We start from the raw sequence: 72,089 nt of genomic DNA, 5'->3' as shown, positions 1-72,089 counted from the left end.
GGCATGCACATTGAGCTACGCAATGACCTTACCCCCGAACCACGCAAGCCCCCCCCCCCCCCCAAGAAACACTACCGGATCTTCTGAGGGAAGAGCAATCCGGAATGGTCTTGTGGAACGTCTCTTTGCACATTAAACACACCCTGATCTTGTCACAAGTATAATGCATGTATGTACACCACTGTAGTCCCTAGCACACACCCGACACATGCACCCCCAATTGGATTAGACCCAACAATACCCCATGGTATTAGGGAGCAGCAACGCCGCGTCAAGGCTCCAATTATGTTGCTGTCCATTCATACACCTTTCACATGGCAGAGGGTGACACCCCTTTTCCAGCAGGAGTGCCACCCCCCCCCCCCCATTCACACACCAGTCACACTGTAGTATACACTCCTCACCGTGTGTAGGGACTACAAATAAATCTAAAAACTCATATCCTGAGCATATAAAAAAAAAAAATCTCATACCCTGAGCATATCGAAAAATAATAAAAAAAATCATATTGTGTTGAGCAAAAAAATGTAGACATAAAATTATTTTTTTGTTTTTTTCTTTGGGCCAAGGGTGCCCCGGCTCTGGCTCCTCAATCTCCGTGGTGCGGAGGAGGCATGGGGTGGGGATGGAGGGGTGGGGGGAGGAGGGGGGGGAGGAGCATCAACCCCTACTTCCACACTCCTTGCAGGTGGTGGCTGCATGCCCTCCATGGCGTTGGCCAGGCGGGCAAGGATGGTGTTGGTCTGGGCCAACATCCGCATTTGGCGGGTGGTGGTATCCCGCTGATGCCGGCGGGTAACTCTCGCCTCCTCCTGCACTGCAGCGGTGTTGGCCTGCACAGCAGCGGTATTGGCCTCCACCGCAGCTGTCATCCTGCTTAACAAAGCTGGTGTGGTCTCCAGAGCCACCAAGCAGGTGACTATGGCCTTAGAGTTGCCACTAATTTCCCCCAGGCTCTGTGCCACATGTTTGTCCCGGTCCTCATGCAGGGTGAGGGCATGCTGCATAGAGGTGGAGGTGGATGCCATGCTGTCCGCCAGACGACGCACCTCTCCCACCATGGCCCCTATATGGCGGGTCTGCAGGGCCTGCTCCTCCAGCAGACCGTCACGGAGGCTGGAGGATATATGCCTCGTTTTGGACAGAGCCTTCCTGGGAGGAGAGGCTCGGCCACGGACAGAGGGAGAAGGGGAGGGGTCCACAAGGGAGGGGCTTGCCCTGGAGGGGGATGACGTGCTGGGCGGGGGGGTGGTGGGTTGCACAGGGATGGTGGTATCCTCCTGGAGGGAGCCAGAGTCCTCCTGGATGAGGAAAAAGGAATCCTCCTCCAATACCACTTGCTCCTCCATACTTGGCCCCGATATGATCTCCTCCTGGACCAGCATAGCCAGAATGTCCATGGGGCCTGACTGGACCCCTGGCTCTGGTCTGGATGGGCTGGGTCGAGCCGCAGCCGAAGACGGCCCAGCTTCTTCTTCCTCATCACCACCTGTGGATGACACCAAAACGACATATTTTGCTGGTGCAACACACTTCTCATATGTTCACTTGTACCCCCTCCCATGATGCACAGCAGATATGAAAGAAAAATAACTTACCAGTCCCCAAGTTCCCAACAGTGGAGTCGTACCCTTCAAGTCCCTCCACCTGCTCCTGCACGAACGTTTGTGCAATAAGCTGCTCCTCCTGATTGAGCCGGATCATACATCGCGGACCACCTCCCGTGCCACCGGTATGCTTCCTGATAAGAGCCAGTTTTTCACGGACCCTGCGCCTCATATCATTTAATTTCTTCTGGATGTCATCCCAGGTACGCACTTCATTACCCAGGGCATTGATGTCCAGGGCAATGGCTTCATATATAGCCCTCCTTTGGGCAATGGTGGTGTTTGCCCGCTGGGCACCATATAGGACTTCCTTATGCTGCTGGAGTGCAGCAATCAGGATGTCCATCTCTGCAGCCACAAAGTTGGCCTTCCTTATTTTGGTCCCTTTGGGAGGTGCCATGTCTTGCAAAAGGGCTGAATTTCCTTGCTCAGGGGGGGGTAGGAAAAAGCAGGATGAAATTCAGCAAAGAACCTGCGCAAGTCTGCTCCTATTTATTTGCTCAGTGCAAGCAGCTGAGCAGGATTTGCCCTGAAATTATGCTAGCAAACCTCTGCTGAGCCGAAAATTCCTCATTTACATAGGGGCACACCCACTTTGACTTGCACGGCCTTGCGCCCTCAGCTTTGCCTTAAACAGGAGCAAATTAAATGAACAAACGATTCCTGAATCAGGTGGCAATTTGGCAAAATTGCTCCAGCGCAGAGAAATTCAGCTGAGCGGCTCAGGTGTAAGTAATGGGCAAATCTACCTGAATCTGGGCCAGTGACTTTTGAATGTAAAAAAAAAAAACTTACTGATTGGACCATTTTTTCTTTTCCACTCAAATAACATTTCTATTCTTAATCGCTGAACAACAGCATGACTGAGAGGGCTAAGATGTTTCTACAGCCTTCTGACATAATACCAAAGTATGCGATGTCCTGGATTTAGTCAACTACAAACAATAAATATAGGCTGGGACCTTCCCCTTATAGATAGCTGCCCATAAACATTTTTTATTTTGATGAGTACAGCGGCAATGATATGTAAGGTACAGAACTAGAGGTGAATGAATCAATTCTAAGCAAATAAAATTTGGCTACATTTTTCTAAAAATTTGGAATTCGATTTGGATGAATATCTGAAAATGGTGACCACCATTTGATAGGAGAAGAAGGCATCTGCCACCTAAAAAGGATAATTTGTGGACCATGTTTTAATTTAAAGGGGCCTAAACCTTTATTGAAAGCATAGAAGGTGCAGCAGCGCTTCTCAGAGGGTTCTGCACCTTCAGCTCTACTCTGCTTTTCCAGCATGGGGATTACAGATCTTGCTTACTTTCTATGGATCCGTACTCCACATGCTGGAAAAGCAGAGCTGAGATCTTACAAGCCATAGGTGCCGAAAACTCCAGGGAGGGCTGCTGCACCGTTCTTGTTTTCAGTAGAGGTACCCATTAGAAATAAACTCTAACAGGGCATGGTGTTGTTTAACAGGCTAAAAGAAATTAACAGAGCAAACACAGGCAAAAATAATATGACCTGGTGGTACCACATTTATTTTATCCTCTGCTTGGTTCTTCCAGATCAAGTTTCTTTCCATCCTAATGTCCCCTGCAACAGAGCAGTCAGACTTAAAAAGGGGACAACTCAAGTTTGCTTACAACCTTCAGAGCCTGAAGGACACACAGCAACTTAGTTTAGATCCAGCACCCGCTCTTACCTATCATCTCTCTGATAATCTAGATATCAGGCAGACAGTCAGGGCAGGAGAAGGAGGAGGAGGCAGACTGCAGTGACATGGCTGACTACTAAATCCTGATGTCTGGCTGAGGTAATGATAGTTTATTAAGGAGGAGCCCCTTGCCTGATCTTTCTCTGTCCTCCTCTTATTCCTGACTTTCGCATAACTTCCCTCCAATGCTGTCCTGCAAATGGGCTCCTGCCCAGCTTTTTGACCAGGCTGAATGAATGATAAAAGTCCAGCTACCTGCAAATAGTGGGAGAGATTTATGAAAACTGTAAAGGAAAAACTGGCTTTGTTGCACATAGCAACCAATTGCAGCAAGCCCCCGAGTAGACAGTGCATAGGTTGAGGATGGTATTGTCCCTGATGAGGTGTAATGTCATGGTGTACTCCCTCAGGCCATCGCTCCCTGGGGATGGGGATTCAAGCAGTGGAAATGTAGTTTGAAGAATGAGGCCAGCAGTAAAAGTGTAACAGTCTGTCTTCACTTAGTGCCAAGTATAACTTTTTCACATACATCAGTATAAAGTACAAAGTGCAGATTCTGGCAACAGATGAGGATGTATGATAGCTGGTATGATGGCACATGATTGTCACTAGCAGTCACTTGTGGATATACACTCACCTAAAGAAGTATTAGGAACACCTGTTCTATTTCTCATTATTGCGATTATCTAGTCAACCAGTCACATGGCAGTTGCTTCAATGCATGTAGGGTTGTGGTCCTGGTCAAGACAATCTCCTGAACTCCAAACTGAATGTCAGAATGGGAAAGAAAGGTGATTTAAGTAATTTTGAGCGTGGCATGGTTGTTGGTGCCAGACGGGCCGGTCTGAGTATTTCACAATCTGCTCAGTTACTGGGATTTTCACGCACAACCATTTCTGTTTCTGAGAACTGCTGTACGTCTGTGTTGCATGGAGTCAACCAACTTCTGGCACCTGTGAGATATTCCAGCCCAGGATGATTGGACTACATTCCATATTTATTTTCTATTTCTTGGTTTTGCCTCAGAAACTGCATTTTTTATGTCACCCCACAAGTTTTCTATTGGATTAAGATCCGAGGATTGGGCTGACCCCTCCATAACGTCACTCTTGTTGGTCTGGAACCAAGATGTTACACTTTTACTGGTGTGTTTGGGGTCATTGTCTTGTTGGAACACCCATTCAAGGGCATTTCCTCTTCAGCATAAGGCAGCATGACCTCTTCAAGTATTCTGATGTATTCACACTGATCCATGATCCCTGGTATGCGATAAATAGGCCCAACACTTTGGTATGAGAAACATCCCCATATCATGATGCTTGCGCCATCATGCTTCACTGTCTTCACAGTGTACTATGGCTTGAATTCAGTATTTGGGGGTCATCTGACAAACTGTCTCCGGCCACTTGACCCAAAAAGAACAATCTTACTTTCATCAGTCCACAAAATGTCTCTTTAGGCCAGTTAATGTGCTCTTTGGCAAATTGTAACCTCTTCAGCACATGTTTTTTTTTCAACAGAGGGACTCTGCTGGGGCTTCCTGCAGATAGCTTGGCTTCACATAGGACCTTCTTTGATCTTCTTGGAGCTGATTGTTGGGTGAGCCCTTGCCATTTTGGCTATTCTTCTATCCATTCGAATGGTAGTTTTTCGCTTTCTTCCACGTCTTTCAGGTTTTGGTTGCCATTTTAAAGCATTTGCAATCATTTTAGCTGAGCAGCCTATCATTTTCTGAACTTCTTGATATGTTTTCCCCTCTCCAATCAACTTTTTAATCAAGGTACGCTGTTCTTCTGAACAATGTCTGGAACGACCAATTTCCTCAGATTTTTTACAGAGAAATGCACTGTAACCAGCATGTACAACATTTGCTGCCTTTCTTCCTTAAATAAGGGCTATAATTGCCACCTGATTTTCAAAGAATGAATAGCCTCACTCATTGAACTTCACACTACTATTATTTTAAACATGCCCATTTCAATTAGTGATTGAATTACAGAGAATTAGCAGAATGCATGTCATGACTGTTGGGTCTGTTGGATTTCTATCTCTACTACACCTTCTACTAAATTATTTGCCATGTAGAAATATAATTTCTACCAAAAACAGTGATTAATCAGGTCAGTGATGTCTGACTGCTATTATTTTAAACACAACTGTATATTTATATATGTCATAACATTATGGTAGTCTCATGTTCGCTGCTGTAGTGGATGATTATCTGAAAGTCAAATATTCAAAACATTGTTACCCTTTTGCTTGTCAGTGTAGGTCATCAATATCACATGAGATCTGTTATTATGAAGTTTTTTAGCAGCTGAGGAGTGTATTATAAAGTTCTACAGCAGCTGAGGTGTGTATTATGAGGTTTTGCACCAGCTGAGTTGTGTGTTATGAGGTTCTGCACCAGCTGAGGTGTGTATTATGAGGTTCTGCACTAGCTGAGGTATGTATTATGAGGTTCTGCACCAGCTGAGGTGTGTATTATGAGGTTCTGCACCAGCTGAGGTGTGTATTTTGAGGTTATGTAGCAGCTGAGGTATGTATTTTGAGGCAGCTGAGTTCTATAATAAATTTCTGCAGCAGCTAAGGTGTATATCATGATGTTCTGCAGCAGCTGAGGTATGCTTTATGGTGTTCTGCAGCAGCTGAGGTTGGGTTGGACACTTTTCTGTTGATCACCCAGTCGGTTGTTTTGAATTGATGTAAGTGCATGGGGGAAGGAGGGGAGGTGAATCACCATTTGTCATGTCTGCCTAGTAGGGATGAGCGAACCCGAACTGTAAAGTTTGGGTTCGTACCGAATCTTGGGGTGTCCGTGACACTGACCTGAACCCGAACATTTTCGTAAAAGTCCGGGTTCAGGTTCGGTGTTCGTCGCTTTCTTGGAGCTTTTTGAAAGGCTGCAAAGCAGCCAATCAACAAGCGTCATACTACTTGCCCCAAGAGGCCGTCACAGCCATGCCTACTATTGGCATGGCTGTGATTGGCCAGTGCAGCATGTGACCCAGCCTCTATTTAAGCTGGAGTCACATAGCGCCGCCCGTCACTCTGCTCTGATCAGTGTAGGGACGGGATGCAGCTGCGACGTTAGGGCGAGATTAGGCAGTGATTAACTCATCAAAAACACTTAATTCAGTGATCGATCTACAGCTGTGGATCATTGAACTGCTGCTATTTAACTGCTTACTGTTTTTAGGCTGCCCAGAGCGTTTTTCAGTCACTTTTTTCTGAGGTGATCGGCGGCCATTTTGTGTCTTGTGGTGCGCCAGCACAAGCTGCCACCAAGTCCATTTAACCATCAATAGTGCGGTTATTTTTTTTGCTATATCCTACATCAGGGGCTTGGCTGTGCTTGCTATTTTATTGAGGGGTTAAATACAATTGCCAAAATAGCAGTACCCTAAATCTGGTGTTTCAGCTGTGGCCAGCCATTTGTAATACTGTCTGCTGTCTGGCAAAGGATATATTTTTGTTCTGGGTTGAAATACAATTCCCAACTTAGCAATTCCCTAAATCAGTGGTTTCTGCTGTATCACGCCGACTTTAAATCTATCCATAAAAGGGTATATTAGATTGAAGGTGCGGATAGGGTCATCCTCAATAACTTCACACGCTACCGTGCATTTCCAAGTCTAATTCTGTCGGTAAACGTATACCTGTCATCCAGGGCCTAAATACTAGGCCTACAATTTATATTCAGCTAAATCTGTCGTAACTGCTGTGCCTGTATTAGTGTAATACGGTACCTAAATAGATAGCCAGATAGTGTTAGGTGTCTGTAAAAAAAGGCTTGAATTTGAATTCAATACATTGGGCCAAATAATTTTTTTCTTATTGTGGTGAACAGTAACAATGAGGAAAACATCTAGTAAGGGACGCGGACATGGTCGTGGTGGTGTTAGTGGACCCTCTGGTGCTGGGAGAGGACGTGGCCGTTCTGCCACAGCCACATGTCGTAGTGAACCAACTACCTCAGGTCCCAGTAGCCGCCAGAATTTACAGCAATATTTGGTGGGGCCCAATGCCGTTCTAAGGGTGGTAAGGCCTGAGCAGGTACAGGCATTAGTCAATTGGGTGGCCGACAGTGGATCCAGCACGTTCACATTATCTCCCACCCAGTCTTCTGCAGAAAGCACACAGATGGCGCCTGAAAACCAAGCCCATCAGTCTGTCACATCACCCCCATGCATATCAGGGAAACTGTCTGAACCTCAAGTTATGCAGCAGTCTCTTATGCTGTTTGAAGACTCTGCTGGCAGGATTTCCCAAGCGCATCCACCTAGCCCTTCCCCAGCGGTGGAAGACATAGAATGCACTGACGCACAACCACTTATGTTTCCTGATGATGAGGACATGGGAATACCACCTCAGCACGTCTCTGATGATGACGAAACACAGGTGCCAACTGCTGCATCTTTCTGCAGTGTGCAGACTGAACAGGAGTTCAGGGAGGAAGACTGGGTGGAAGACGATGCAGGGGACGATGAGGTCCTAGACCCCACATGGAATAAAGGTCATGCCACTGACTTTCACAGTTCGGAGGAAGAGGCAGTGGTGAGACCGAGCCAACAGCGTAGCAAAAGAGGGAGCAGTGGGCAAAAGCAGAACACCCGCCGCCAAGAGACTCCGCCTGCTTCTGACCGCCGCCATCTGGGACCGAGTACCCCGAAGGCAGCTTCAAGGAGTTCCCTGGCATGGCACTTCTTCAAACAATGTGCTGACGACAAGACCCAAGTGGTTTGCACGCTGTGCCATCAGAGCCTGAAGCGAGGCATTAACGTTCTGAACCTTAGCACAACCTGCATGACCAGGCACCTGCATGCAAAGCATGAACTGCAGTGGAGTAAACACCTTAAAAACAAGGAAGTCACTCAGGCTCCCCCTGCTACCTCTTCTGCTGCTGCCGCCTCGGCCTCTTCCGCCGCCCAGCAAACAGGGGATTTACCACCAACACCACCACCTCCGTCATCAAGCATCTCAACCATGTCACACGGCAGCGTTCAGCTCTCCATTTCACAAACATTTGAGAGAAAGCGTAAATTCCCACCTAGCCACCCTCGATCCCTGGCCCTGAATGCCAGCATTTCTAAACTACTGGCCTATGAAATGCTGTCATTCAGGATGGTGGACACAGACAGCTTCAAACAGTTCATGTCGCTTGCTGTCCCACAGTATGTTGTTCCCAGCCGCCACTACTTCTCCAAGAGAGTCGTGCCTTCCCTGCACAACCAAGTATCCGATAAAATCAAGTGTGCACTGTGCAACGCCATCTGTGGCAAGGTCCACCTAACCACAGATACGTGGACCAGTAAGCACGGCAGGGACGCTATATCTCCCTAACTGCACACTGGGTAACTGTAGTGGCGGCTGGGCCCCATGCGGAGAGCTGTTTGGCGCAAGTCCTTCCGCCACCAAGGATCGCAGGGCAACATTCTTTGCCTCCTGTTGCCTCCTCCTCCTACTCGGCTTCCTCCTCCTCATCTTCCACCTGCTCATCCAGTCACACACCTTCACCACCAACTTCAGCACAGCCCGGGGTAAATGTCAGCAGGCCATTCTGAAACTCATATGTTTGGGGGACAGGCCCCACACCGCACAGGAGTTGTGGCGGGGTATAGAACAACAGACCGACGAGTGGTTGCTGCCGGTGAGCCTCAAGCCCGGCCTGGTGGTGTGCGATAATGGGCGAAATCTCGTTGCAGCTCTGGGACTAGCCAGTTTGACGCACATCCCTTGCCGCATGTGCTGAATTTGGTGGTGCAGAAGTTCACCGCTCACCGCCTCATATGCGACGTACCCACCAGGTGGAACTCCACCTTGCAAATGCTGGACAGACTGTGCGAGCAGCAGCAGGCCATAGTGGAGTTTCAGCTGCAGCACGCACGGGTCAGTTGCACTGCGGAACAGCACCACTTCACCACCAATGACTGGGCCTCCATGCGAGACCTGTGTGCCCTGTTGCGCTGTTTCGAGTACTCCACCAACATGGCCAGTGGCGATGACGCCATTATCAGCGTTACAATACCACTTCTATGTCTCCTTGAGAAAACACTTAGGGCGATGATGGAAGAGGAGGTGGCCCAGGAGGGAGGAAGAGGGGTAATTTATAGTACTTTCAGGCCAGTCTCTTAGAAGTGACTCAGAGGGAGGTTTTTTGCAACAGCAGAGGCCAGGTACAAATGTGGCCAGTCAGGGCCCACTACTGGAGGACGAGGAGGACGAGGATGAGGAGGAGGTGGAGGAGGATGAGGATGAAGCATGTTCACAGCGGGGTGGCATCCAACGCAGCTCAGGCCCATCACTGGTGCGTGACTGGGGGGAAACGCAGGACGATGACGATACGCCTCCCACAGAGGACAGCTTGTCCTTACCTCTGGGCAGCCTGGCACACATGAGCGACTACATGCTGCAGTGCCTGCGCAATGACAGCAGAGTTGCCCACATTTTAACATGTGCGGACTACTGGGTTGCCACCCTGCTGGATCAACGGTACAAAGACAATGTCCCCACCTTACTTCCTGCACTGGAGCGTGCTAGGAAAATGCGCGAGTACAAGTGCGCATTGGTAGACGCGCTACTGAGAGCATTCCCAAATGTCACAGGGGAACAAGTGGAAGCCCAAGGCGAAGGCAGAGGAGGAGCAAGAGGTCGACAATGCAGCAGTGTCACGGCCAGCTCCTCTGAGGGCAGGGTTAGCATGGCAGAGATGTGGAATAGTTTTGTCAACACGCCACAGCTAACTGCACCACCACCTGATACGGAATGTGTTAGCAGGAGGCAACATTTCACTAACATGGTGGAACAGTACGTGTGCACACCCCTCCACGTACTGACTGATGGTTCGGCCCCATTCAACTTCTGGGTCTCCAAATTGTCCACGTGGCCAGAGCTAGCCTTTTTTATGCCTTGGAGGTGCTGGCCTGCCCGGCGGCCAGCGTTTTGTCTGAACGTGTATTCAGCACGGCAGGGGGCGTCATTACAGACAAACGCAGCCGCCTGTCTACAGCCAATGTGGACAAGCTGACGTTCATAAAAATGAACCAGGCATGGATCCCACAGGACCTGTCCATCCCTTGTGCAGATTAGACATTAACTACCTCCCCTTAACCATATATTATTGTACTCCAGGGCACTTCCTCATTCAATCCTATTTTTATTTTCATTTTACTATTATATTGCGGGGCAACCCAAAGTTGAATGAACCTCTCCTCTGTCTGGGTGCCGGGGCCTAAAAATATCTGACAGTGGCCTGTTCCAGTGTTGGGTGATGTGAAGCATGATTCTCTGCTATGACATGAAGCCTGAATCTCTGCTATGGGACCTCTCTCCTCTGTCTGGGTGTCGGGGTCTGAATATCTGACAATGGACTGTTCCAGTTTTGGCTGACGTGAAGCCTGATTCTCTGCTATGACATGAAGACTGATTCTCTGCTGACATGAAGCCTGAATCTCTGCTATGGGACCTCTCTCCTCTGTCTGGGTGTTGGGGCCTAAATATCTGACAATGGACTGTTCCAGTTTTGTGTGACGTGAAGCCTGATTCTCTGCTATGACATGAAGACTGATTCTCTGCTATGGGACCTTTCTCCTCTGTCTGGGTGCCGGGGCCTAAATATCGGACAATGGACTGTTTCAGTTTTGGCTGACGTGAACCCTGATTCTCTGCTATGACATGAAGCCTGATTCTCTGCTGACATGAAGCCTGAATCTCTGCTATGGGACCTCGCTCCTCTGTCTGGGTGCCGGGGCCTAAATATCTGACAATGGAGTGTTCCAGTTTTGGCTGACGTGAAGCCTGATTCTCTGCTATGACATGAACCCTGATTCTCTGCTATGGGACCTCTCTCCTCTGTCTGGGTGCCGGGGCCTAAATATCTGACAATGGAGTGTTCCAGTTTTGGCTGACGTGAAGCCTGATTCTCTGCTATGACATAAAGCCTGATTCTCTGCTGACATGAAGCCTGAATCTCTGCTATGGGACCTCTCTCCTCTGTCTGGGTGCCGGGGCCTAAATATCTGACAATGGAGTGTTCCAGTTTTGGCTGACGTGAAGCCTGATTCTCTGCTATGACATAAAGCCTGATTCTCTGCTGACATGAAGCCTGAATCTCTGCTATGGGACCTCTCTCCTCTGTCTGGGTGCCGGGGCCTAAATATCTGACAATGGACTGTTCCAGTTTTGGCTGACGTGAAGCTTGATTCTCTGCTATGACATGAAGACTGATTCTCTGCTGATATGAAGCCTGAATCTCTGCTATGGGACTTCTCTCCTCTGTCTGGGTGCGTGGGCCTAAATATCTGACAATGGACTGTTCAAATTTTGGCTGACGTGAAGCTTGATTCTCTGCTATGACATGAAGCCTGATTCTCTGCTGACATGAAGCCTGAATCTCTGCTATGGGACCTCTCTCCTCTGTCTGGGTGCCGGGGCCTAAATATCTGACAATGGACTATTTCAGTTTTGGCTGACGTGAAGCCTGATTCTCTGCTATGACATGAAGACTAATTCTCTGCTGACATGAAGCCTGAATCTCTGCTATGGGACCTCTCTCCTCTGTCTGGGTGCCGGGGCCTAAATATCTGACAATGGACTGTTCCAATTTTGGCTGACGTGAAGCCTGATTCTCTGCTATGACATGAAGCCTGATTCTCAGCTGATATGAAGCTTGAACCTCTGCTATGGGACCTCTCTCCTCTGTCTGGGTGCCGGGGCCTAAATATCTGACAATGGACTGTTCCAGTTTTGGCTGACGTGAAGCCTGATTCTCTGCTATGACATGAAGACTGATTCTCTGCTGACATGAAGCCTGAATCTCTGCTATGGGACCTCTCTCCTCTGTCTGGGTGCCGGGGCCTAAATATCTGACAATGGCCTGTTCCAGTGGTGGGTGATGTGAAGCCTGATTCTCTGCTATGACATGAAGCCTGATTCTCTGCTATGGGACCTCTCTCCTCTGTCTGGGTGCCGGGGCCTAAATATCTGACAATGGCCTGTTCCAGTGGTGGGTGATGTGAAGCCTGATTCTCTGCTATGACATGAAGCCTGATTCTCTGCTGACATGAAGCCAGAATCTCTGCTATGGGACCTCTCTCCTCTGTCTGGGTGCCGGGGCCTAAATATCTGACAATGGACTGTTCCAGTTTTGGGTGACGTGACGCCTGATTCTCTGCTATGACATGAAGCCTGAATCTCTGCTATGGGACCTCTCTCCAATTGATATTGGTCAATTTTTATTTATTTTATTTTTATTTTTATTCATTTCCCTATCCACATTTGTTTGCAGGGGATTTAACTACATTTTGCTGCCTTTTGCAGCCCTCTAGCCCTTTCCTGAGATGTTTTACAGCCTTTTTAGTGCCGAAAAGTTCGGGTCCCCATTGACTTCAATGGGGTTCGGGACGAAGTTTGGGTCGGGTTCGGATCCCAAACCCGAACATTTCTGGGAATTTCGGCCGAACTTCTCGAACCCGAACATCCAGGTGTTCGCTCAACTCTACTAATAAGGCATTGTCCCAGTCACTTTTCAGGTTCACATGCAGAGCTTGATTGCTCAGAGCCATGGTGAGCAGTGCAAGAATCTCACCTTTACAAAGGTTGCAGTTTTTAACAGGACTTGGAAGGGACCATCAAATCTGTGCTCAAAGGTTTTTCTCACGTCCCTCTTTATCACCACCCAATCTCCAGGTTCAAAATGGTGCATGCCATATACTGAATCAGGGTCTGGAATGGAAGCAAACACTTGTTTATGAGTGTGATCTTTCAGTAAGGGCCTTCATGTAACTGACCATACTATCAGTCTGCAACTGCAACTGTTGAGGAAAATACAATCCTAGCCTTGGGGCACTGCCAAACAATACCTCTTGTTTGGAGTGGTTCTTATGGAATATAAGGCTAGAGGCAAACACTCTGTCTAGGGTCTCTGGGTCTCCCGCATGGCCTTATGTATTTTCAGTTTCAATGTGCCATTTGTGCGCTCAACTCAGGCAATATTTACCACACCACTTACCATGGCACCTTTTGACAGATCTGTAGGCCCATGAGCCATAACCGGGTACAGAGGGCGTGGCAGGCAAATTCTGTCCTTGTTTCTGCATAGTCCTTGGTCATCTGGCCCAGCCCCTTGTTTAGTCCATAGTTCACAGGTTTTAAGGCTCTTACCGGGGTGGCATCAAAACTCAGTAGCCAGAGCACAGCTAGCTTGGCTGCCTAATCAGCTCTGTCATTGCCTTTTACCTATGCCGTGGTACACCTAGTGTGAGCATTTACTTTCACAAAAGCAACTTCTTGCAACAATAAAGAGTTCATTAGTTCAAGCACAGAGTCTTTGTTTTTAATGGGCTGACCTGCAGAAGTCAAAAAGTCTCTAGCCCGCCATATGGGTCCATAGTCATGTGCAATACCAAAAGTATACCTGGAGTCCGTGTAGATGTTCACCTTCTTCCCTTTGGCCATTTTACACACCTCAGTGAGTGCCTTCAACTCTGCCTCCTGCGCAGATATGTGTGGAGGGAGTGGTTCAGCAACGGCTATCTCATGCTGTGTGACCACTGCACTGCATATCCAGTGTGGAATCGGCCATCCTCTCCCGTAGACTGAGAGTTGTGGATAGAAGACATGTCCCACAGTCTGTGGCTCTCCATAATTCATTTGCAGCACTTTCAGAGTGCAAGAGCAACATGGCGGATGGCTCAAGCACAGTGGGTGAGAAACAATCATCTCCCATGCCTAAAGTATGCAAGACTGCAGCCAAAGACAAAAAGGAGAAGATGAGGACTGATAGTAAGCAACTGTTGGTGGGCGATTCCATCATAAGAGGTGTGAAGTTTGAGGAGAATGGTGTTGTAAGATGTCTCCCTGGTGCTACCGCTAGCAGGGATAGACGACGGATCCTTAATATTGTTAGGCAAGCAAAACAGGAAAGGAAGTGGATGGGGGACAAACGATCTGGCTTGCAATGAGGTTTCAAAGGTGAAAGAAGCTTTTCACACACTTGGAAAGGATATACGGGAGGTTGCATCAACTGTTTCATTCTCTGCAGTTTTGCCTGTGCATAACCTTCAGAATGACAGGAAGATGCACATTAAGGGATTCAATGTATGGCTTGGTGTATGGTGTCGGAACCAAGGGTTTGGCTTTGTGTCTCATGTTAGCTCTTGTTGGAATGGAAAAGAACTGTACAAGAAAGATGGTTTGCATCTCTCTCTCAAAGGACAAATGTCCTCGGTGAACAGTTCCAAGTATTTGCTAAGGAGAATTTAAACTAGAAAAGGGGGGCAAAAGAGTGATAATCCAGCAGTCCGACTGCCCCCCGGAACAATGCCAGAAGATGCCAGTAGCACAAAGTTTAAGAAATGACAAGCTCAGATTCTTATCTACAAATGCTCGCAGTTTAGGGAATAAGATCAATGAACTTGAGGCTATAATGGCATCTGAGAATATAGATGTAGTGGCTGTTACTAAGACGTGGTTCAAGGAGAGTAATGACTGGGATATATCAATACCAGGGTTCTCTATATACAGGAAAGACAGAGAAGGCAAGAAGGGGGGAGGGGTGACCCTGTATGTGAAAGACAGCATAAAATCTAATTTGATACAAGTTAGCGAGAACAATTTAGAGTCAGTTTGGGTTACCTTGCAGCTTGATAATCATAAGGTAACTCGTGTAGGTGTGATATATAGACCACCTAGCCAAGTCAAAGAATTAGATGATCTACTAGTTGAGGAAATAGCTAAAATGACATTGAAGGGGGAAGTTATCATTATGGGAGACTTCAATCTTCCTGATGTAAACTGGAAAACCAAAATAGCTAGTTCTGCCAGGAGTACAGATATTCTAAATTCCCTACTGGGATTATCTCTACAACAAGTAGTTGAGGAGCCAACCCGGAAGGAGGCCATTTTAGATTTAGTATTCACAAATGGGAATTTGGTATATGATATTACTGTAGGGGAAAGCTTGGGATCTAGTGATCACCAGTCAGTGTGGTTTACTATAAGTACAGTGACTGAGTCACACCACACAAAAACAAAAGTTTTAGATTTTAGAAAAACTGACTTTTCCAAAATTAGATTAGTGGTATACGAGTCCCTATTAGATTGGAACAGTTTCATCGGAGTCCAGGAGAAATGGGACTACTTAAAAGAGGCACTATTGATGGCAACAGAAAATTGCATTAGGCTTGTCAGTAAAAGCAAAAAAAGGAAAAGACCACTGTGCTACTCAGCAGAAGTGGCCAAAATTATTAAAAACAAAAAGATAGCATTTAGGAATTATAAAAAAAAAAACAAAGCGAGGATGACAGGCTAATTTACAAGATTAGGCAGAGAGAGGCCAAACAAGTTATAAGAGCTTCTAAAGCACAGGCAGAAGAGAAATGAGCTCAGTCAGGGAAAAAAGGTGATAAGGCATTCTTCAGATACATAAATGAAAAAAGGAAACTAAAACAAGGAATTACAAAATTAAAAACAAAAGAAGGAAGGTATATGGAAGAAGATAAAGAACTAGCTGACTGCCTCAATGAATACTTCTGTTCAGTCTTTACAAAGGAAAATTAAGGAAAAGGACCTCAGTTAGGAAACAAGACTAATGAATCTTTTGATGCATGTGTCTTTACAGAGGAAGAGGTTCTAAGTCAGCTGTCTAAAATCAATACAAATAAGTCACAGGGGCCTGATGGGATACACCCAAAGCTATTAAAAGAGCTCAGCGGTGAACTAGCAAAACCATTAACAGATTTATTTAACCAATCACTGGCAACAGGAGTCGTCCCAGAAGATTGGAAATTAGCAAATGTTGTGCCGATTCACAAGAAAGGTAGTAAGGAGGAATCTGGCAACTATAGGCCAGTAAGCCTGACATCAATAGTGGGGAAATTAATGGAAACCATACTTAAGGAGAGGATTGTGAAACATCTAAAATCCCATGGATTGAAAGATAAAAAACAGCAGGGGTTTACTTCAGGGAGATCATGTCAAACTAATCTTATTGATTTTTTTGATTGGATGACTAAAACAATAGATGCCGGAGGTGCAGTAGACATCGCTTATCTAGACTTCAGTAAAGCTTTCAATACTGTCCCACACAGAAGGCTTATCAATAAATTGCAGTCTTTGGGCTTGGACTCCCATATTGTTGAATGGATTAGGCAGTGGCTGAGGGACAGGCAACAGAGGGTTGTAGTCAATGGAGTATATTCAGACCAAGGTCTTGTTACCAGTGGGGTACCTCAGGGATCTGTTCTGGGACCCATATTGTTTAATATCTTTATCAGCGAAATTGCAGAAGGCCTCGATGGTAAGGTGTGTCTTTTTGCTGATGACACAAAGATTTGTAACAGGGTTGATGTTCCTGGAGAGATACACCAAATGGAAAAGGATTTAGGAAAACTAGAGGAATGGTCAAAAATCTGGCAACTAAAATTTAATGTGCAAAATAATGCACCTGGGGCGTAAAAACCCAAAAGCAGAATATAAAATCAGTGATACAGTCCTAACCTCAGTATCTGAGGAAAGGGATTTAGGGGTCATTATTTCAGAAGACTTAAAGGTAGGCAGACAATGTCATAGAGCAGCAGGAAATGCTAGCAGAATGCTTGGGTGTATAGGGAGAGGCATTACTAGTAGAAAGAGGGAGGTGCTCATGCCGCTCTACAGAGCACTAGTGAGACCTCATATGGAGTATTGTGCTCAGTACTGGAGACCATATCTCCAGAAGTATATTGATACTTTGGAGAGAGTTCAGAGAAGAGCTACTAAACTGGTACATGGATTGCAGGATAAAACTTACCAGGAAAGATTAAAGGACCTTAACATGTATAGCTTGGAAGAAAGATGAGACAGAGGGGATATGATAGAAACTTTAAATACATAAAGGAAATCAACAAGGTAAAAGAGGAGAGAATATTTAAAAGAAGAAAAACTGCTACAAGAGGACATAGTTTTAAATTAGCAAGGCAAAGGTTTAAAAGTAATATCAGGAAGTATTACTTTACTGAGAGAGAAGTGGATGCATGGAATAGCCTTCCTGCAGAAGTGGTAGCTGCAAATACAGTGAAGTAGTTTAAGCATGCATGGGATAGGCATAAGGCCATCCTTCATATAAGATAGGGCCAGGGGCTATCCATAGTACTTAGTATATTGGGCAGACTAGATGGGCCAAATGGTTCTTATCTGCCGACACATTCTATGTTTCTATGTTTAAACCTGCTTTAATCTACAAAATACTCAACAGCAGGGTTATCAAGAGGCTTTTTATGCACATGAGAAAATCCAGAAGTTTCTTGTTGCATCAACTGTATATAATCATGAGGATCATTTTCAGCTAAATCAGACAAAAGGCTATCTGTGCTACCCTCCCCCATCTCTGACTCTGTAATTGGTAACAAAGTAGCAGGATTCAGAGTAGTACATCTTTTAAAAGAAAATATTGTCTGGCATGAGGAGGGCACATTGGAGTCTGAGTTGTCTAGCCATAAAAATATGTTTTGGTTGCACCTGTGTGAGAATGTATGTCATGGGGAGTTTGCACAATCACCGGGTAGTCCAACACTACTTCTGAGGCTTTTCAATGATTGGCTGCACTGCCGCGACTGTCCTGACGCAGAAGGGGGCGCCTCGAGCAACAGGATCTAATCTAGCTGAGAAGTATGCCACTGGGCGTTGACGTTAACCATGTTTCTGAGTAAGCACAGCAGTACTGTGACCCTGCACTTCTGAACAGAACAGGTTAAATTACTCATCATGCTTTGGAATACCCAGGGCTAGAGAAAAGCATCAATTTGACTGGCTACTGGTCTCTCCTGGGCATGACTGAGGGGGGTACTGCTTCACTCGAGGGGGCTGACATCCTGACTTAAGATATACAGTAACCGGAGACATAGTGAGTTTCCCCATGTCTGTTCATCATTGTTTTTTGTTTGGTTTTGTTTTGTTTCTATAACATCCATAATAGAATAATTTCACTCCTTTTTTACCTAAAACCAAAGCACACATCTTCCTGTGTTTTTGTAATGATTCCATCATTAAAGCTGATTTTGCTCACACAGACATAAAGAAATATTTCCCATACATTAACACGCACACAAGTCTTTAAAATTATTAACAAATAACACTTTCTGGAGCTCCATACACTCACACTAAGTACCTCACATACATTGCCTTGTTATTTTCTCTTAAAATTGCCGACAGTGTTCTCGCTTTTACACATTCCAATGCCGTGACGTCACTCACCGCTGCAAGCAGCCCCTGCATTCTCCCCTCTCTCTCACTCTTCATACTCAGCTTTCCGTCTCCATATGTTCTCTATCTCAGCAAATAGAGTTCCTACGGGTTCTGCGACATATTCACCAGGCAACAGGTCACACAGATACATGGACAGGCAAGTTTCCACACTCAATTCTCCATTTGAATCACATCCTGTAATTGTCCGCAGACCAGCTGCATACATCTCTACTGTCTCTTTTCTACTCCCTCTCTCACTCGGTATGGTCCCCATGGTCTGTCTCAGTCCAATCCCAGGATTTGGGTCTGGCTCACAAGGCACTTTGAGACCCCAAATCCTAAATTAAGTCCTTCCATAAAGGCAGACATGAGAAGTTTTTCTCCCATTTTTCCCGTGGCATCTCACCCCATGTCAGTCCGAACAGTTTTTAGTCCTGACTCAAAGGAGACTATATCCTCTTTAGCCTTCTGCACCACGTCCTTCAGGCTCCGTGAACTCTCATCCTCCTTTGTCTTGGCCCATCTATCAAAAGTCCTACAGTACTCTGTCCCTGACTGTTCTGTCTTCTCCCAATCCCTCCAGGCCACATTTTTCACTCTGTCGCCCTCTAGGGTATTCTTAACCGAGCTATACTGGGCCTCCTCTAACTTCAGGGCAACCAAGTCATTTAAGTATGCCCATGTTGCTCTGTAAGTGGACTGTATCTGTTGTAACATTTGGGATGTGGGCATGGGCTGCGTCAGTGGGTCAGGTATCCTTGACAGCAGTCCCAGTTAGTCTGGGGAGCCTGAGGAGGTAGTGCTGCCTGTTGGCCATCTTGGCCATCTCCACCACCAGCTCCATCTGCGGTGGGCAACTGAGGGACCTGTGGTATCATCCCTTTTCTCAATAGCACTTGATATAATCCAATACTGTATCTAGGGGCATCACACACTCTGCAGGTTTCAGTCCAATCTGGATTCTGATTCCCGCAGGTCCTGCATATCCATCCCTCCAGTCCCTGTGCAGGGGCCGTGAGAGAGGCATGTGCCTTTGGAGAATTATACGGTGGTGGACCTCCAGATTTAACCTTTTCAGTTCAGTCCTCTTCAGGGGGTTTGTAGTACAAATTTCCCCTAAAAAGTTGTGGCTTCCAACCTTCCGTTTCTATCTCTCTTGCTACCTTAATCCAGATGCTAACTACATCTTCACATGCATGATCCTTAATCCACGCATTGTGGGTGTGCTTGAACCTTTCCCAAACCTCTAAATCGATGATGATGATGTATAGTTTTGTGTACAGGCAGTCTTACCCTTCGGGCCTCGATGCACTTAGCTGACTAATTCAACAGGGAGAAAAAAAAGAAGGCATAACACATTGCCATGGGCCACAAAAGCCTAGAGAATAAGGCACCTATTCCAGAGACCAATTTCCTAGCACTTATCAAATGGAGAGTCAAGAAAAAGGGGAGGAAGGTAGGGGGATCTGAAGGTTCAAAGGGTTTCGGACGAGATATAGAGAATGTGAAGAAAACAATTTAACAAACGTGGGGAAAAAGTATCTTTAAAATAAAAGAATATTACCAACCGTGAGTTTGTAGACTAAGGCTACTTTCACACTAGCGTTCGTCGGTCCGCTCATGAGCTCCGTTTGAAGGGGCTCACGAGCGGACCCGAACGCTTCCGTCCAGCCCTGATGCAGTCTGAATGGATGCGGATCCGCTCAGACTGCATCAGTCTGGCGGCGTTCAGCCTCCGCTCCGCTCGCCTCCGCACGGACAGGCGGACAGCTGAACGCTGCTTGCAGCGTTCGGGTGTCCGCCTGGCCGTGCGGAGGCGTGCGGATCCGTCCAGACTTACAATGTAAGTCAATGGGGACAGATCCGTTTGAAGATGCCACAATATGGCTCAATCTTCAAGCGGATCCGTCCCCCATTTACTTTACATTGAAAGTCTGGACGGATCCGTCCGAGGCTATTTTCACACTTAGCTTTTTTTGCCATTTTAATGCAGACGGATCCGTTCTGAACGGAGCCTCCGTCTGCATTAATATGATCGGATCCGTTCAGAACGGATCCGATCGAACGCTAGTGTGAAAGTAGCCTAAGATTTAAGAGAAAAATAATCAAATTATATAAACCAAATAAGTGTTATATAGGAAGATCAAACGCCTGTTTGAAAAGTAAGGTTTTCAGTGCACGTCTGTGAAGACTGGGAATAATTTTCAGGGCCAGAGGTAGGTGGTTCCAAAATCTGGCCCCTTGAGCCAAAAAGGATCTACCTCCACGTCTGATCTTGTTAACTTGTGCAATGTTAAAATTTGCAGAGTTACTAGACCTTAATTTCCTCAACGGGGCGTACCTGGTGAATTTACATTGCAGGTACAAGGACCTCACACCATGGAATACCCTATGCATGAAGCATCCAATCTTGAACATCACCAGTTGTTGGACAGGGAGCCAGTGCAAGGCATTAAGAGAGGGAGTGATATGCTCTCGGCGGGCAACACCCATTAGGAGCCTTGCTGCGGTATTCTGCACAAGTTGAAGTCTATGCAAGTTCTTTTTAGGGAGTCCCATGTACAAGGCATTACAATAGTCCAACCGACTGCTGATCGCTGCTCCGACCAAGGCTTTCCTGAGCGGGGATTCTATGTATTTTAAAATCCTCCCCAGAAGTTTTAGCTGGTAGCCGCAGGTACTAACCCCCTGACCTGGGTGGCTGTCTCAGGGACAGGTCCAAAAGACAATAGCCATTGGGGTGCTGAGGGTGTAATTTTCTGGTCACTGAATGTAATACATTAAGTTTTGGTGCCATTAAAGGGAGTCTTTCACCTAATCTGAGCGTTTTAGACCGCTCAGATCAGGTTATAGACTCTTTAACCCTCATTACGATCATACCTTTCTCTTATGTGTCCCTCACCCAGATAATGAAAATAACACTTTTTAAACTTATGCAAATTACCTTCTGAAGGTGCCCAGGGGCGGCGTTACTGGGCGATGTGCCCAGAAAAACACACCTCCAGCCGGCGGACATCACGAGCGGCACCAGAGGACGGTGGGCTGGGAAAACTGGCCCGCACCTGCGCACTGCTCTGCCCATTATGGGCAGAGGAACATCCTTTCATATTGCGCATGCGCCGGCCGGCTGTCTTTAGTTGGCCGGCGCATGCGCAATATGAAAAGCTATTCATCTGCCCATAATGGGCAGAGCAGTGCGCAGGTGCGGGCCAGTTCCCAGCCCGCCGTCCTCTGGTGCCGCTCGTGACGTCCGCCGGCTGAAGGTGTCCTGGAGAAATGTGACACCATCCATGCCAAGGTCTTTCCATCTAATCCGGCTACCACTTTCAACCAGTTCAACAACACTTGATGGTCAATAGTGTCAAACGCGGATGATAGGTCCAGAAGGACTAGGACCATGGAGTCGTTCTGGTCTAATGCCATCAGTAGATCATCCTGGACATTGACCAGAGCGGTCTCAGTATCCCTTCCGGGTCGGAATCCCGACTGGAAGTCGTCAAGAATGTGATTGGCCTCCACATATCCCTGCAGTTGTGCAACAACCTCCCTCTCGCCCATCTTTGCAACGAACTGCAGTCCCGAAGTCGGTCTAAGGTTACTCAGACCGGTCACAATTAGCGCCGGTTTCATAGGCAGAGGTGTTACCACTGCCTGCTTCAGAATATCTGGCACCTGACCGCTGGAAAAGGAACTATTTATAATGTCTCGAATGTATGGTGCCATTGCAACCGCGGCCGACTTCACCACGGCCGCTGGGCATGGGTCTAGAGGCGAGGAGGAGGATCTAAGAGCTCCAATGATTTCAATCGTTCTCTCCTCAGAGGTGGGCTGAAATTCTGTGAAGGAATAGGTTAAGGTTGAAAATGAAGAAGAAAGTGTCTCGTCCGTCCTATGAACCATTGGGATATTGTCCCTAAGTTTCTGAATTTTTTAAGCAAAGTAGTCGGCCATTTGCTGGCACAGTGCTTGAGAGTGCTCTGTCGGTGCAATCTTATTGGCTAGTTCTTTAGCCACTTTAAAAAGTTCTCTGGAGTTGTTAGCCACATTGCTTATTTTATTTGAGTAGTATGTTCTTTTAGTATTTTTTATATTATCTCAGTAATTTCTCATACTTATTTAGTATTTAATTTTGGTGTCTTCTATGGGATTTTTTCTCCAGGCCCTTTCAAGAACTCTGGTAGTCTTTTTATCCTCTCTTAATTCAGCAGTGAACCAAGACGGGTTTTTATTAGGGGGACGAGGTTTCTGTTTATGTTTCATAGGTGCTAAGGTGTTTAGTGTAGCCTCTATGTAATCATTAAAAGCTATTAGCTTTGCTTCTGTGGATTCTATGGAGCGGAATAACTCTATATTCAGATTCTCCTTAAAGCTGTTGCCAAATTCCTCCAAATTAAGAATTTTCAAATTTCTTAGTTGGGTGAGAGTCTTATCTCTCACTGGAAAATGGGGAGCTTTTTTTTAAAGGGGGGATAATTTGATTAAAAAGTATATTTTTATGATCAGTCCACACCAGATCATGTATGGATTGGACCTGTATCTCCACCCCGGATGTCAGAATCCAGTCCAGGATGTGGCCGCCCCTGTGAGTCTGGGAGGTCACCTCCTGCATCAAGCCAATGGTCTCAAGAGATGTTAATAATTGCTGGGTTTGGATGTTGGACACTTCATCGGCCCAACAACTCATGTCGCCCACAATGATGTTCTTTTGACCATCTAGATAGGCCGATGTGGCAAATTCCAGCAGTTCATCATTAAATCCTGTTTTTAAATCTGGGGGGTGGTAGACAATATAGATAGAGAAGGCCTCTTCTGGACTCTTCTGGCATTTGATAGCTAGGTGTTCAAAAGTTTAAAAAATTGGGCCATTCTTAAGGGCTGTCATCATTAGATGCTCACGAGAGACCATTGCAACACCTCCACCTCTAGTGGCCCTGTCTATGTGGAGAATTTTGTACAAGGGGGGACCAATTCATCCAACATAGGATCCCCCCCTCCGAAAACCACGTTTCAGTTAGGCACAAATAATCTAGATTATTAGATAAAATCAAATCATAAATGTTGGCTGCATTCTTAACCGCAGAACGGCAGTTTAGAAGTGCCCCTTTCAGCAAATGCTGGTTCTGAGTTAGAATCGGCCCCGAAGGTGTAATGGTTTTCGGGAAGCTTTTCCTTCTTCTTAATTGCCTATGGGTTTTTGGAAAGATGGCGGATTTCCACAAATGATGTGTGCTCAATTTCCTCGTTGTTTGTGCAGGCAATAGTGACAATGTGGCCCCATTCAGAGCAATAAGCTCATTACGAGTGTACATCATCATATTGATAACCATCCCAAAAAATCAGTTATTGGAGTAAAATTACTGTAAAAGTCATAATAAAAATTAAAACTACAAGACATTAAAATGTCAATTGTGTTACCCAAGTTCTCCAATCGAACCAGGCGAGCATTTCCCAATAATGGAGGAGTCTTAGTGACTGCTAAGACGGGCTTGCCTTTGGCGCACATTCGGCGTGCCGCCGTGCCCCGCTGGCGCCCTCTGCGTTGGTGCAGTGGGGCCGGGTTAATAAGGGTACCTAACCAGGCCACACCCACAGTGTATCTGTCGGGGTTCCGCCCAGAGTGGTGTTCTTGGGATTCCTGGGAGATAGGCCCTGTCAGGAGGAAGTCTCTTTTCTTTGAGGTAGGTGCTTCATTGAGGTTTCAATGCGTCATACCTGCCTTTCCATGCTTCATACCTGCCTTTTCCAACACTTTGTCAACTTTCTTTAACCCATCTTTGCCACCTGTCTTTCTTACTAGTTGTTTAGCTGTCTCATACTCTTCGGGAACGCTGTACTGATTACCCATTGTTAATTCCTGAATCTGTGCTTACTAGGTGGAACCTTAGACGTCTATTTTCTCCCACAGTGGCTTCACTACCCTGTCCTTCCAGGTGTAACTACCGTGTTAAAGCCAAAGCCTCTCTTGGCTTCTGGCTTCTTCCCCTAGCTTCCTGCCAGATTCTACACACACACACAATAAACAATGAGAAACAATCCCAAGCAATTCCCAGCTAAAATCCTGGTTTAAATCCATTCACCACTCATGCGCTTATCTGCTAGCCCTTTATCAGTGTCACAAATTCTTAAACATAAATTAGGCCAGACTGTAAAGTTACCTTATACTCTGCCGGACCCTCTAACAAGACAAATGCCAGACAGGGAGGTACAGACTACTTGTAAGAAAAAGCTCTTACCTCAACGCTGATTTTCATCTGTTTGTCCTGGTGTGGCATGTCCAGGCGTTGGAGGTCTCAGCAGGAAGGACTTAGTGGTGCCCCATGTGTCGGGCGCCAGTTTCTGTCGGGGCAAAAACCCCAATGCCGGATGAGCAGTGGACTCCTAATTAGTTAATTATATGAGTACTCAGAGAGAATAACTGATACACACACGCAATGCCATGTACCAAGTTTCTCTAAACTTTATTGACAGAAAGCAGAGATTATAAGGCAAATTTCTGGATCGTTTCCAAAGTGGGAGACATAATTAAGCATTTACATCATAACTCACAATCTGAAAAAAGGGATTTCTTGGCTATACACCTGAAGTGTCCTTTTAATCTTAAATGTGGTTGTTCGTCACGGACTTGTCCTTTTAATAATTGTACATATTCCTTTCTGGTACAAAACTGGAGGTGCTAGAAGCTAGGAGCGACATTAAAGTCACGGTAATCTCACACAAAGGTTTTTAAGGCTTATAACATAAAATGGCTGTACAAGGCACAACATGGAGTCTCAACAGTGCCGTACCTACCATATAGGCAGACCACGCAGCTGCTATGGGGCCCATGGCATGGGGGTGCCCGGAGCGCATGGAAGGACCTGCCCTCTACATCTGCAGACAGTTTATCGGGCATTGAGGAAGCACGCCCACTTGTTCTGGCCGGGCCCTGCTTGCTTCCTTTATGCTCAGGGCCCCCTCCGAACCTCTCCCCAATTCTGTACACAATAGAGCACACTCTGCTGATGTCCCGACCCTTCGTGTCAGGCTCAAGCAGACAGAACTTAACAGGCCACGCCCACATCCATGAAGCCACGCCCTGTCCCGTAAATCCATGCCCCCAACGCCAGTCACGAAAAAATACTGAAGCAATAAAGAATCTCAGGTAGGACACTAGCTATCTGCCACCTCTATCTATCCTGCTGTTACCTATTATCTCCCTCCTGGCCCCCACAGAACCTCTCTTGTATGCCCCTCTACTACTCTCCCCACAGGCCACAGAATAGCTGCAAGCCTGCATCCATATGTGGCCTCCCAGACACTATCATCTCCTATGTTCCCTGAAGTCCCCAGAGACTCCTTGCAGCCTTCTGTGACCAAAAGAACCTGTACCAGTTCCTGTGCCCCCTTCTCATAACAGAGCCCCTGCCACTTTTTGTATTCCTTGTCACCACCACCCACTCACAAAGCCCATGGAACCCTCTGTCCTCCTCCAATCTGTGTCTGTCCATCCATCAGTAACTGAGCCCCTATCACCTATTGGACTTGATGTGCCCAATCCCTTAGCACAAAGCCCTTGTCAACTTCTGCCCCCTTATCTATCAGAGTCCATGCCACCTGCTTCTTTCCCCTTTCATATAAAAGAGCCCATGCCAGCTGCTGCCACCCTCCCTCTAATAACAGATCTCCATACCTTTTGTCTTTTATGTTCACTCTGTTCTGTCAGAATACTATTCCTTATCGGAATGCTATTCCCTCGTCACTTCCGGTGACGTGGCCGCACCAGAAGTGACAAGAAACAGCTGGAGGAGGGGGTGTGCGGCGCTGCGCAAGTGCAGATCCACAGGTAAGTCAAAAGAAGAAGCGCCCACTTAATGCGCATGCGCGAAACCAGCCAGGACACACTGCGCCTGGAGCCACAGCTGGGTAGGAGATGGTGCGCACGTGCGGCTATATACTCCGGTCCAAATTTACCTACCCCTGAGTGCGCAGGCGTGGTGTAATCCTGATGTGTGTGGCCGACGGGGGTATATAGCCGCACATGCACACCCTCTCCTACCCAGCCGTGGCTCCGAGCGCAGGCCCAGTGTGTCCTAGCCGGTTTTGCGCATGTGCATTAAGTGGTACCTGATAAGGTATAGTATTCTGACAGAACACACTCCCCTCATAGAGCCTCTAGCAGCTTCTAATCTCTCACCCACTGCAGTGTTTCTGACATCTGCCACCTCTAACAGTGCCTAGTGGCACTGACTCTGTGGCAATTATGGGACAAAAAATTGCTAATAGCTGCCCTATCCCACTGTGTGCAGGATATGGTGGCTTTATCTGTGCACATTGTATAAGGGTCCATTCAGATGTCTGTTAAATGGGTCCTTATCCGTTTCGCAATTATGTGGAACGGGTGCAGACCCATTCATTTTGAATTGGGCTGGAAAAGATGTGGACAGTAGTGTGCATAAGAGGTGGCATCACTGAATGAAAGGTATATAGTGCTGTGTTCTCCTGTATGTTTGTTAGTGCAGAATGTAATGTCCATCCAAATATGTCTTTAGCAGTAGGGCTGGGTATGGGGTTGGTGCCATGTCAATTTTCACCTCAGGCAGCAGAGAATAAGTCCTGACCTTTCTCCAGTATAAGCAGATTACACTTCACAACCACTTCCTGCTGCTCTAGCATCTATCCAGGAGCCAGTAGCATTGCTATAGGGGTTGAAGCAGTTGTAATTGCCAGTCTCCCCCTTGCCAGTGGCACACAGCAAACAGCGTCAGGACGTAGTGCGTGTACGATGACCTGACATTGTACGCAGTCAGGTCACAGTGCAGCGCAGGCCCTGAGAAGACGAAGAGCGGTGACCTCAGGAAGAGAATGCTGGACCTAGGGTGCAGCAGCGGAGAAGGAGATATCTGATATGGGGGTCTGGTCTGAGGATCTGATATGGCGGTCTGTCATTAAGGTCTAAAGGAGGTCTGATATGGGGATCTGATACAGGGGTCTGAGGATCTGATATGGAGGTCTGATCTGAGATCTGATATAGGGGTCTGATCTCAAAGGTAAAGGGTAGAGTTGAGCGGACACCTGGATATTCGGGTTCGACGGGACCCGAACTTGACCCCGAACCCGAACCCCATTGAAGTCAATGGGGACCTGAACTTTTGAGCACTAAAATTGCTGTAAAAATGTCATGGAAAGGGCTAGAGGGCTGCAAACAGCATCAAAATGTGGTTAAGAGCATGGCAAGTGCTCTGCAAACAAATGTGGATAGGGAAATGACTTAAAATAACATAAAATACGTAAAAATAAAAAAGAATCATCTTGATCTAGGAGGACCAAGTCCATATGGAGTAGGAGGTTGAGGAGGCGGTGGATGTGGCGGTGTCGGTGGAAGCGGCGGTGGAGGAGGAGGAAGCCTACACAGTTTTTTTGTTTTACATTTTATTTTTAAAATTAGGGTACACCCTAAAACATTGGGAAATATAACCTGTGATAACCCCCTCCATTTATGCTTTACAGACTTTCAGACAATACACTGGCTGCAGAGCAGGCCAGCACCTCCAAGGGGTAAAGGGCAAGCTCAGGCCATGTGCCCAATTTGGAGACCCAGAAGTTGCAGGGGCTGACCCCTGTCAGTCAGTTCGTGTAGGCGTGTGTACACTTACTGCCCCACCATGTTGCACTTCCCCGTGATGTTCACGATCCAATTTGATATCTGCACAATCAACTTTTGATGTTCTTTTATGCGCCTACCATGGTGATTACAGGTGGCGGGGAATCAGGGTTCCAGGCCGGAGAGGGAGCGTGAGAATGAGAGACCACATCCAAGGGAGGATACATTTTTTCAAATTTAAAATTAAAGTTGAAATATGGGAGGAATGATTAAAGCATAAAAGTGTGAAAACTTTTCAAAGTTTAAGCATTGAATGTAAGGATGTGGTGCGCATTAATTACGGAATAATTTATAAAATTGTATTCCCTGTCACTAGGGATGAGCGAACTCGAACTGTATAGTTCGGGTTCGTACCGAATTTTGGGGTGTCCGTGACACGGACCCGAACCCGGACATTTTCGTAAAAGTCCGGGTTCGGGTTCGGTGTTCGTCGCTTTCTTCGCGCTTTTGTGACGCTTTCTTGGCGCTTTTTGAAAGGCTGCAAAGCAGCCAATCAACAAGCGTCATACTACTTGCCCCAAGAGGCCATCACAGCCATGCCTACTATTGGCATGGCTGTGATTGGCCAGAGCACCATGTGACCCAGCCTCTATTTAAGCTGGAGTCACATAGCGCCGCCCGTCACTCTGCTCTGATTAGCGTAGGGAGAGGTTGCGGCTGCGACAGTAGGGCGAGATTAGGCAGATTAACTCCTCCAAAGGACTTGATTAACTGATCGATCTGCAGCTGTGGATCATTGAGCTGCTGATCCTCAATTGCTCACTGTTTTTAGGCTGCCCAGACCGTTTGTCAGTCACATTTTTCTGGGGTGATCGGCGGCCATTTTGTGTCTTGTGGTGCGCCAGCACAAGCTGCGACCAAGTGCATTTAACCCTCAATGGTGTGGTTGTTTTTTGGCTAAAGCCTACATCAGGGTGAAGCTGTCACACCAAGTGCATTTAACCCTCAGTAGTGTGGTTGGTCAAGCTATCACACCAAGTGCATTTAACCAGCAATAGTCTGTTCATTTTTTGGCCATATACTAAATCAGGGGCAAGCTGCGCCCGTCACCAAGTGCATTTAACCCTCAGTAGTGTGGTTGGTCAAGCTGTGACACCAAGTGCATTTAACCAGCAATAATCTGTTCATTTTTTGGCCATATACTACATCAGGGGCAAGCTGCGCCCATCACCAAGTGCATTTAACCAGCAATAGTGTGGTTATTTTTTGGCCATATCCCAGTCTAATTCTGTCACTAAATCCATACCGGTCACCCAGCGCCTAAATACTAGGCCTCAAATTTATATCCCGCTAAATCTCTCGTTACCGCTGTCCTGTTGTGGCTGGGAAAGTTATTTAGTGTCCGTCAAAGCACATTTTTTGTTCTGGGTTGAAATACAATTCCCAATTTAGCAATTTAAAAATTTAGTGGTTTCTGCTGTATCAGAGCTATTTGAAATCTATCCCTAAAAGGGTATATAATATTCAAGGTGCACATAGGGTCATTCAGAATAACTTCACACACCCGCTACTGTGCATTTCCAAGTCTAATTCTGTCACTAAACCCATACCTGTCACCCAGCGCCTAAATACTAGGCCTCAAATTTATATCCAGCTAAATCTATCCTTAGTGCTGTAGCTGGGCGAGTTATTTAGTGTCCGTTCAAGCACATTTCTTGTTCTGGGTTGAAATACAATTCCCAATTTAGCAATTTCATAATTTAGTGGTTTCTGCTATATCAGAGCTATTTGAAATCTATCCCTAAAAGGGTAGATCATATTGAAGGTGCACATAGGGACATTCAGAATAACTTCACACACCCGCTACTGTGCATTTCCAAGTCTAATTCTGTCACTAAACCCATACCTGTCACCCAGCGCCTAAATACTAGGCCTCAAATTTATATCCAGCTAAATCTGTCCTTAGTGCTGTAGCTGGGCGAGTTATTTAGTGTCCGTTCAAGCACATTTCTTGTTCTGGGTTGAAATACAATTCCCAATTTAGCAATTTCATAATTTAGTGGTTTCTGCTATATCAGAGCTATTTGAAATCTATCCCTAAAAGGGTATATAATATTCAAGGTGCACATTGGGTCATTCAGAATAACTTCACACACACCCGCTACTGTGTATTTCCAAGTCTAATTCTGTCACTAAACCCATACCTGTCACCCAGCGCCTAAATACTAGGCCTCAAATTTATATCCAGCTAAATCTGTCCTTAGTGCTGTAGCTGGGCGAGTTATTTAGTGTCCGTTCAAGCACATTTCTTGTTCTGGGTTGAAATACAATTCCCAATTTAGCAATTTCATAATTTAGTGGTTTCTGCTATATCAGAGCTATTTGAAATCTATCCCTAAAAGGGTAGATCATATTGAAGGTGCACATAGGGACATTCAGAATAACTTCACACACCCGCTACTGTGCATTTCCAAGTCTAATTCTGTCACTAAACCCATACCTGTCACCCAGCGCCTAAATACTAGGCCTCAAATTTATATCCAGCTAAATCTGTCCTTAGTGCTGTAGCTGGGCGAGTTATTTAGTGTCCGTTCAAGCACATTTCTTGTTCTGGGTTGAAATACAATTCCCAATTTAGCAATTTCATAATTTAGTGGTTTCTGCTATATCAGAGCTATTTGAAATCTATCCCTAAAAGGGTATATAATATTCAAGGTGCACATTGGGTCATTCAGAATAACTTCACACACACCCGCTACTGTGTATTTCCAAGTCTAATTCTGTCACTAAACCCATACCTGTCACCCAGCGCCTAAATACTAGGCCTCAAATTTATATCCTGCTAAATCTCTCGTTAGTGCTGTAGCTGGGCGAGTTATTTAGTGTCCGTTCAAGCACATTTCTTGTTCTGGGTTGAAATACAATTCCCAATTTAGCAATTTCATAATTTAGTGGTTTCTGCTATATCAGAGCTATTTGAAATCTATCCCTAAAAGGGTATATAATATTCAAGGTGCACATTGGGTCATTCAGAATAACTTCACACACACCCGCTACTGTGTATTTCCAAGTCTAATTCTGTCACTAAACCCATACCTGTCACCCAGCGCCTAAATACTAGGCCTCAAATTTATATCCTGCTAAATCTCTCGTTAGTGCTGTAGCTGGGCGAGTTATTTAGTGTCCGTTCAAGCACATTTCTTGTTCTGGGTTGAAATACAATTCCCAATTTAGCAATTTCATAATTTAGTGGTTTCTGCTATATCAGAGCTATTTGAAATCTATCCCTAAAAGGGTAGATCATATTGAAGGTGCACATAGGGACATTCAGAATAACTTCACACACACCCGCTACTGTGTATTTCCAAGTCTAATTCTGTCACTAAACCCATACCTGTCACCCAGCGCCTAAATACTAGGCCTCAAATTTATATCCAGCTAAATCTGTCCTTAGTGCTGTAGCTGGGCGAGTTATTTAGTGTCCGTTCAAGCACATTTCTTGTTCTGGGTTGAAATACAATTCCCAATTTAGCAATTTCATAATTTAGTGGTTTCTGCTATATCAGAGCTATTTGAAATCTATCCCTAAAAGGGTATATAATATTCAAGGTGCACATTGGGTCATTCAGAATAACTTCACACACACCCGCTACTGTGTATTTCCAAGTCTAATTCTGTCACTAAACCCATACCTGTCACCCAGCGCCTAAATACTAGGCCTCAAATTTATATCCTGCTAAATCTCTCGTTAGTGCTGTAGCTGGGCGAGTTATTTAGTGTCCGTTCAAGCACATTTCTTGTTCTGGGTTGAAATACAATTCCCAATTTAGCAATTTCATAATTTAGTGGTTTCTGCTATATCAGAGCTATTTGAAATCTATCCCTAAAAGGGTATATAATATTCAAGGTGCACATTGGGTCATTCAGAATAACTTCACACACACCCGCTACTGTGTATTTCCAAGTCTAATTCTGTCACTAAACCCATACCTGTCACCCAGCGCCTAAATACTAGGCCTCAAATTTATATCCTGCTAAATCTCTCGTTAGTGCTGTAGCTGGGCGAGTTATTTAGTGTCCGTTCAAGCACATTTCTTGTTCTGGGTTGAAATACAATTCCCAATTTAGCAATTTCATAATTTAGTGGTTTCTGCTATATCAGAGCTATTTGAAATCTATCCCTAAAAGGGTATATAATATTCAAGGTGCACATTGGGTCATTCAGAATAACTTCACACACACCCGCTACTGTGTATTTCCAAGTCTAATTCTGTCACTAAACCCATACCTGTCACCCAGCGCCTAAATACTAGGCCTCAAATTTATATCCCGCTGAATTTGAATACAATACATTGGGCCAAATAATATATTTGTTGTTGTGGTGAACCATAACAATGAGAAAAACATCTAGTAAGGGACGCGGACGTGGACATGGTCGTGGTGGTGTTAGTGGACCCTCTGGTGCTGGGAGAGGACGTGGCCGTTCTGCCACATCCACACGTCCTAGTGTACCAACTACCTCAGGTCCCAGTAGCCGCCAGAATTTACAGCGATATATGGTGGGGCCCAATGCCGTTCTAAGGATGGTAAGGCCTGAGCAGGTACAGGCATTAGTCAATTGGGTGGCCGACAGTGGATCCAGCACGTTCACATTATCTCCCACCCAGTCTTCTGCAGAAAGCGCACAGATGGCGCCTGAAAACCAACCCCATCAGTCTGTCACATCACCCCCATGCATACCAGGGAAACTGTCTCAGCCTCAAGTTATGCAGCAGTCTCTTATGCTGTTTGAAGACTCCGCTGGCAGGGTTTCCCAAGGGCATCCACCTAGCCCTTCCCCAGCGGTGAAAGACATAGAATGCACTGACGCACAACCACTTATGTTTCCTGATGATGAGGACATGGGAATACCACCTCAGCATGTCTCTGATGATGACGAAACACAGGTGCCAACTGCTGCGTCTTTCTGCAGTGTGCAGACTGAACAGGAGGTCAGGGATCAAGACTGGGTGGAAGACGATGCAGGGGACGATGAGGTCCTAGACCCCACATGGAATGAAGGTCGTGCCACTGACTTTCACAGTTCGGAGGAAGAGGCAGTGGTGAGACCGAGCCAACAGCGTAGCAAAAGAGGGAGCAGTGGGCAAAAGCAGAACACCCGCCGCCAAGAGACTCCGCCTGCTACTGACCGCCGCCATCTGGGACCGAGCACCCCAAAGGCAGCTTCAAGGAGTTCCCTGGCATGGCACTTCTTCAAACAATGTGCTGACGACAAGACCCGAGTGGTTTGCACGCTGTGCCATCAGAGCCTGAAGCGAGGCATTAACGTTCTGAACCTGAGCACAACCTGCATGACCAGGCACCTGCATGCAAAGCATGAACTGCAGTGGAGTAAACACCTTAAAACCAAGGAAGTCACTCAGGCTCCCCCTGCTACCTCTTCTGCTGCTGCCGCCTCGGCCTATTCTGCTGCTGCCGCCTCGGCCTCTTCCTCCGCCTCTGGAGGAACGTTGGCACCTGCCGCCCAGCAAACAGGGGATGTACCACCAACACCACCACCACCACCTCCGTCACCAAGCGTCTCAACCATGTCACACGCCAGCGTTCAGCTCTCCATCTCACAAACATTTGATAGAAAGCGTAAATTCCCACCTAGCCACCCTCGATCCCTGGCCCTGAATGCCAGCATTTCTAAACTACTGGCCTATGAAATGCTGTCATTTAGGCTGGTGGACACAGACAGCTTCAAACAGCTCATGTCGCTTGCTGTCCCACAGTATGTTGTTCCCAGCCGGCACTACTTCTCCAAGAGAGCCGTGCCTTCCCTGCACAACCAAGTATCCGATAAAATCAAGTGTGCACTGCGCAACGCCATCTGTGGCAAGGTCCACCTAACCACAGATACGTGGACCAGTAAGCACGGCCAGGGACGCTATATCTCCCTAACTGCACACTGGGTAAATGTAGTGGCAGCTGGGCCCCAGGCGGAGAGCTGTTTGGCGCACGTCCTTCCGCCGCCAAGGATCGCAGGGCAACATTCTTTGCCTCCTGTTGCCACCTCCTCCTTCTCGGCTTCCTCCTCCTCTTCTTCCACCTGCTCATCCAGTCAGCCACACACCTTCACCACCAACTTCAGCACAGCCCGGGGTAAACGTCAGCAGGCCATTCTGAAACTCATATGTTTGGGGGACAGGCCCCACACCGCACAGGAGTTGTGGCGGGGTATTGAACAACAGACCGACGAGTGGTTGCTGCCGGTGAGCCTCAAGCCCGGCCTGGTGGTGTGTGATAATGGGCGAAATCTCGTTGCAGCTCTGGGACTAGCCAATTTGACGCACATCCCTTGCTTGGCGCATGTGCTGAATTTGGTGGTGCAGAAGTTCATTCACAACTACCCCGACATGTCAGAGCTGCTGCATAAAGTGCGGGCCGTCTGTTCGCGCTTCCGGCGTTCACATCCTGCTGCTGCTCGCCTGTCTGCGCTACAGCGTAACTTCGGCCTTCCCGCTCACCGCCTCATATGCGACGTGCCCACCAGGTGGAACTCCACCTTGCACATGCTGGACAGACTGTGCGAGCAGCAGCAGGCCATAGTGGAGTTTCAGCTGCAGCACGCACGGGTCAGTCGCACTACAGAACAGCACCACTTCACCACCAATGACTGGGCCTCCATGCGAGACCTGTGTGCCCTGTTGCGCTGTTTCGAGTACTCCACCAACATGGCCAGTGGCGATGACACCGTTATCAGCGTTACAATACCACTTCTATGTCTCCTTGAGAAAACACTTAGGGCGATGATGGAAGAGGAGGTGGCCCAGGAGGAGGAGGAGGAGGAGGAAGAGGGGTCATTTTTAGCACTTTCAGGCCAGTCTCTTCGAAGTGACTCAGAGGGAGGTTTTTGGCAACAGCAGAGGCCAGGTACAAATGTGGCCAGCCAGGGCCCACTACTGGAGGACGAGGAGGACGAGGATGAGGAGGAGGTGGAGGAGGATGAGGATGAAGCATGGTCACAGCGGGGTGGCACCCAATGCAGCTCGGGTCCATCACTGGTGCGTGGCTGGGGGGAAAGGCAGGACGATGACGATACGCCTCCCACAGAGGACAGCTTGTCCTTACCCCTGGGCAGCCTGGCACACATGAGCGACTACATGCTGCAGTGCCTGCGCAACGACAGCAGAGTTGCCCACATTTTAACCTGTGCGGACTACTGGGTTGCCACCCTGCTGGATCCACGCTACAAAGACAATGTGCCCACCTTACTTCCTGCACTGGAGCGTGATAGGAAGATGCGCGAGTACAAGCGCACGTTGGTAGACGCGCTACTGAGAGCATTCCCAAATGTCACAGGGGAACAAGTGGAAGCCCAAGGCCAAGGCAGAGGAGGAGCAAGAGGTCGCCAAGGCAGCTGTGTCACGGCCAGCTCCTCTGCGGGCAGGGTTAGCATGGCAGAGATGTGGAAAACTTTTGTCAACACGCCACAGCTAACTGCACCACCACCTGATACGCAACGTGTTAGCAGGAGGCAACATTTCACTAACATGGTGGAACAGTACGTGTGCACACCCCTCCACGTACTGACTGATGGTTCGGCCCCATTCAACTTCTGGGTCTCTAAATTGTCCACGTGGCCAGAGCTAGCCTTTTATGCCTTGGAGGTGCTGGCCTGCCCGGCAGCCAGCGTTTTGTCTGAACGTGTATTCAGCACGGCAGGGGGCGTCATTACAGACAAACGCAGCCGCCTGTCTACAGCCAATGTGGACAAGCTGACGTTCATAAAAATGAACCAGGCATGGATCCCACAGGACCTGTCCGTCCCTTGTCCAGATTAGACATTAACTACCTCCCCATAACCATATATTATTGGACTCCAGGGCACTTCCTCATTCAATCCTATTTTTATTTTCATTTTACCATTATATTGCGAGGCTACCCAAAGTTGAATGAACCTCTCCTCTGCCTGTGTGCTAGGCCTAAATATATGCCAATGGACTGTTGCAGTGGTGGGTGACGTGAAGCCTCATTCTCTGCTATGACATGCAGACTGATTCTCTGCTGACATGAAGCCAGATTCTCTGTTACGGGACCTCTCTCCTCTGCCTGTGTGCTAGGCCTAAATATATGCCAATGGACTGTTGCAGTGGTGGCTGACGTGAAGCCTCATTCTCTGCTATGACATGCAGACTAATTCTCTGCTGACATGAAGCCAGATTGTCTGTTACGGGACCTTTCTCCTCTGCCTGGGTGCTGGGCCTAAATTTATGACAATGGACTGTTGCAGTGGTGGCTGACGTGAAGCCTGATTCTCTGCTATGACATGCAGACTGATTCTCTGCTGACATGAAGCCAGATCCTCTGTTACGGGACCTCTCTCCTCTGCCTGTGTGTGTGCTGGGCCTAAATATATGCCAATGGACTGTTGCAGTGGTGGCTGACGTGAAGCCTCATTCTTTGCTATGACATGCAGACTGATTCTCTGCTGACATGAAGCCAGATTCTCTGTTACGGGACCTCTCTCCTCTGCCTGTGTGTGTGCTGGGCCTAAATATATGCCAATGGACTGTTGCAGTGGTGGCTGACGTGAAGCCTCATTCTCTGCTATGACATGCAGACTAATTCTCTGCTGACATGAAGACAGATTCTCTGTTACGGGACCTCCCTCCTCTGCCTGGGTGCTGGGCCTAAATATATGCCAATGGACTGTTGCAGTGGTGGCTGACGTGAAGCCTCATTCTCTGCTATGACATGCAGACTAATTCTCTGCTGACATGAAGACAGATTCTCTGTTACGGGACCTCTCTCCTCTGCCTGTGTGTGTGCTGGGCCTAAATATATGCCAATGGACTGTTGCAGTGGTGGCTGACGTGAAGCCTCATTCTCTGCTATGACATGCAGACTAATTCTCTGCTGACATGAAGACAGATTCTCTGTTACGGGACCTCCCTCCTCTGCCTGGGTGCTGGGCCTAAATATATGCCAATGGACTGTTGCAGTGGTGGCTGACGTGAAGCCTCATTCTCTGCTATGACATGCAGACTAATTCTCTGCTGACATGAAGACAGATTCTCTGTTACGGGACCTCCCTCCTCTGCCTGGGTGCTGGGCCTAAATATATGCCAATGGACTGTTGCAGTGGTGGGTGACGTGAAGCCTCATTCTCTGCTATGACATGCAGACTGATTCTCTGCTGACATGAAGCCAGATTGTCTGTTACGGGACCTCCCTCCTCTGCCTGGGTGCTGGGCCTAAATATATGCCAATGGACTGTTGCAGTGGTGGCTGACGTGAAGCCTCATTCTCTGCTATGACATGCAGACTAATTCTCTGCTGACATGAAGACAGATTCTCTGTTACGGGACCTCCCTCCTCTGCCTGGGTGCTGGGCCTAAATATATGCCAATGGACTGTTGCAGTGGTGGCTGACGTGAAGCCTCATTCTCTGCTATGACATGCAGACTAATTCTCTGCTGACATGAAGACAGATTCTCTGTTACGGGACCTCCCTCCTCTGCCTGGGTGCTGGGCCTAAATATATGCCAATGGACTGTTGCAGTGGTGGGTGACGTGAAGCCTCATTCTCTGCTATGACATGCAGACTGATTCTCTGCTGACATGAAGCCAGATTGTCTGTTACGGGACCTCTCTCCTCTGCCTGTGTGCTAGGCCTAAATATATGCCAATGGACTGTTGCAGTGGTGGCTGACGTGAAGCCTCATTCTCTGCTATGACATGCAGACTGATTCTCTGCTGACATGAAGCCAGATCGTCTGTTACGGGACCTCTCTGCTCTGCCTGTGTGCTAGGCCTAAATATATGCCAATGGACTGTTGCAGTGGTGGGTGACGTGAAGCCTCATTCTCTGCTATGACATGCAGACTGATTCTCTGCTGTCATGAAGCCAGATTGTCTGTTACGGGACCTCTCTGCTCTGCCTGTGTGCTAGGCCTAAATATATGCCAATGGACTGTTGCAGTGGTGGGTGACGTGAAGCCTCATTCTCTGCTATGACATGCAGACTGATTCTCTGCTGACATGAAGCCAGATTGTCTGTTACGGGACCTCTCTCCTCTGCCTGTGTGCTAGGCCTAAATATATGCCAATGGACTGTTGCAGTGGTGGCTGACGTGAAGCCTCATTCTCTGCTATGACATGCAGACTAATTCTCTGCTGACATGAAGCCAGATTGTCTGTTACGGGACCTCTCTCCTCTGCCTGGGTGCTGGGCCTAAATTTATGACAATGGACTGTTGCAGTGGTGGCTGACGTGAAGCCTGATTCTCTGCTATGACATGCAGACTGATTCTCTGCTGACATGAAGCCAGATCCTCTGTTACGGGACCTCTCTCCTCTGCCTGTGTGTGTGCTGGGCCTAAATATATGCCAATGGACTGTTGCAGTGGTGGCTGACGTGAAGCCTCATTCTCTGCTATGACATGCAGACTGATTCTCTGCTGACATGAAGCCAGATTCTCTGTTACGGGACCTCTCTCCTCTGCCTGTGTGTGTGCTGGGCCTAAATATATGCCAATGGACTGTTGCAGTGGTGGCTGACGTGAAGCCTCATTCTCTGCTATGACATGCAGACTAATTCTCTGCTGACATGAAGACAGATTCTCTGTTACGGGACCTCCCTCCTCTGCCTGGGTGCTGGGCCTAAATATATGCCAATGGACTGTTGCAGTGGTGGCTGACGTGAAGCCTCATTCTCTGCTATGACATGCAGACTAATTCTCTGCTGACATGAAGACAGATTCTCTGTTACGGGACCTCCCTCCTCTGCCTGGGTGCTGGGCCTAAATATATGCCAATGGACTGTTGCAGTGGTGGCTGACGTGAAGCCTCATTCTCTGCTATGACATGCAGACTGATTCTCTGCTGACATGAAGCCAGATTCTCTGTTACGGGACCTCTCTCCTCTGCCTGTGTGTGTGCTGGGCCTAAATATATGCCAATGGACTGTTGCAGTGGTGGCTGACGTGAAGCCTCATTCTCTGCTATGACATGCAGACTAATTCTCTGCTGACATGAAGACAGATTCTCTGTTACGGGACCTCCCTCCTCTGCCTGGGTGCTGGGCCTAAATATATGCCAATGGACTGTTGCAGTGGTGGCTGACGTGAAGCCTCATTCTCTGCTATGACATGCAGACTAATTCTCTGCTGACATGAAGACAGATTCTCTGTTACGGGACCTCCCTCCTCTGCCTGGGTGCTGGGCCTAAATATATGCCAATGGACTGTTGCAGTGGTGGCTGACGTGAAGCCTCATTCTCTGCTATGACATGCAGACTAATTCTCTGCTGACATGAAGACAGATTCTCTGTTACGGGACCTCTCTCCTCTGCCTGGGTGCCGGGGCCTAAATATCTGAGAATGGACTGTTCCAGTGGTGGGTGACGGGAAGCCAGATTCTCTGCTATGGAACCTCTCTCCAATTGATTTTGGTTAATTTTTATTTATTTAATTTTTATTTTAATTCATTTCCCTATCCACATTTGTTTGCAGGGGATTTACCTACATGTTGCTGCCTTTTGCAGCCCTCTAGCTCTTTCCTGGGCTGTTTTACAGCCTTTTTAGTGCCGAAAAGTTCGGGTCCCCATTGACTTCAATGGGGTTCGGGTTCGGGACGAAGTTCGGATCGGGTTCGGATCCCGAACCCGAACATTTCCGGGATGTTCGGCCGAACTTCTCGAACCCGAACATCCAGGTGTTCGCTCAACTCTACCTGTCACCTATGCATAGCAGGTGTTTATTCATGTCTAAAATTGTATAATGTCAACTCAAGAATGTAACAGAAAAATTATTGAAATTTATTAAGCTGTCAACTAGGTAGAGGAGGGTACATTACACCTAAAAATTGGTGAATTTCACCAGAATATATAACTGACATTTTTTTTTTCAGTCTACTAGGTAGAGGAGTGGTACATCACACCCAAAAATTGGTGAATTTCACCAGAATATATAACTGACAAATTTATTTTTGTTTAACCTGTCTACTAGGTATAGCAGTGGTACTATACACCCAAAAATTTGTTCATTTCACCTGAAAAGGTAAATGACAATTTTTTTTTTTGTTTAACCTGTCTACTAGGTATAGCAGTGGTACTATACAACCAAACATTTGTTAATTTCACCATAAAATGTAACTGACAATTTTTTTTTTTTTTTTTTACCGGTCCACAAGGTATAGCAGTGGTACTATACACACCAAAATTGGTGAATTTCACCCTAAAATGTAAATGACAATTTATTTATTTTTAACCTGTCTACTAGGTATAGCAGTGGTACTATACACCCCAACATTAGTTAATTTCACCATAAAACTGACAATTTTTATTTTTTATTTTTTTTATTTTTTTTACTGGTCCACTAGGTATAGCAGTGGTACTATACACACCAAAATTGATGAATTTCAACCTAAAATGTAAATGACAAAGTAGTGAAATTATATAAAATAAAACATGTACAAAAAAAAATTGATTTATAAGGTGGAGTTCTATATGGAGTAGGAGTTTGAGGAGGTGGTGGACGCAGCGGAGTAGGTGGAAGCGGCAGTGGAGGAGGACGAGATAGCCAACACAGGTTTTTGGTTTTAATTTCTTTTTCAATTTTTTTTATTAATTTTCATAAAAAGAAGAATTACAAACATATAGCAGGACATTTCTGCTGAGTCAGGCAATTTATAATGAGAAAAACAGGTGACATTTGTTCTAAACGCTATCGATGTCATTGACATGGGACTTAAACACCCGTGGAAGACAATGTCAGCAAAAGGACATGAAGCATTGAAGATATACTAATTCTTATCTTCCTCAGACATTAAAGCAACTGAATCCTAGTAAGTACATCATATTTCGGGTATACCCAATGCCAAGTGAGCAAGTCTCCTCTAGTCCCGGTCTCCGCACAGTTCCATGTTCTGAACCCAAGTACCCACATCTCACATGGATACCTTTGTCCAGAGACTCAGGAGAAAATGTAGAGGTCGGGAGCAGGAGGAAAACTACTCCAATGGCGACTGCTCTAAAGGACAGTGCCTGAATGTGAAAATTAGGTAAATACAAAGGAAACATTATAAACAGAAAGGGGAATAACAAAAAGAAGGTGGATAAGGGGAAAAACGGGTGGTGGGGAGGAGGGGAAGTACCACTGAATAAGAGGTGCTGTTGAGATTAAATTAGTGTCTGGGTGTAGGAGTAGATCCACATCTTAATGTCAGTTAACTCATAGGTGAATGTTACTGTTCTATATTTGGTCAGAGGGGAACGGTCTGTGTGTTTTATCCTGAGGATATCCAATTTACCCAGGGAGACCAGATTTTTTAATATTTATTATGAGTCCTCAGTTCCCAATGTGACAATTCTTCCAGTCTGGAGATTGAGGCTACTTTATCCAGCCAGTAGTTATTGGATTGAGTTCCCTGTGTCTTCCAATTAGAAGCTATAAGCAGTCTGGCTGCCGCTAGAAGGACTCTTAGTAGACCTTTTTCATATGAGGTCAGGTTATTTGGTAAGATATTTAAGAGGGCAATTTCTGGGCGATTGGAAATCCTCATCTGTTTTTTCTCTAGAATACAATTAATTTTGTCAAAAATCTGTGACCAGAACAATTTTATTAAGGGGCATGTCCACCAAATGTGTAGGAAAGTGCCTCTGTCTTTTAGGCATCTCCAACATTTATCCGATGTGGTACTGTACATCTGACTTAGTCTGACCGGTGTGAGATACCATCTGGAAATTACTTTGTATGTGTTTTCTTGTATGTTCACACATCTCGAGGACCATTTTGGTGACATTAGTATCAATTTAATGTCTTCCTTTGTGAATTTAATATTTAGGTCTCTTTCCCATTCCCTCAGAAAGTATAACGAGCTCAGGATTTTTTGGTGAAGAAGATTCTGGCTTATGTTATGTATACGTTTTTTGGGGGTCTGAGTTTGCGTGATTAACTTTTCAAACCAGGAGGGCTCCCTTGTTTGGCAGTCTGGTGACATTACTTTCCTTAAAGCATTTGATATAATGTTGTAATGTATTCTATTAAGTTGTAAGGCCCCCAACCTCTCCCCCATGGCCTTTAGATCTGGAATGCTCCCATGTGGGTCCAATAAATCTGCAAGGGGGGGGGGGGGGGGTACTATTATGTCTTACTTGTGTTGGTAAAGTTTTAAAGCCCTCACCAGCTGTGAGGAGACAATCCCCAGACTTAGTAGATGAGTAGGGTATTTTGAGCAGATGTCTCTTATAGTTTTAAACTCCATAAAGACAACGTCGCATGAACTAACATGTTGTCTTTTTTAGTGATAGGGACTGATTGAGGATTTGTGAAGACTAAACTTCTTAGTGGGTATCCAGTTATTTCTTCTTCTACCTGAATCCAAAGCTTATGTTTCGGACGTCTCATCCAGTCAATAATACGGCTGAGGTGAACAGTTGAAACGTATCTGTTAAAGGGGTTGTCCGGGATTAGGGACCATTGTTTAATAGCGTTGCACATACACACACTTTACATACACCCATGTCCTACCTTTTCAGCATGTTTCTAAGTACTCTTTTTACCAAAAACCTTTATGGCAGGAAGTAACTGATTTCTTTCAGTCAGTGACGTACCGGGTCCCTTGCAGAGGAGGAAAGCTTCCTCTTCCGCTGCTCCGGGAGCCCGGTGACGTCACTGACAGCCTAATTAATTATTCAAAAGTCTAGGAGGGGCAGTAACTCTCCTGGCCAAGACTGCGCTAAGCTCCGCCCCTCCAGTCCGGTGACGTCAAAGTGAAATAAAGTGCCTCCCCTAAAATGCTCCACTCCTTTCTGCCCCCATTGTCCCATATATAACAAATGCCCACTCCCCCCATGCGTCCGCTCCTTGTGGTGCAGATATTGATGGCAGCGGCTCAGGAACGGAGCCGCTGCCATCAGCAGAGAGCGTTAGCTGTAACTGTAACAGCTAACACTCTGTAACAGGTGCACGGCATCCAGATCCATGTGGCTGAGAAGGAGGGAGCTCCCTCTCTCTACCATCGCGCCCCTGCTGCTGCGATTGCAGCGGCCGATCGTTGCCATGGCAACCGGACGCCTAACAAAGGCGTCCTGGTTGCTATGGACCTAAGGCTAATCAGACCCTGAGGTCTGATTAGCCTTAGTCAGGGCTCCAGATGGCGACCAAAATGCCACCAATGAAGAAAACTGACCTGTAATACAAATATAGGAGGCGGTGCCGGAATCAAATAGCCGGCACCCGACCTCTGTGACAGGGAGCTGCGATCAGCTGCAGTTGAGTTAACCCTTCAGGTGCGGTACCTGAGGGGTTAACTGTCGCTGATCGCAGCTCCCTGTCACAGAGGTCGGGTGTCGGCTATTTGATTCCGGCACCCGCCTCCTGTATTTGTATAAGAAACAGTGTGCCCCCCCCCCCAACACCCCAGTATAAGAAACATTGGTGGCACAGTGTGCCCCCCCCCAACACCCCAGTATAAGAAACATTGGTGGCTCAGTGGGAAGTGCCAATGAGGGTTAAAAAAAATTAACTCACCTCCTCCAGTTGATCGCGTAGCTGCCGGTCTCCTGTTCATTCTTCAGGACCTGTGGTGACGTCACTGAGCTCATCACATGGTCCATTACCATGGTGATGGATCATGTGATGTATCATGTGATGAGCATAGTGATGTCACCACAGGTCCTTTGCCAGGTCCCGAAGAAAGTACAGGAGACGATCTATTGGAGGAGGTGAGTTAATTTTTTTTTTTTTTTTTTAACCCTCATTGGCACTGCCCACTGTGCCACCAATGTTCATTATACTGAGGGGGGACGCACTGTGCCACCAATGTTCATTATACTGAGTGGGGACGCACTGTGCCACCAATGTTCATTATACTGAGGGGGGACGCACTGCGCCACCAATGTTCATTATATTGAGGGGGGACTCACTGTGCCACCAATGTTCATTATATTGAGGGGGGACTCACTGTGCCACCAATGTTCATTATATTGAGGGGGGGACGCACTGCGCCACCAATGTTCATTATATTTAGGGAGGACGCACTGCTGCCACCAATGTTCATTATATTGAGGGGGGGACGCACTGCGCCACCAATGCTTCATTATATTGAGGGGGGACGCACTGCGCCACCAATGTTTATTATATTGAGGGGGGGCGCACTGCGCCACCAATGCTTATTAGTATTGAGGGGGGCGCACTGCGCCACCAATGCTTTATTATATTGAGGGGGGGGCGCACTGCGCCACCAATGCTTATTATATTGAGGAGGGGCGCACTGCGCCACCAATGCTTATTATATTGAGGGGGGGGGCGCACTGCGCCACCAATGCTTATTATATTGAGGGGGGGTGCACTGCGCCACCAATGCTTATTATATTGAGGGGGGGGGCGCACTGCGCCACCAATGCTTATTATATTGAGGGGGGCTCACTGCGCCACCAATGTTTATTATATTGAGGGGGGCGCACTGCGCCACCAATGCTTATTATATTGAGGGGGGGCGCACTGCGCCACCAATGCTTATTATATTGAGGGGGGCGCACTGCGCCACCAATGTTTATTATATTGAGGGGGGGCGCACCCCTTTACAAAATTTGAATTAGAAATAAAATAAAAATTGTCTTTTATCCGTTCATTTATTACATAAAAAAAGTTAAATGAATAAAAAAACCTACACATATTTGGTATTGCCTTGTCCGTAACAACCGGCTCCATAAATATATCACATTACACACCATGTCCGAAAAGCACCTTAAAAAAATATCATAAAAACTGTTTTAAAAAAAGCCTTTTTTTTTTACCTAACATCACATAAAGTGCAACAACAAGCGTTTAAAAAGGCGCATGTCCCCCAAAATAGTACTAATCAAACCGTCACCTCAACCCGCAAAAAATGAATCCCTAAGGCTACTTTCACACTAGCGTTCGGAGCGGGTCCGTCTGATGTTTCATCAGACGGATCCGCTCCTATAATGCAGACGTTTGCATCCGTTCTGAACGGATCCGCTCATATTAATGCAGACGGTGGCTCCGTTCAGAACGGATCCGTCTGCATTATAACTTAGAAAATTTTCTAAGTGTGAAAGTAGCCTGAGCGGATCCGTTCAGACTTTACATTGAAAGTCAATGGGGGACGGATCTGCTTGAAGATTGAGCCATATGGTGTCATCTTCAAGCGGATCCGTCCCCATTGACTTCCATTATAAGTCGGAACGGATCCGCTCGCCTCCGCACGGCCAGGCGGACACCCGAACGCTGTATGCAGCGTTCAGGTGTCCTTTCACTGAGCGGAGCGGAGGCTGAGCGCTGGCAGGCGGATGCATTCTCAGTGGATCCGCCTCCACTGAGAATGCATTAGGGCCAGATGGCTGCGTTCAGGGCCGCTTGTGAGCCCCTTCAAACGGAGCTCACGAGCGGACACCTGAACGCAGGTGTGAAAGGAGCCTAACTAAGACAATCGGTCAAAAAAAAAAAAAAAAAAGGTGGTTCTCAGACTATGGACACACTAAAACAATATTTTTTTGTTTCAAAGCTGCTATAATTGTGTAAAGCTCTCAGTCATGTTTAGGGATCTATATGTGAGCGTGGCCCTTATAGTGTGACGCTGTCAGCGATGTTTATGGATAGATGTGGGAGCGTGGCCCTTATAGTGTGACGCTGTCAGCGATGTTTATGGATAGATGTGAGAGCGTGGCCCTTATAGTGTGACGCTGTCAGCGATGTTTATGGATAGATGTGAGAGCGTGGCCCTTATAGTGTGACGCTGTCAGCGATGTTTATAGATAGATGTGGGAGCGTGGTCCTTATAGTGGGACACTGTCAGCGATGTTTATGGATAGATGCGGGAGCGTGGCCCTTATAGTGGGACACTGTCAGCGATGTTTATGGATAGATGTGGGAGCGTGGCCTTTATAGTTTGTTGCAGTCTGCTATCCCTAAGGTTGTATACCATGAGTAACTAGCACAAACATAAAAATGATCTACCATTGTGGAAAGATGGAGCTGCTCCCTGTTAGTTCACTGTCTGCAAACACTGAGCACATGAAGTGCAAGAGACAGAGCAAGGAGCAATTTATGGGGGAGGAATATGAAAGAGGGGGGCGGATCTATGGAGGAGGCTGAATATGTATGAGGGGGGCGGATCTATGGAGGAGGCTGAATATGTATGAGGGGGGCGGGTGCAGGGAGGTGATCTTACACTGTAGAAACCAGGAGCTGCTGATCTGCACTGGGAGCCACAATGCACTGCAGCAGGAAGTGATGGCATACATAAACAGATATGTACACAGTCTGCTGGGGACTGTAGGTGCCATGCAGCAGTGCAAAAGCTACCTAAAAACATCTTAGGAAGATAGATTTGGCTACTAACAGTGAGTAAGCAGTTTAAAAAAAAAAAAAATTGATCCCGGACAACCCCTTTAAGTGATGGGAGGCCTATGCCACCTTTGGTGGGAGGTAATTGGAGGATTTTGTATGAAATCCTTGGTTTTACTTTGTCCCAGATATATCTTGAGCAAATTTTCCTAAAGGACTCTATGAAGTGCTTCGGGAGTTTAATCGGTATAACCTGTATGAGGTAAGTGAGTTTAGGGAGAATTAAGGAATTAAACATGTTCTTACGACCCAGCCAAGAGATAAAAGCAGGGGACCAAGAGCTCAACAAACCTGGGAGAGAATTTAGTAGTGGTATGTAGTTTAACTTATATAATTTGTTGAGGTCTGACGGGATATTAACTCCCAAAAATTTCAGGGAGCTTCTAGTCTATTGAAAGGCAGAGTTGTTTTCCAAGTTCTCAAGGGCCTTGGTAGAGTAGTGAATGCCCATTGCTTGTGACTTGGAGATAATAATTTTGAAATTTTAGATCTCACCAAACCTTTCAAAGGTTTCTATGATGTATCGAAAAGCTTGTTTGGGATTTGAGACGACTAAAAGAAGGTTGTCTACATATGCAGCTTGTTTTATCTCCAAGTCACCGCATTGTAGACCATTAATCTCAGTGTTCTGTCTTATAGATTGTAGAAGGGGTTCAAGTGACAGAATAAATAAGATAGGAGATAATGGACAACCCTGTCTCGTGTCATTGCTAATATGTACTGCCTGGGACAGAATATTGTTTGTTTTTATATAGCGGTAGGAGAAGCGTACATTGAAAAGATTGCTTGGATAAAAGGGTCTGGAAACCCAAAAGTACGTAAAGTGTTAATGATGAAGGGCCAAGCCACTCTATCAAACAATTTTTCTGCATCTGTCCTGAGTAGTACAATGGGGGATTTACGGTGTTTGGCTAGAACTATAGCGTTAATAATTTTTTACATACCGTCTTTCCCTTCTCTGCCTGGCACGAAACCTGATTGGTCTTGGTGGATCAGGTCTTGATGTAAGGGTTTTATCCTAGCCGATCGGATTCTGGCGTATATTTTAAGATCCAGATTTAATAAGGAGATAGGCCTATAACTTGAGCAGAGTGAAGGGTGGTCTTTTTGCGGTTTTGGGATCAGTGTAAGGCTACTTTCACACTAGCGTTCATAGGTCCGTTCGTGAGCTCCGTTTGAAGCCCTGATGCAGTCTGAATGGAGCGGATCCGCTCAGACTGCATCAGTCTGGCGGCGTTCAGCCTCCGCTCCGCTCGCCTCCGCACTGCTTGCAGCGTTCAGCTGTCCGCCTGGCCGTGCGGAGGCGAGCGGATCCGTTCAGACTTACAATGTAAGTCAATGAGAACGGATCCGCTTGAAGATGTCACCATATGGCTCAATCTTCAAGCGGATCCGTCCCCCATTGACTTTACATTGAAAGTCTGAACGGATCCGCTCAGGCTACTTTCACACTTAGAATTTTTTCTATGTTATTAATGCAGACGGATCCGTACTGAACGGAGCCTCCGTCTGCATTAATATGATCGGATCCGTTCAGAACGGATCCGATCGAACGCTAGTGTGAAAGTAGCCTTATATGTGCACTTAAAGTTTGAGTAGTAAAGGGAATTCCTTTTAATGCAGTATTATATACTTGGGCCAAATGAGGATCTAGTATATCTTTAAATGTTGTGTAATATAAGGCCGGAAGGCCATCAGGGCCTGGTGACTTCCCTTTGGCAATTGATTTAAGGGTCTCCAAGACTTCTTTCTCAGATATTGGAGCACATAGTCGGTTTGCCTGGGTTACGCTAATAGATGGAAGGTTTAATTTCTGCAGAAACTCCAAGGAGGAAATTTTTTTTCCTTTTTTAACCCCTCCCGAGTCTGTCTGGTTGGTATTATAAAGATCTGAATAGAAGTCATGGAAAGCCTGAGCAATCAACTCATCATCTCTAAGAAGATGTTTACTACTTGACTTAATAAAGGAGATTCTAGATTTGCGTTTGCATTGGCATAACAAAGCTAACATGAATTTAGCAAGTCTATTGCCGTGAGCAAAGAACTTTTGTTTTGTGGCCAAGTATATTTTAGCAGACTGTGCATTAAGATGTTTTTTTAATTCTTCTCTGGCTGTATTAAGTTTGTCTAAAATATCTCTTTCTTTTTGGCGTTTATGTGCACATTCTAGATTAGAGATCTTGGAGAGTATTTCTTCATTTTTTTTTTGGTCTGAGGCCTCTTTCACACTCGCGTTGTCCGGATCCGGCGTGTACTCTACTTGACGGAATTACACGCCGGATCCGGAAAAACGCAAGTGTACTGAAAGCATTTGAAGACGGATCCGTCTTCAAAATGCTTTCAGTGTTACTATGGCAGCCAGGACGCTATTAAAGTCCTGGTTGCCATAGTAGGAGCGGGGAGCGGAGGAGCGGTATCCATGCCCCATGCGCATGGATGACGTGCCATGCGAGCACGTCATCCATGTGCGTGGGGCGCCCTGACGTCACGGAGCCGTCCCGGAGCCGCACGGACGGTAAGTATGCTGCTCCCCCGCTCCCCGCTACACTTTACCATGGCTGCCAGGACTTTAGCGTCCCGGCAGCCATGGTAACCACTCTAAAAAAGCGAAACGTCGGATCCGGCAATGCACCAAAACGACGTTTAGCTTAAGGCCGGATCCGGATCAATGCCTTTCAATAGGCATTAATTCCGGATCCGGCCTTGCGGCAAGTCTTCAGGATTTTTGGCCGGAGCAAAAAGCGCAGCATGCTGCGGTATCTTCTCCGGCCAAAAAACGTTCCGTTCCGGAACTGAAGACATCCTGATGCATCCTGAACGGATTTCACTCCATTCAGAATGCATTAGGATAAAACTGATCAGGATTCTTCCGGCATAGAGCCCCGACGACGGAACTCTATGCCGGAAGACAAGAACGCAGGTGTGAAAGAGCCCTTACTTTCTTTAAATTGGGAGCAAGAGAGATAAATTTGCCTCTGATTACTGCTTTGTGGGCTTCTCACACAAAATGTGGGGAGGTCTCTCCTTGGTTGTTACACACAAAATATTCTTTTAGTTTTTTACTTATGGCCAATTGTATATCGGTTGAGCTAAGCAGTGTCTCATTGAATCTCCAACTAAAGTTCCTGGGAGATGTGTTAAGAGGTTTGAACAAGAGACACTGGTGTGTGGTCTGAGTGTATGAGGGGTCCTAGCTTAACTTCAAGACATAGGTGTAGATTGGTGGTGGGGAAAAATATATAATCTAGTCTCTGGTAAGAGTTATGAGGGGCGGAAAAATGTGTGTAGTTCCTTTCTTTTGGATTAAGCGCTCTCCACACGTCCACGAGAGAGCTTTTGTGTAAAGATCTTTTTATAGAGTTTAAAATATTATTTGGGACAGCTGATTTTCCTGTTGAGGAATCTACTCGGGGATTAAGTGTAAGGTTAAAATCACCTGCTACTATTACTGACCCTTCTCTGAAAGAAAAAAAATAATCTAGCCAGAATTTGTCAAACCATTTTTTATGAGCTGTATTGGGGGCATAGATGTTTACTAGGGTGTATAAATGTGAGTTAATTCTATCTTTTACCATAATAAATTTCCCTTCTGTGTCTGACATGGTGTTAATATGTTGGAAGTCTGTGTTTCTATGTATCCCTATACTTGTGCCAGATTTACTAGAAGAGGGGGACGTGCTATGAAACCAAAGGTTATATTTAGTTCTAGCTAGTTCTGGGGTTTTCTCATGTTTAAAGTGCGTTTCTTGTAAAAGTATCATGTTGACTTTTTCTTTGTTGAGCTGGTTAATGATTTGGCTTCTCTTTACCGGAGATTTAAAGTCTCTAACATTGTAGGTGGCAATTGGCTCACCTTGAAAAGTAGTGGCGGCTGGGCACGACGTACTGTGGGACAGCCACCGCCATAAGGCCTTTTTAAACTATCCGTCTCCACCAGACGGAATGACAGCATTTCAAAGGCAAGTCATTTATAAATGCTGGCATTTAGGGCTAGGGATCGTGGGTGGGTAGGGAGGTACTTCCTCTTCCTCTCCAGTGTTTGGGATATGGAGAGCTGAACGCTTCCGTGGGACATTGTGGAGATGCTTGGTGACCCAGGTGTTGGTGTTGCTGGCAGATCCACTGTTTGTTAGGTGCCAGGTAGCACTGTCACTCCAGAGGTGGATGAAGAGGCTGCGACTGCAGCAGAAGAGGAAGCAGGAGTAGCCAGAGACCTTTCTTGGTTTTTGAGGTGTCTACTCCACTGCAGCTCATGCTTTGCACTTAAATGCCTGGTCATGCAGGTTGTGCTCAGGTTGAGAACGTTTATGCCCTTAACTTCAGGCTCTGATTGCACAGCGTGCAAACCACTCGTGTCTTGTCATCAGCACATTGTCTGAAGAACTGCCACGCCAGGGAACTCCTTGGAGCTGGCTTTAGTGTGCTCGGTCCCTTGCTGCGGTGGGCAGTAGGAGGCGTACTGTCTAGAGTAGGGTTGTTGCGGGTATCGAAATTTCGATACCCAATCGATACTTTTGTCCCGGTATCGATACGATACCGGGATTTCCGTTTTTTCGATACTGGGCTGCGCTTCTGCGCAGTCTAGTATCTCTGAACATGAGCGCGCTGCTATCGGCGCGCTCATGTTCTCTCTCAGCAGCACGGGGAGAAGGAAGCTGTCCTCCCTCCCCCTGTGCTGCTGCTGCCGCTGCCACCAATGAGAAGCGAGGGGCGGAGGAGGGGCGGCAATGAGAAGCGAGGGGCGGAGGAGGGGCAGCGCCGGCAATGAGAAGCGAGGGGCGGAGGAGGGGCAGCGCCGGCAATGAGAAGCGAGGGGCGGAGGAGGGGCAGCGCCGGCAATGAGAAGCGAGGGGCGGAGGAGGGGCGGCGCCGGCAATGAGAAGAGAGGGGCGGAGGAGGGGCAGCGCCGGCAATGAGAAGCGAGGGGCGGAGGAGGGGCAGCGCCGGCAATGAGAAGCGAGGGGCGGAGGAGGGGCAGCGCCGGCAATGAGAAGCGAGGGGCGGAGGAGGGGCGGCGCCGGCAATGAGAAGAGAGGGGCGGAGGAGGGGCGGGCGCACTGCGCCACCAATGATAGGATTATTTCAACACAGAGCTGCGCCCAGCGATGCCCCAGCACTCACCATTAGTCCTGGGCGCCGCTCCGTTCGCCTGCAGTGCCCCATTACTGTCTCCTCTCCTGCTCCACATGCTGCTGATTACTATCGGAGCGATGGGAGGAGACATCAGCTTCACTAGTAGGCGTTCCTTCTCCCTGCGCTGCGATTGGACAGCGCTACAGCCAGGGAGAAGGAACGCCCACTAGTGAATCTGATGTCTCCTCCCATCGCTCCGATAGTAATCAGCAGCATGTGGAGCAGGACAGGAGACAGTAATGGAGCACTGCAGGCGAACGGAGCGGCGCCCAGGACTAATGGTGAGTGCTGGGACATTGCTGGGCGCCGCTCTGTGTGGCCTGATAGTGAAAGTCTGGACTCATATACAGTAGTCAGTCTTTAACACATACAGGAGGCGGGTGCCGGCAGCAGAATCGCATTGCCGGCACCCTGCCCCTGACAGGGAGCTGCGATCAGCGGCAGTTAACTGCCGCTGATCTGCCAGTACCCGCCTCCTGTATAAAGAGGTAGTTATCATTGCCCCCCCCCCCCCCTCAACCCACCCATCCCATTAAAATCATTGGTGGCACAGTGTGCCGGCCCCTCTCAACCCCCCAGTATTAAAATCATTGGTGGCAGTGGCCACAGGGACCTCTTCCCCCCCCCCCCTCATTGGTGGTGCAGTGGCAGCTTCTGATCGGAGCCCCAGCTGTGTAAGCCTGGGGCTCCGATCGGTTACCATGGCAGCCAGGACGCTACAGAAGCCCTGGTTGCCATGGTAACATCCCTGATGCTGTGTGCACAGAGCAGCAGGGACAGTGTGGAGTCCTATTCACCCTAATAGAGATCTATCAGGCTGAATAGGAAAAGGGATGAAAGATCCCAGGTTCTAGCCCCTAAGGGGAAAATAGTCATTAAATAAAAAGTGTAAAAAAAACAAACAAAAAACACTAAAATATGAAGTATAAATCACCCCCTTTTCCCAATTTCACATATAAAATATTTAAATAATAAACATATTACATCGCCACGTCAGAAAAGTCCAAACTATTAAAATATATAAAAAAAAATCTAGGTGGTGAATGCCGGAACAGAAAAAATAAAATAAAAACTGCACGATTCGCCATTTTTAAAAATGAGGAATGCACGTGGCTTTTTTTGTTTATTTTTTTCGCGTGGTATCGAATGGTATCGAGTATCGCAATACTTTTTCATGGTATCGAAACCGAATCAAAAAATTGGTATCGCAACAACTCTAGTCTAGAGGATGGCCGCTCAGCTTTTGCACCCTCTTCTGCTGTGTTGGTGGCTCTGTGCGACCACCGCCTCTTCCTCCGAACTACATCGGAAACTCGCATGACCTTGATTCCATGTGGGGTCGAGGACCTCATCGTCCTCCACATCATCTTCCACCCAGTCTTCACCCCTGACTTCCTTGTCGGTCTGCACACTTTCGAAAACCCCAGCAGTTGGCACCTGTGTTTTGTCATCTTCCGAGACGCGCTGCGATGGTCCTCCCATCTCATCTTGAAAAATAAGTGGTTGGGCATCGGTGTACTCAATCTCTTCCACTTCTGGGGCAGGCCTAGGTGGATGGCATTGGAAACCCTGCTAACAGAGTCATCAAAAAGCAGAAGAGACTGCAGCATTACTAGGGGCTCAAACTGCTTGGCTGATTTGCAAGGGGGTTAGGTGAAAGACTGATGGTCATCGGCTGCAGGTGCCAACTGTGGTCTTTCAGCAGGAGACTGGGTGGGAGACAATGTGAAGGAACTGGATCCAATGTCAGCAACCCAATCTACTATAGCCTGTACTTGTTCAGGCCTCACCATTTGAAGAGCAGCATAAGGCCCGACCAAATACCGCTGCAGGTTTTGTCGCCTACTAGCACCGGAGGAAGGGGTTTCACTTGTGTGTGTAGCTGGCACAGATCGACCACATCCTCTCCCTGCAACAGGAGCTCCACCAGCAGCACCACGACCTGGGCCATGTCCCTTATTTGAAGTAAATATATCTGTGCATAAAATGGCTGTACTTCAAATGGCTGAATCAAACCCCTGTATGTATAGGGGGGATATCACACGCCCTGAATCAGTGTAGGCCTGAATTAAATATTTAATTGGACAAAATGGCTGTATTTCAAATGGCTGACTTTCAAATGGCTGTATTTCAAATGGCTGAATCAAACCCCTGTATGTATAGGGGGGATCACACATGCCCTGAATCAGTGTAGGCCTGAATTAAAGATTTCTTTGCACAAAATGGCTGTATTTCAAATGGCTGAATCAAACCCCTTTATGTATAGGGGGGATCTCACACGCTACTGAATCAGTGTAGGCCTGAATTAAAGATTTCTTTGCACAAAATGGCTGTATTTAAAATGGCTGTATTTCAAATGGCTGAATCAAACCCCTTTATGTATAGGGGGGATCTCACATGCCCTCAATCAGTGTAGGCCTGAATTAAAGATTTCTTTGCACAAAATGGCTGTATTTCAAATGGCTGTATTTCAAATGCCTGATTCAAACCCCTGCATGTAGGGGAGTATCTCACACGGTCTGAACCAATGTAGGCCTGAAGTAAATATTTATTTGCCCAAAATAACTGTATTTTAAATGGCTGTATTTCAAATGCCTGATTCAAACTCCTGTATGTAGGGGGCTATCTCACACGGTCTGAACCAGTGTAGGCCTGAAGTGAATATTTATTTGCCCAAAATGGCTGTATTTCAAATGCCTGATTCAAACCACTGTATGTACAGGGGTATCTCACACGGTCTGAACCAATGTAGGTGTCACGGAAGGTGTGCAGGAAACAAGAAAACACAAAATGAATATACGACTGACTGGATCCAAAACTAAGGAACAAAAAGGAAGAGCCCTGCATCAGACCTGGCTCTCTCCCTGACTGCTCAGCCTATGCGAAAATCCCAATGGTAGATGATCGCATATCCTCGTACCTCGACTGTATAACACCTGAACACCCTATAATAGTGAGGGAACACGACCACCGGCTCCCTACACTAGATACGGAGGGAGTCAGGGTCACCTGGGATCCAGCAAAAAGAAAAACACAAATAAATGAACAAAACTTAACTTGTAGAAGACTCAGAAGTAGGAACAGCATGCACACACTCCAGGAAGTTGTATAAACTGCAAAGTGATGCACTATGGGAAAAGGATTTAAAGGGATGCAATCAGTGCAACTACATGACAGCTGAGAGAGGCTAACGAGATGAGAAAATGAAAGCAAAACAAAGGAACCTCAAGGAGGAGGTTCTAGACGTCTGTCAGAGCTTCTCAGATGTCTGGTGGTGACAGTACCCCTCCTTCTACGAGTGTACTCCGGACACTCAGAGCCCACCTTCTCAGGATGGGACCTATGGAAAGCCCTGATGAGACAAGTGACCTTAATGTCCGTCACTGGGACCCACATCCTCTCCTCAGGACCATAACCCTCCTAATGAACGAGGTACTGGAGAGAACCGCAGACAACACGAGAATCCACAATCCTAGAGACCTGAAATTCAAGATTACCATCAACCACAATCGGAGGAGGAGGCAAAGACGAGGGTACAATGGGTTGGACATAAGGTTTTAATAAGGAAGATCAAGACGGTAGGCAACAGGATTGATGACGGACAAGATTTTGTAAGGCCCAATAAACTTAGGACCCAACTTCCAGGAGGGAACCTTCAATTTGATATTCTTAGTAGACAACCACACCAGATCACCAACATTCAGGTCCGGACCAGGCTCTTATCCGCCACACGTTTATATCTCTCACTCATGCTCTTTAGATTATCCTGAATCTTTTGACAAATAGATGACAAAGACGAGGAGAATCTGTCCTCATCAGGTAAACCAGAAGACCCCTCTCCCGAGAATGTCCCAAACTGCGGATAAAACCCATATGCACCAAAAAATGGTGACTTATCAGAGGACTCCTGACGACGGTTATTTAAAGCAAATTCAGCAAGAGACAAAAAAAAACACCAATCCTCCTGATTCTCCGCCACAAAACAGCGCAGATATGTCTCCAGATTCTGATTGATGCGCTCTGTCTGGCCATTCGACTGCGGGTGGAAAGCAGAAGAGAATGACAACCGAACCCCCAAGTGAGAACAGAAAGCCTTCCAGAATCTGGAAACAAACTGCGTGCCCCTATCAGAGACTATGTCTGAAGGAATACCATGCAATTTGACAATGTGATCAATAAATGCCTGCACCAGCGTCTTAGCATTGGGCAAGCCAGGAAAAGGGATGAAATGCACCGTTTTGCTAAAACGGTCCACCAGCACCAGAATCACAGTCTTCCCCGAGGAACGAGGCAGGTCCGTAATTAAGTCCATGGATAGATGTGTCCAAGGACGGGAAGGAGAGGACCTGATGGCCGTGAATGAGGGACTTTGGCACGAGCGCAGGTCTCGCAGGCTGCCACAAAACCCTCAACCGACTTACGAAGCGCCGGCCACCAGAATCTCCGAGCGATGAGATCCACTGTGGCTCTTGCCCCTGGGTGCCCAGCAAGGACAGTATCGTAGTGTTCCTTAAAAATCTTGTGTCTTAAAGCGAGAGGCACAAACAACCTCCCAGGAGGACAAAGATCAGGAGCCTCTGACTGGGCTACCTGAACCTCTGCCTCCAATTCAGGATAAAGAGCAGAGACCACCACACCTTCAGCCAAAATGGGACCCGGGTCTTCAAAATTCCCACCACCCGGAAAACAACGCGACAGGGCATCCGCCTTCACATTTTTAACCCCAGGCGGAACGTGACAACAAAATTAAACCTTGAAAAGAACAAAGACCATCTGGCCTGTCTCGGGTTCAGACGCTTGGCTGCCTCCAAGTAGGCCAGATTCTTATGGTCTGTAAACACGGTAATAGGGTGTCTGGCTCCCTCTAGCCAATGGCGCCATTCCTCAAAAGCCAATTTGATGGCCAACAACTCCCTATCTCCCACATCGTAATTTCTCTCTGCGGAGGAGAGTTTCTTCGAGAAAAAGGCACACGGTCGCTATTTGGCAGGAGAGGGACCCTGAGACAAGACCGCACCCACACCCACCTCAGAAGCATCAACCTCCATCACATGGTCTGATATGGGTGTGGCTTACAGTCTGGCTTTGTTCACATTGCACTAGTTGTCCTGCTAGGCGGTTGTGTGGAAGCTTGGCTGTGAGCTGGATTACATCACCTTCAGACCTTGTTCACACCATAGGTAGCTTAGTGGTAGGACCCCTTGCCATGCTCAGAACCATGACGTGGTGCATGTTGGGCTCCGATGTCTTCCTGACAGGAATATGTTGGCGGAAGTCTCAGCTTTTAATATCTGCATTTATGACTAGCCAGTATAGTCAGTGGCATATCCGTTTGGTGCATTTCTTCTGTGATTTATATGATTATATTTTCATCCGCACAATGCTCCGTTTTGTGTAGGATGCCTTTGTGGTGCATGTGGACCGCGCCGACATCCTCCACCGTATGCAATTTTTTTTTTTTGCTGGGGATAGTCGTTTGCTGCGGTCCACATGCGGTGGGGCTGCTCCCCCAATGAAAAACACGCTACAGTGTTAGGGGTTGAGCAGCTCCCCCAGATTTGCCACTATATTTCTGTGTTTTTGTCTTGTTTTATATGTAGTGTATGTGCCTTTACCTGGCATTCAAACACTCTCTTTTGCACCTGGTAACCTCCATCACATGGTCTGATATGGGTGTGGCTTACAGTCTGGCTTTGTTCACATTGCACTAGTTGTCCTGCTAGGCGGTTGTGTAGAAGCTTGGCTTTGAGCTGGATTACATCACCTTCAGACCTTGTTCACACCATAGGTAGCTTAGTGGTAGGACCCCTTGCCATGCTGAGAACCGTGACGTGGTGCATGTTGGGCTCCGATGTCTTCCTGACAGGAATATGTTGGCGGAAGTCTCAGCTTTTAATATCTGCATTTATGACTAGCCAGTATAGTCAGTGGCATATCCGTTTGGTGCATTTCTTCTGTGATTTAGAGAAATATCAGGTTGTACCAAGATGGGAGCGGAAGCAAAACTCTCCTTGATATTAGAAAAGACCTTAAGCGCCTCTACCTATCAGGAGGAAAAATCTACCCCCTTTCTAGTCATATCAGTGAGTGGTTTAACAACAGAGGAATAATTCAAAATAAACTTCCTGTAATAATTGGCAAAGCCCAAAAAATGCATCAGCGCCTTCTGATTCTCAGGAAGCTCCCACTCAAGCACAGCGCGGACCTTCTCGGGGTCCATGCGAAAACCAGAAGCAGAGAGAAAAAACACCAGAAATTGAATTTCTGGAACTGCAAACACACATTTCTCCAGTTTAGCGTACAATTTATTCTCCCGCAGGATGAGCAAGACCTGACGTAAGTGTTCCCTATGAGTTTTGAAATCAGGAGAAAAAATCAAAATGTCATCCAGATACACTAATACAAATTTCCCCATTAAATGATAAAAAATGCTGTTCACAAAATGCTGAAAGACGGCTGGAGCATTCATCAAACCAAAAGGCATAACCAAATTCTCAAAATGGCCCTCAGGGTTATTGAAGGCCGTCTTCCATTCGTCTCCTTTTCTGACCCTGACCAGGTTGTATGCCCCTCTTAGATCCAACTTGGAAAAAACTTTAGCCCCAACATTCTGGTTAAACAGGTCCGGGATCAAAGGAAGCGGATAAGGGTCACGAATTGTGATACTGATCAGCTCCCTGAAATCCAGACATGGTCTTAAAGAACCATCTTTTCTCTTAACAAAGAAAAAACCAGCGGCAACAGGTGACTTCGAGGGTCGTATGTGTCCCTTTCTCAGACTCTCAGAGATATAAGCACGCATAGAGACCCTTTTAGGTTGGGAGAGATTGTATAAACGAGATTTAGGCAGCTTGGCGCCTGGGGTGAGATTAATAGGGTAATCGTACTCCCTGTGTGGGGGCAAGTCCTGAACACCACTCTCAGAGAAGACATCCGGAAATTCTGAGAGAAAAGATGGTACAGTCTTAGTAGAAACCTCAGAAACAGATGTCATGAGGCAATTCTCTCTGCAAAAGTCACTCCAACCATTTATTTGCCTCGCTTGCCAATCAATGGTGGGGTTATGTTTAGTGAGCCAGGGTAGCCCCAACACTAGAGGAGTAGGCAACCCGCTAAGGACGAAACATGACACATCCTCAACATGAGCATCACTCACAATCAAACGGATATTGTGAACTATGCCCTTTAATGATTTATTTCACAAAGTGCATACCTGGAAACCATGAGTTATAGCAAATTGATTATCAATGAGATTGACAGCTGCTCCACTATCTACAAAAATCTCACAAAAAATGTTCTTGCTCTCTAGCGCCACCCTGGCAGGTAGGACAAAACGGGAACTACAAGCAAACGGAAAACCTTCAATTTCCACATCAACCCTGCCAATGGTAACAGATGGAACATTTTTAAAGTATTTTTTCCTTTTTGTTTCTTTATTACTCTCAAAAAACTGCCTGAATCTCCTAGAGGGACAAACATTTGCCAAATGATTTATACCTCCACAACAGAAACAAACCTTCCCATGAGGGCTAAATCTTCTATTGTTAGAGGCAATCAAACCCAGCTGCATGGACTCTTGCTCAGAAGGGGTTGACAGCGACTGAGACCCCTGTGCACAAAATGAGACCGTCGCACTGTCCTGGGATTGAGTATGACAGGAAGGAGTGATCTCTCCTCTCTCTCTAAGACGCCTGTCAATACGAACGGCCCGAGACATGGCAGAGTCCAAGGAGGTAGGCCTCTCATGAAAGGCAAATGCATCTTTCAATCCCTCTGAAAGACCATAGCAAAATTGACTTCGGAGTGCAGCAGTATATCTCTGCGGATTGTTTACCCTGACATAAAAGACGTAGTCTAGACTCAGCCAAAGCAACACGATCCTGATCATCATATATCTGACCCAGGGCTAAAAAGAATTCATCCACTGAACGGAGGGGCCGTGCCCCCACCGGTAGTGAAAAGGCCCAGGACTGAGCGTTATCCCTGAGCAGCGATATGATGATCCCCACCCTCCGTTCCTCATCACCAGAGGAATGGGGAAGTAGGCGAAAATGGAGTTTGCAATCCTCTCTCTAAAACGCACAAAATTCTCACTACCCCCGGAGAACATATCCGGGAGCAAGATCTTAGGCTCAGAACAAGCTCCATGAACGCAAGCTGAACCGGTCACTTGAAACTGAGAAAGAGTCTTACGGAGATCTGCTACCTCCAATGAAAGACCCTGCATGCATTCAGTCAGAAGTGAAACCGGATGCATGCTTGAGACGGTTTTGGCGGTTTATAATGTCATGAAAGGTGTGCAGGAAACTAGAAAACACAAAATGAATATACGACTGACTGGATCCAAAACTAAGGAACAAAAAGGAAGAGCCCTGCATCAGACCTGGCTCTCTCCCTGACTGCTCAGCCTATCCGAAAATCCCAATGGTAGATCATCGCATATCCTCGTACCTCGACTGTATAACACCTGAACACCCTATAATAGTGAGGGGACATGACCACCGGCTCACTACACTAGATACGGAGTGAGTCAGGGTCACCTGGGATCCAGCAAATAGAAAAACACAAATAAATGAACAAAACTTATCTTGTAGAAGACTCAGAAGTAGGAACAGCATGCACACACTCCAGGAAGTTGTATAAACCGCTAACTGATGCACTATGGGAAAAGGATTTAAAGGGATGCAATCAGTGCAACTACATGACAGCTGAGAGAGGCTAACGAGATGAGAAAATGAAAGCAAAACAAAGGAACCTCAAGGAGGAGGTTCTAGACGTCTGTCAGAGCTTCTCAGATGTCTGGTGGTGACAGTAGGCCTTAAGTAAATATATCTTTGCACAAAATTGCTGTATTTCAAATGGCTGTACTTCAAATGGCTGAATCAAAACCCTGTATGTATAGGGGGGGATCTCACATGCCCTGAATCAGTGTAGGCCTGAATTAAAGATTTCTTTGCACAAAATGACTGTATTTCAAATGGCTGTATTTTAAATGGATGAATTAAAGTCCTGTATGTATAGGTGGGATCTCACACGCTCCCTGAATCAGTGTAGGCCTGAATGAAAGATTTCTTTGCACAAAATGGCTGTATTTCAAATGGCTGAATCAAACCCCTATATGTATAGGGGGGATCTCACATGCCCTGAATCAGTGTAGGCCTGAATTAAAGATTTCTTTGCACAAAATGGCTATATTTCAAATGGCTGTATTTCAAATGCCTAATTCAAACCCCTGTATGTAGAGGGGGTATGTCACACAGTCTGAACAAGTGTAGGTCTGAAGTAAATATAAATTTGCACAAAATGGCTGTATTTCAAATGCCTAGGGGGTATCTCACACGGTCTGATCCACTGTAGGCCTGAATTAAATATATCTTCGCACAAAATGGCAGTATTTTAAATGGCTGTATTTCAAATGCCTGATTCAAACTCCTGTATGTAGAGGGTGTATCTCACAGGGCCTGAACCAGTGTAGGCCTGAATTTAATATTGGTGCACCAAATGGCGGTATTTAAAATCTCTGAATGTAACCCAAATGTATTAACGGTGTATCTCACAATGACATCTTCATCAAAGGCTGCCAACTCATTTTTTTGTGCCCAAACGAGTGTTTGTTTAACAACTGAATTTGACAGCAGTATATAAGCCTGTAATTTCACACGTGCTGATGCTGCAACGCCTGAAAATAGTGTTTTTTGTCAAAAAAGTGTGTTTTTCAAACCCCAGAAAATGATGGGTGTATTTCTACCTTAAAGGGGTTGTCCGGGTTCAGAGCTGAACCCGGACATACCCTTATTTTCACCCCGGCAGCCCTCCTGAGCCTGGCATCGGAGCATCTCATGCTCCGATGCGCTCCAGTGCCCTGCGCTAGATCGCGCAGGGCACAGGCTCTTGTGTTTACAATAACACACTGCCAGGCGGTAACTTCCGCCCAGCAGTGTGTTCGGTGACGTCACCGGCTCTGAGGGGCGGGCTTTAGCTCTGCCCTAGCCGTTTTACTGGCTAGGGCAGAGCCAAATCCCGCCCATCAGTGCCGGTGACGTCACCGGGGTTCCTGTCAGCCCCATAGAGAGCCCCGGTACATCACCGGAACTCAGAAAAATGCCTTTGCCCTGCGCGATTTAGCGCAGGGCAAAGGAGAGCATCGGAGCATGAACTGCTCCGATGCTCATGTCAGGGGGGCTGCCGGGGTGAAAATGGAGGGATGTCCAGGTTCAGCTCTGAACCTGGACAACCCCTTTAAATTGCACACTGACTAATACAGATGTTGTAGATTGCCAACAAAGTCTTTTTTTGCTAACAGAATATGAAAGCTGTATATATTAAACTTGGATTTAACACTTGCAGATCTGGAAAATACTGTTTTTTGAGAAAAACCCCAGAAAATGATGAGTAGAGATGTCGCGAACATAACATTTTCCGTTCCCGAACGTGAATTTTTGGCAAACCGGGCAAACCGCCATTGACTTCAATATGCAGGCGAATTTTAAAACCCACAGGGACTCTTTCTAGCCACAGTAGTGATGGAAAAGTTGTTTTAAGGGGACTAACACCTGGACTGTGACATACCGGAGGGGGATCCATGGCAAAACTCCCATGGAAAATTACATAGTTGACGCAGAGTTGGGTTTTAATCCATAAAGGGCATAAATCACCTAACAATCCTAAACTTTTTTTGAACAACGTGGTTTAAAACATCCAGTGTGTGTATACGATCAGGTATGATGTTGTATCGATCAGGTAGTGTAAGGGTTACGCCCGCTTCACAGACATTGACAGACCAAACTCCCCTTATAATGCACAAACATTACAAACAACCGCAAACAGTCCATTTGCCCAACCGCAAACTCCCATTTGCACAAGGTTGGATACCAAGCTAGCCATGTCCCGTTGATGTCATTGAAGGTTTCTTCCTCCACCCATCCACGTACAACACCAAGGGTCCCCGAAAGGTGAATTGAATTGATTTTTCGAACGGGAAGATGGATAAAAAACGCTGGCTCCCTCCCCTTTGTTTGAATCCACGGTCACTGCGTCTGTGCCGTGCAATTTACTCTCACACCCGATATGAGTGCTATTTTCTGTAGTTCTCTTCTCATCAATTTAATCCCTGTTACGTCCCCAATCTGGGGTCCATTTATTTAATGGATTTTTCGAACGGGGAGATAGATAAAAAAAACGCTGGCTCCCTCCCCTTTGTTTTAATCCACGCTCACTGTGTCTGCGCCGTGCGATTTACTGTCACACCCTATATGAGTGGTATTTTCTGTAGTTCTCTTCTCATCAGTTTAATCCCTGTTACGTCCCCAATCTGGGGTCCATTTATTGAATTGATTTTTCGAACAGGGAGATGGTTAATACAACGCTGGCTCCCTCCCCTTTGTTTCAATCCACGGTCACTGCATCTGCGCCGTGCAATTTACTGTCACACCCGATATGAGTGGTATTTTCTGTAGTTCTCTTCTCATCATCAGGGATTGCCTTCTTCTCATCATCAGTACCTTCAACTGCCTTCAGTGACAGACCAAACTCTGATACACCAAACTGAATTGATTTTAGGAACCGGGAGATGGAAAAAGCAGCTTGGTCGGTCCTCTTACTCCGAAGTTGGGGCACTGCGCGTCCACGGAGCAATGTGCTGTGACACCCTATATGAGTGGTGTCTTAACTAGTACTATTCCTATCAGTTTAATCCCCAATCCGGGGATGTGTGTCGAATTGATTAACCATTGTCGAATTAACTAACCATTACGACATCCTGAAATAATTTAGTTCTGAGCTCTGTACTTGCTTTGTATTGGAATTGATGGGGATTTTTTTAATTGTCTGCATTATTTCTAATAAACTATTAAGAGACTTTATTATGATTTTTTATTTTATGTATTAAAAACCCATACAACTTAAAAAATAAATAAAATAAAAACGTTTTTTCTATGAAAAATTATCCAGCCAATCACTTTTAGTCTGATCATAATGAAGCAACGGCCTTATCATCTGGGGTGTGGCACAATCATAGAGGTGATGATCGCTTCATTGTAATACGCAAGCCCCTTCACCACAACAAGGTACCGATCACGAAGGGGAATTGACACATGTATGTGCCTTTTTTTTGTTTTGTTTTTGCAGCCACAGTGCAGCACCAGAGTCCAGAAAAATTTAGGCATGTGCACATGCCTGAAAAATTAGGTATTGTTGCAGCAGCTGCTGTAGCAGCGGCCGGAAAAATGTATGTTTTCCAGGCAGAAAGGTGACTAAAACATTGCGGCTTGAACACTAGTTGGTGGCGGAGAATTCACGAAAGTCATCCGGTATGCAGACATTAAATACAGCAGCGTGGGGACCATTTTGAGGTCAAGGCATGTCATCAGGCCTTTTGTTAGTCAAACGTATCCCCCACTGTCAGTCCCTTCGGGATCCATGCCTCATTCATCTTAATGAAGGTGAGGTAATCAACACTTTTTTGACCGAGGCAACTTCTTTTGTCAGTGACAATGCCTCCTTCTGCACTGAAGGTCCTTTCTGACAGGACACTTGAAGCGAGGCAGGCCAGAAGTTCTATCGCAAACTGGGATAGCTCAGGCCACAGGTCAAGCCTGCACACGCAGTAGTCAAGGGGTTCATCGCTCCTCAGAGTGTCGATATCTGCAGTTAAGGCAAGGTAGTCTGCTACCTGTCGGTCGAGTCGTTCTCTAAGGCTGGATCCCGAAGGGCTGTGGCGATGTGTAGGACTGAAAAAGCTCTGCATGTCCTCCATCAACAACACATCTGTAAAGCGTCCTGTCCTTGCCGCCGTGTTCGTGGAAGGAGGAGGATTACTTTCACCTCTTTCCCAGTTAGATTCCCGTTGTGCTGTGACATCCCCCTTATAAGCTGTGTAAAGCATATTTTTTTAGTTTGGTTTTGAACTGCTGCATCCTTTCCGACTTTCAGTACTTTGGTAACATTTCCGCCACTTTCTGCTTATACCAGAGGTCTAGTAGAGTGGCCACCCAGTACAGGTCGTTCTCCTTCATCCTTTTTATACGAGAGTCCCTCAACAGACATGACAGCATGAAAGACCCCATTTGCACAAGGTTGGATGCCGAGCTACTCATTTCCCGTTCCTCGTCCTCACTGATGTCATTGACGGTCTGTTCTTCCCCCCAGCCACGTACAAAACACCACGGGTCCCAGATAGGTGACAACAACGAGCACTCTGGGATGCCTGCTGTGGTTGGTCTTCCTCCTCCTCAAAGCCACATTCCTTCTCTGACTCCTCTTCCTCATACTCCTCTTGCAGCGTTGCCGCAGGTCCGGCAAGCGATGATGACAAGGCTGTTTCTGGTGGTGATGGTCACGCTCATCTACAGCCTGATCCAGCACTCTTCGCAGGGCACGCTCCAGGGCACGCTGATGGTGCCTTCGGTGCAACTGAATAGGTTTGTCACCTCCTCAAATGGATGCATGAGCCTACAGGCATTGTGCATGAGCGTCCAGTAACGTGGCAAAAAAATTCCAAGCTCCGCAGAGGCTGTCCTAGCGCCCCGGTCATACAAATACTCGTTGATGGCTTTTTCTTGTTGGAGCAGGCGGTCGAACATTAGGAGTGTTGAATTCCAACGTGTCGGGCTGTCGCAAATCAAGCACCTCACTGGCATGTTAAATGTCTGAAAAGTGCGCCATGGCCGTGTAGGAATGCCTGAAATGGCTACACACCTTCCTGGCCTGCTTGAGGACGTCCTGTAAGCCTGGGTACTTAGACACAAAGCGTTGTACGATGATATTCAACACATGTGCCATGCACGGCACATGTGACAACTTGCCCAAATTCAATGCCGCTAACAAATTGCTTTCATTGTCACACAATACTTTGCCGATCTCCAGTTGGTGTGGGATCAGCCACTGATCCACCTGTGCATTCAGGGCGGACAGGAGTGCTGGTCCGGTGTGGCTCTTTGGTTTCAGGCAAGTCAACCCCAAGACAGCGTGACACTGTCGTATCCGGGATGTGGAATAGCCCCTGGGGAGCTGGGGGGATTCAGTTGATGTGCAGCCAGACGCCGCAGCAGAAGAGGACTCAGCCGAGGAGGTTATCGAAGAGGATGGAGTAGAGGAGGTGGCAGTAGGCCTGCCTGCAAGTCGTGGCGGTGTCACCAACTCTGCTGCAGAGCCACGCATTCCATGCTTGGAAGCTGTCAGCAAGTTGACCCAATGCGCAGTGTACGTGATATACCTGCCCTGACCGTGCTTTGCAGACCAGGTATCAGTGGTCAGATGGACCCTTGCCCCAACACTGTATGCCAGAGATGCCATGACTTCCTTTTCAATAACTGAGTAGAGGTTTGGGATTGCATTTTTTGAAAAAAAAATTCTTCCGTGTGGGACACTGTGGTGTCCCAATAACGACAAATTTTTTGAAGGCCTCAGACTCCACCAGCTGGTATGGTAAAAGCTGGTGGGCTAAGAGTTCCGTCAAGCCAGCTGTCAGATGCCGGGCAAGGGGGTGACTCTGTGACATTGGCTTCTTAAGCTCAAACATTTCCTTGACAGACACCTGACTGTGGGCAGATGAGATGGAACTGCTGAAGGTGAGAGGCAGAGTGGCGGGTGGTTGAGAGGGGGCAAGGAGGACAGCAGTGGTTGACGTGGCTGAAGATGCTGGACCAGGAGGAGGATGGTGGCTTTGAGTTTGTGTGCTGTTTGTACTCATGTGTTGATCCTATTGGCGTTTGTGATGTGAGATCATGTGCCTTCGCAAAGCAGTTGTACCGAGGTGGGTGTTGGACATCCCACGACTCAGTTTCTTTTGGCACAGGTTGCAAATGGCATTGCTGTTATCAGAGGCAGACACACAAAAAAAATGCCATACTGCTGAGCTTTGCAATGATGGCATTCTGGTGGTGGCAACAGCATGCGTTGATTGGCGTGCTGTCTGGCTGACCCCGGGTGCCGATACATGCTGTCTGACTGTGCCACTAGCTCCATGCGACGACCTCCCCCTGCTTCCATTTAGTCTCCTCCTTCTCCCCTTCTGAACTTTCCCCCTCTTCTTCTCTTCGAGCAGGCATCCACGTGGCAACCACGGACACATCGTCATCATCAACCGCTTCACTTGTATCTGACACCTCAGCAAAGGAAGCAGCAGCGGGTACAACATCATCATCATCATCACACTGTACGTCCATGTGTGTAATGCTGCCCGACTGAGACATATCCCTGTTATCTACATTCTCTGGCAATAATGGTTGCGCATCACTAATTTCATCCAACTGATGTGTAAATAACTCCTCTGATGGATCAAGTGAAGCGGCTGTGGTGGCTGTGGTGATAATGGTGGTGGTGGCGGCGGGCGGGAGAGTGGTAACTTGAGAGCAGGTGACCAAAGCTGAGCTGGAGGAGGATGGTGCGTCAAGGTTCTTAGCGGAAGCTGTTGAAGATTGGGTGTCCTGTGTAAGCCAGTCAACTATGTCCTCAGAATTTTTTGGGTTCAGGGTACGTGGCCTCTGAACACTGGGCATTATTCCAGGGCCAGTGGAAATCACAGCACCACGACGGCCCCTGTGGGGTGGCCTGCCTCTGCGTGCAATGCGTGCAAGGTACTGTGCCACCCTATATAAGTGGTGGGCAGTGGGCACCGTACAGTCTGTGTGGGCCTGACACACACTGGCTTGCAACTGCGATTATATTTATTACAGAGAAAAAATAAATTGAGTTTTTTTTTATCTGCAAGGTATTGTGACACCCTGTAACGGTATGAGTGGTTGCCTGGCCAGTGACCACAGTACAGTCTGTGGGCCTGACACACACTGGCTTGCAACTGCGATTATATTTATTACAGAGAAAAAATAAATTGACTTTCTTTTATCTGCAAGGTATTGTGACACCCTGTATGAATGGTGTGCACACAGTACAGTCTGTGGGCCTGCAGCCTCTCACACACGGGCAGGCAACTGCTATATATATATATATATATATATATATATATATAAAAAGCAGACTGATGTACCAGCCCTAAAAAGGGCTTTTTGGGGTGCTGTCAGGACGCTGTCCTTACAGCAGATGAGTCTGTTTTTTTTTTTTTTGCCTTCCTCTGGATCAACTTGCAGGATAACAGGCCGAACTGGATGGACAAATGTCTTTTTTCGGCCTTATGTACTATGTTACTATGTTACACAGAACACTGCCCTAGCTATCGATTTCCCTATTAAATCAGCAGCAGCTACACTGTCCCTCCTCTCACTAAGAATGCAGCTTCCGAATGAATCTAAAATGGATGCTGTCCAGGAGGTGGGAGTGTCTGGGAGGGAGGGTCTGCTGCTGATTGGCTGGAATGTGTCTGCTGACTGTGAGGTACAGGGTCAAAGTTTGCTCAATGATGATGTATAGGCGGCGGACCGAACATCGCATATGTTCGCCCGCCGCGGCGAACAAGCCATGTTCGCCGTGAACTGTTCGGGACGTCACTAGAAACTAGCTGGCTGCAGTACGTGGTCTCTCCGTGGATAGCGATGCAGGTACTCTAGCTCTGGACTTTGGCCTCCCACCCTGCGTCTCTTTCTCTCTCTAGGGATTGCAGGAGGGTTTGCTCTCTTTCTCTGACTATTTTCCCTTTGCCGTTCTTACATTTTAAGAGTCGGCTGCAGTTTGACTAATGCACATGTTCTATGGCCTCTATGGTAGCTCCGCTGAGGTGTCCTGCTTGCTTACTCAGGGAACAGTTGCTGCGCCGCAGTATATGTGTAATGACCAGCGTCACGCAAAGGGAGGGAAAAGGGAAGGCCCTGCCCAAGGGAGAGGGAAAGGTGGTGACCCCTGACTCACCTTGCGGCTGGCACCTGACTGCCCTGACGTCCCTAGACGGGTTCCTCACCCGTACGCCGATCACGTGCCATAACCCTGGCTTTCCCTAAGATGAGCCCTAGGTAGTGCGGTGGGATCACTAGTCCGCACCACTGACACTAAAAGGAAAACACCAAGGAGAGGACAGACAATACAGACAAACATATAATCCCAGGTGGGCGACAACAGCAGACCACAAAGGCCCAACAGGGATCCGGAGGGTAACGTTCTGGAACAACAACCAGGGAACGCAGCAACACAGCTCCAGTGGGTCAGTATAGAAGTCCAGGCAGGAAGCTCTATATTTGGCAACCAGAGAAGTGTGAGAGGGGAATATAAGGAGGTTGGGAGTGCTGGACAAGGAACAGCTGAGGAGAAAGAGCTACGGATCCTTGAGTGAGCCAAAAAGGGTTGCAAAGCAAACCCAGAAAGCTACCATAAAGAAACAGCCCTATCTTACTACATTGAGCGCGCAGCTAACCGCTGCGACTTCCTGAACCCGGGTATAACGGAGTCAGGCGTGGTTCTTGACACCCTCGTGACAATATGCTGGCACTCCCCTGCTCTAATGCGCTCTTTACTGTGCAAGTTGAGGAGCACTATCGGTTTGCCCTCTGAGGGTAATAGTTCCACTGTGGCAGGTGCAGCACTATGAAGTGCCTTTTGCGCTGTGGCATTTGAAGAATTCTGATATCTATGACATTTAGTCTAACTAGACTGTCTGTTACTCTGTAATTCCTCTAGTGACGTTATATGGAAACAGTAGGTTTAAAGAGCACATCAAATGCTTGAAATAACTTTTTTATTAACTTCGAATTTTCTTCATATAACACTGCCGCCTCCGCAGCAGATAGTCCATGCACAAAACACATGTTGAATAAAGTATCACAAAACGGCGGCATGCGTAAGATGGTGGTTCAACTGTTCAATCTTGTCATTTAACATAAAATGGTGGATATATTTCTGAGTATCTGTAGTCTCGCTTTAAGTTATTTAAGCACTTTATGATCTCTCTAAGAGGTATATCTGAGGTCTAACTAATAGTTCACTATCTGAATTTGGTCGCAATTTGCAGTATGCAGTTAGCAGTAACAATTTGCAGATTGGTTGAGTGTGATCTGGTATGGTTGTATGCAATTTGGATTGCAATATAGAATTGGAATTTGGATTGTTAACTTTATAGTTTTCAATTGAATTTGTGGTTTGCAATTGGTGGAACTGTAAGAAAACACACATATAACTGGTTCAGTATACAGTTCTAATCAGTATATTAACAAAGGGAACTGTATAACTGTTTTAAATACCTGTTTTGGCCTCTATGCTTCCGTAAAACACAGCTCTTAGTGGAGTGAATGTCTGTTCAGCTTATCTCTCAGGTGAATAATGATTCCAGCATCTTTTGCAGGGGAATTTCCCACACAAACTGTGAGGCCAGCTGTAATTGGTCAAAACTCCTGCTGTGTTTAAGACTGGCTGTGATTACTCTAGACTCCTGCCCAGCAACAACAGTTTAACTCTATGCTTTCTGTTGTTTCTGCTGTGTCATTGAGCTTACCTGACATCCATATAATGAATCTTAAAGGCATACTATCTTTTCTGCTTCTGTGTACACAATACATAACAGTTATATGACATCCAAACATGAAGTCACTGTAAATAACTCTGCTTTTGTCTTTAACACGTTAAGGACCTATGACGAGTATACTCGTCCTGGAGCACTGCTACTTAGCGCTTCATGGCGAGTATACTTGTCATGGCATTAAACTGTCCCCATGTCTGCAGACATTGTGACAGTGCTGAGTGCCTGGCTGTTACACACAGCCAGGCAACCAGGGTCAATGCCTAGGGGGGTACTGTGACCCCCCCCCCCCCTCGTATCGGCAATCGCTGCAAACGTCAATTCAGACCTGCGGTTTGCAGTGCTTTCTGTAGTTTTTGATCCCGGCGGTCCCTGACCGTGGGGATCAGAAACTTTAAAATGGCCAAAGTAAAATATTTTTAACCCTCCCCTGCACCCTTGAATGATTTTATGTCGGCGGGGTGCAGGGGGGGCGGGTTACGGGCGGTCCGGGCGTTGCGGCAGGCGGGATCGCGATGCCCCGCCCGCCTCCTCTTGAATTTTCATTGGTGGTCAGTGGTTTATACTAGAGTGTCAGCACATTGCTGACACTCTGGTATAAACGGCTGACATCGCTGCGATGTCAGCCGTTTCACCCTTTCCATACAGCGGTCCGTGCGTAAAGATAAAAAAAGCACATATCACTGAATAAAAAAATAATACACTACACATATTAGGTATCGCCGCGTCCATAACGACCTTATCTATAAAAAGGTCATGTTACTTCCCCCGCACGGTGAATGCCATAAAAATTAAAAAGTAAAAACTATCAGGAAATATAAATTTTTGTCATGGAACCATGAACCAGACGTACAACAAGTGATGAGTGGAAATAAGAAGGCTTTATTGAAAATAAAGCTGTAAGGCAAAAGTCCAAATGGATGGCTAAACCGAAGCAGGGTCTTGCAAAACCAGAGATCAGGAACCAGAAGGGTAGTCAGATGAAGCCAGGATCAGGAATCAGCAGGGTAGTCAGACGAAGCCAGGATCAGGAATCAGCAGGGTAGTCAGACGAAGCCAGGATCAGGAACCAGAAGCAGCAGCAGTCTTAGAAGCATGTGAGCACAGGAGGACCAAGCAAGGAACTGAAGCCACAGACCTCCTATATATATGAGCTAGGCATCCAGCTCCTCCCAGTGGGAAGGAGGAGCCGCAGGGTGGGAGGCTACAAGAAAACCCAGAAACCAAGATGGCCGCCAGCACATGTCAAACGAAGGAGAACAGCAAGGAGGTAAGACCATGACAGTACCTCCCCCTCAAGGGCCCCTCCTCCGCGGAGTAAGGAACGGTTTCTGAGGGAAGCGTGCGTGGAAGGCTCGGAGCAAGGCAGGAGCATGGACATCTGCGGAGGGAACCCAGGAACGCTCCTCTGGACCATAACCACGCCAATGGACCAAAAACTGCACCCGGCCGCGGACCAGGCGTGAGTCCAGGATATTGCTCACCTCATACTCCTCACGATTGCCCACTTGGACCGGACGAGGCCGAGGAATCGAGGAAGTGAAACGATTACACACCAGTGGCTTCAACAGGGAGACATGAAACACGTTGGAGATCCGCATGCCAGGAGGAAGCGCAAGGGCATAGGCTACCGGGTTTACCCTGCGAAGCACTCGGAAGGGACCAACAAAGCGAGGCGCCAGCTTGGGAGTGGGCACTCGAAGGTTGAGGTTGCGGGTGGACAACCATACGCGGTCTCCGACCTGGTAGGAAGGAGCGGGCGCTCGTCTGCGATCAGCCTGGAGTCTCTGGCGCTGCGCAGAGACCTCAAGGGACCTCTGGATCTGTACCCAAGAAGCACGTAGGACGGAAAGGTGATCCTCCACAGCCGGAATATCCTGGGGAGAGAATACCTCCGGTAACACGGCAGGTTGGAACCCATAATTGGCCATGAAGGGAGACGTCCCAGAGGAAGAGTTCACCGCCGTGTTCCTGGCAAACTCAGCCCAAGGCAGGAGGTCAACCCAATTGTCTTGGTGATCGGAGACATAGCAACGAAGGAATTGCTCCAAGGCCTGATTGGATCGTTCTGCGG

This window comes from Bufo gargarizans, chromosome 3 (assembly GCF_014858855.1).
Source record: "Bufo gargarizans isolate SCDJY-AF-19 chromosome 3, ASM1485885v1, whole genome shotgun sequence".
Classification (NCBI taxonomy): Eukaryota; Metazoa; Chordata; class Amphibia; order Anura; family Bufonidae; genus Bufo; species Bufo gargarizans.
The sequence above is the reverse complement of the archived record's forward strand: the minus strand, read 5'-3'. Positions refer to the sequence as shown.